The following is a 72,089-nucleotide window of genomic DNA, read 5'->3' as shown; positions in this document are numbered from 1 at the left end:
CTTTCTGCTGACATCATGACCACAGTGCTCTCTGCTGACATCTCTGTCCATTTTAGGTACTGTCCAGAACAGCCTATGTTTGCTATGGGGATTTCCTTTTACTCTGGACAGTTCCTAAAATGGACAGAGATGTCAGCAGAGAGCACTGTGCTCATGATGTCAGCAGAGAGCTCTGTGTTTCGAACGGAAAAGAATTTCCACTGTAGTATTCAGCAGCTAATAAGTACAGGAAGGATTAAGATTTTTTAATAGAAGTAATTTACAAATCTGTTCAACTTTCTGGCACCAGTTGATTAAAAAAAAAAGTTTTTCACAGGAGTACCCCTTTAACTTTTTTTTTTTCACTTTTTTTTTTTTGCAGTGTTATAGCTCCCATAGGGACCTATAACACTGCACACACTGATCATTGTTATCCCATAGGGGGCTATAACACTGCACACACTGATCTTTTACCCTGATCCCTGCAAAGCCATAGCTTAGCGACGGAGCAAGGTAAGGGGGTCTCCGCTCGTGTCCTAGCTGATCGGGACATCACGATTTTATCGCAACAGTCCTGATCAGCCCAACTGAGCTGCCGGGAAGCGTTTACTTTCATTATCAGCGCGACGATCAACTTTGGGGTTAATAGCGCACAGCACAATGATCGGTGCCGCGCGCTATTAGCCCAGGGTCCCGGCTATGAATAGCAGCCGGGACCGACCCGGTGTGATGCGGCGTCACCCCGTTTTAAACACCGGGCGCAGGGCGTACAGGTACGCCCTGCGTCCTTAAGAGGTTAATAAAAAGCGATCAAGAAGTCCCATCAAAACAAAAATGGTACCAATAAAAACTGCAGACCACAGCGCAAATAATGACCCTACTATAGCCGAGTATCCTTGTAACCATATCGACCTACAGAATAAATATAAGGTGTTATTTTTACCAAAAAGTGCGCTGCGTAGAAACGGCGCTGCGTAGAAATGGTGTTTTTTTTATTTTTATTTCACCCCAAAAATATTTTTTTTTTGGTCTCGTCGCATATTATGTTATAAAAAAATGATGTCATTACAAAGTACAATTGGTGACGGCCTTATGGGTCTGTAGATGCAAAATTTAACACGTTATCACTTTTAGAAGGGGGGGGGGAGGAGGTAAAAACTTAAGTGCAAAAACGAAAATTGTTCTTAAGGGGTTAAACAATAAAAATGTAAACGGTGTAAATCTGGACTAACTTTGTAAAAAGTAAAAAATGAAAAGTATATAGCGCGGTATAGTTTTTCTTACAGTGGCTGATCACATCCCTTGGTGGCTATATAGCGGTATATACCAAACATATACACTGCCTGAGGTGAGTTTAATATTAAGATTTAATTGGAATCTTAATATGTTTTATCATCCATTTTTTTTTCTTATACATTTTGAATATTTTATTATCATTCTTATAATTTTTTTAAAATTTATTTATAGATACTATTATTGCTATCATTTTATCATACTCTTTTAATATTATTATTATTACTACTAATAATATATACTATAACATAATTTATTATTATTATTCACTATAGCATATTATTATTTTAATAATTATTATTTTAATCCTAAGCTATCCTTAGCTTAGTAATAGTAATGATATAGTAACTTTTTTTAATTACATAGGTTTTAGGTTATTATTAGGTCGATTTGATAGAATTTCCATCTATTTTTGTATTATACGTGTGTGGGTGTTTGTATATATAATAATTCTTTGTATTTCATTCTAATATAATTCTATATATTTTGACTTAACCTTAATTTTATATTTTTATTACTAGTATTTAATATACATAGTTGTTAATAAAAAAAAAAAATAATAATAATATTATTATTTAGATTATAATTGTGTTCTACACTTTTATTATAATTCTATATATTTTGACTTAACCTTAATTTTATATTTTTATTACTAGTATTTAATATACATAGTTGTTGTTAATAAAAAATAATTATATTATTATTTAGATTATAATGTTCTACACTTCTATCATAATTCTATATATTTTTACTTAACCTTAATTTTATATTATTATTACTACTATTTAATATACATAGTTGTTAATAAAAAAAATTATAATAATATTATTGTTTAGATTATAATTGTGTTCTACACTTCTATTATAATTCTATATATTTTTACTTAACTTTAATTTCATATTTTTATTACTACTATTTAATATACATAGTTGTTGTTGCTAATAAAAATATTATTATTATTATTATTTAGATTATTATTGTGTTCTACACTTCTATTATAATTCTATATATTTTTACTTAACCTTCATTTTATATTTTTATTACTATTTAATATACATAGTTGTTGTTGCTAATAAAAATAATATTATTATTTAGATTATTATTGTGTTCTACACTTCTATTATAATTCTATATATTTTTACTTAACCTTAATTTTATATTTTTATTACTATTTAATATACATAGTTGTTGTTGCTAATAAAAATAATATTATTATTATTATTTAGATTATTATTGTGTTCTACACTTCTATTATAATTCTATATATTTTTACTTAACCTTAATTTTATATTTTTATTACTATTTAATATACATAGTTGTTGTTGCTAATAAAAATATTATTATTATTATTTAGATTATTATTGTGTGCTACACTCCTATTATAATTCTATATACTGTATTTTTACTTAACCTTAATTTTATATTTTTATTACTACTATTTAATATACATAGTTGTTGTTGTTGTTAATAAAAATAATATTATTATTATTATTTAGATTATTATTGTGTTCTACACTTCTATTATAATTCTATATATTTTTACTTAACCTTAATTTTATATTTTTATTACTATTTAATATACACAGTTGTTGTTGCTAATAAAAATATTATTATTATTATTTAGATTATTATTGTGTTCTACACTTCTATTATAATTCTATATATTTTTACTTAACCTTAATTTTATATTTTTATTACTACTATTTAGTATACATAGTTGTTGTTAATAATATTATTATTGTATTTTACACTTCTATATATTATATTTTTACTTAATTTTATATATTTATGACTGATTTAGTATACATAGCTTTCATTGTTACTATTGTTTTATACAGAGCAATTATAGTATTATCGTTTTCTTTTTTTAAATAGTATTATTTAGTAGACATAGTTTTATTGTTTTATTTTTTTGGTTCATATGTAGATATTATGATCTCCTATTTATTTTTTTTTTCTCTCTCTATTTTTGCTCTTCTATTATCATCACATGACTTTTTACATTTATAGCTTTTTTGTTATTTCAACAACTGGCGTACACATTTTACTATTACTCTCAGCTATTGTATATTGTGTATTTTGGACTGTGTTCGGGTTTTGTTGTCTTGTTAGTTTTGTTGTTTGTTTTCGTCATCATTTTTGATACATTAGTGCTGAAATTCTACACGGCTATTATTATATTATTTTTTCTCTATTTTACATAGTGATTATTATATATTTTATTGTACATAGAATGGTTTTTATTATTCCCAGCTATTGATATCTGTTGTATTCTTTATTGTTCCTATATGTGGTGTGTCTTTATACATGACTCATGGTTCTTCCCTCACATTATACACCCCTGATACCCCTCCCGTCCCCCCATGTCAGTCACTCTTGTCACTTTTTCTATGGACGGCAAGAAAAGCGCTGGAGGAGAACTGACGGCAGCTGATCCCATTGCCACCGGGGGGAACGTACGGGTCACAGGTCCCTTGTTTCATCATGAGCGGGGGGGGGGGGGGGGGGGGGGGGGGGGCAGGGGGAGAAGCTCCATTTCCCATTGATTTACATTTTAGATACATACTTAAATTGTAACGTGTGTGTGTATGTATATTAGCGTCGTTGACTTCATCTATGTATACAGCAGAATGAAACGTATGTAAATGAAACAGTTTAACGGAAATTAAAAGCGCAGCGCAAACCAACCCTAATTATTTTTATTGCTTTTTATTACATTTTTTTTATTACGGTATTATTACTTTTATTTATTTTATTACTACCTTTTTATTTTTATAATTTTTACTTATTACTTTGTATTTATTAATATTATTATTACTATTTTTCATTTATTATTACTTTTTATTATTTATTACTTATTTATGTATTATTATTATTGTTGTTATTATTACTTATAAAATGTATTATATTTATTGTTGTTTTTATTATCATTACTTTTTTTCTAATTACTTTTTACTGTTTTTATCGTGATTACATTTCTTAAAATAATAATTTCAGATTCAGTTATTTTTATATAGAATATTATTACTGTTATGGTCTACTTTATTTTTACATTTTTATTTGTTTAAATTTATAATATAAAATATTTGTCTGATTTGTGCCTTTTTTATATGTATTATTGTAGATAATTTTTTAAAATATAATTTTAGATTTATTAGAATAAAACGTTGTTGTTTTTTTTTTTTTTAGAATATATTTTTTTCAATATTATTACTGCAGCTATTTTATCCTGATTTTCTAATTTTTAGATAGCATTTTTTATCTTGCTTTTAATGATATCATTGCCGTTGTTGTTATTGTTATTACTAGTTTATCATGCTTTTTTATCTTGGATTTTTATTAGCATTTTCAATAAATAAAGTACAATATAATGAAAACAATAACTATGGGACAGATATTAACAGGCTTTTTATTAATATCATTTATGTTATATATCTGGGTTGTTTATTATGTTGTTGTTATTACTACTATTTTTCTGGCTTTTTATATTATTGTTATTACTATTTTTATATTTGTTTTTTATTAAGCCCTTCAGGACACAGGGCGTACAGGTACGTCACAATTAGTAGCGCAAAGGGAACCTTTTAAATTATTTTATTGTATTAACATAACACTCGTGGTGATGATTAAAATCCGTATTACGCCCTGGTATTTACGCCCTGGACATTTCCGTTGTCACGATGCCGGCTGGCAGGTAGTGGATCCTCTGTGCCAGAGAGGGATTGGCGTGGACCGTGCTAGTGGATCGGTTCTAAGTCACTACTGGTTTTCACCAGAGCCCGCCGCAAAGCGGGATGGTCTTGCTGCGGCGGTAGTGACCAGGTCGTATCCACTAGCAATGGCTCAACCTCTCTGACTGCTGAAGATAGGCGCGGTACAAGGGAGTAGACAGAAGCAAGGTCGGACGTAGCAGAAGGTCGGGGCAGGCAGCAAGGATCGTAGTCGGGGGCAACGGCAGGAGGTCTGGAACACAGGCTAGGAACACACAAGGAAACGCTTTCACTGGCACAATGGCAACAAGATCCGGCGAGGGAGTGAAGGGGAAGTGAGGTATAAATAGGGAGTGCACAGGTGAACACACTAATTGGAACCACTGCGCCAATCAGCGGCGCAGTGGCCCTTTAGATCGCAGAGACCCGGCACGCGCGCGCCCTAGGGAGCGGGGCCGCGCGCGCCGGGACAGGACAGACGGAGAGCGAGTCAGGTACGGGAGCCGGGATGCGCATCGCGAGCGGGCGCTACCCGCATCGCGAATCGCATCCCGGCTGGAGACGGTATCGCAGCGCACCGGGTCAGTGGAGCTGCCCGGAGCGCTGCGGTAGCGAGAGAGAAGCGAGCGCTCCGGGGAGGAGCGGGGACCCGGAGCGCTCGGCGTAACAGTACCCCCCCCCCTTGGGTCTCCCCCTCTTCTTAGAGCCTGAGAACCTGAGGAGCAGACTTTTGTCTAGGATGTTGTCCTCAGGTTCCCAGGATCTCTCTTCAGGTCCACAGCCCTCCCAATCCACCAAAAAGAACTTTTTTCCTCTGACCGTCTTGGAGGCCAGTATCTCTTTCACTGAGAAGACGTCAGAAGAACCGGAGACAGGAGTGGGAGAAACTAATTTGGGAGAGAAACGGTTGATGATGAGTGGTTTAAGAAGAGAGACATGAAAGGCATTAGGAATACGGAGAGAAGGAGGAAGAAGAAGTTTGTAAGAGACAGGATTAATTTGGCACAAGACTTTGAAGGGACCAAGATAGCGTGGACCCAGTTTGTAACTGGGGACACGAAAGCGGACATATTTAGCGGAGAGCCATACCTTGTCTCCGGGAGCAAAAATGGGGGGAGCTCTTCTTTTCTTATCGGCAAACTTTTTCATGCGAGATGAAGCCTGTAAAAGAGAAACTTGGGTCTCTTTCCATATGGTGGAAAGATCACGAGTCACTTCATCTACCGCGGGCAAACCAGAGGGCAAGGGAGTAGGGAGGGGGGGAAGAGGGTGACGGCCGTACACCACGAAAAATGGGGATTTGGAGGACGATTCAGAGACTCTAAAGTTATACGAGAATTCGGCCCATGGTAGAAGATCTGCCCAATCATCCTGGCGGGAGGAAACAAAATGTCGTAAATAATCACCCAAGACCTGGTTAATTCTTTCTACTTGTCCATTGGATTGAGGATGATATGCAGAAGAAAAGTTTAATTTAATCTTGAGTTGTTTACAGAGAGCCCTCCAGAATTTTGACACGAATTGGACGCCTCTATCCGAGACTATTTGTGTGGGCAACCCGTGAAGACAAAAAATGTGTACAAAAAATTGTTTAGCCAACTGAGGCGCTGAAGGAAGACCAGGAAGAGGGATGAAATGTGCCATCTTGGAGAATCGATCAACGACCACCCAAACAACAGTGTTGCCACGGGATGGGGGTAGGTCTGTAATAAAATCCATACCAATCAGAGACCAAGGCTGTTCGGGGACAGGCAGAGGATGAAGAAAACCAGCGGGCTTCTGGCGAGGAGTCTTATCCCGAGCACAGACAGTGCAGGCTCGCACAAAGTCCACGACATCCGTCTCCAGAGTCGGCCACCAATAGAAGCGAGAGATGAGTTGCACAGATTTCTTGATGCCTGTATGACCTGCGAGATGGGAGGAGTGACCCCATTTGAGGATTCCGAGGCGTTGGCGTGGAGAGACGAAGGTCTTTCCTGGAGGAGTTTGCCTGATGGAGGCTGGAGAAGTGGAGATCAGGCAGTCAGGAGGAATGATGTGTTGCGGAGAGAGTTCAACTTCCGAGGCATCCGAGGAACGAGAGAGAGCATCGGCCCTAATGTTCTTATCGGCAGGCCGAAAGTGAATTTCAAAATTAAATCGGGCAAAGAACAGAGACCACCTGGCCTGGCGAGGATTCAGCCGTTGGGCAGACTGGAGATAGGAGAGGTTCTTGTGATCGGTGTAAATAATAACAGGAAATCTTGATCCCTCCAGCAGATGCCTCCATTCCTCAAGTGCTAATTTAATGGCTAGAAGCTCTCGATCCCCGATGGAGTAGTTCCTCTCCGCCGGAGAGAAGGTCCTAGAAAAAAAACCACAAGTAACAGCATGCCCGGAAGAATTTTTTTGTAGAAGGACCGCTCCAGCTCCTACAGAGGAGGCATCAACCTCCAATAGGAAGGGTTTAGATGGGTCAGGTCTGGAGAGCACGGGAGCCGAAGAAAAGGCAGACTTGAGCCGTTTAAAGGCGTCTTCCGCTTGAGGAGGCCAAGACTTGGGATTGGCATTTTTTTTTGTTAAAGCCACGATAGGGGCCACAACGGTAGAAAAATGTGGAATAAATTGCCTGTAATAATTGGCGAACCCCAAAAAACGTTGGATAGCACGGAGTCCGGAGGGGCGTGGCCAATCTAAGACGGCAGAGAGTTTGTCTGGATCCATTTGTAGTCCCTGGCCAGAGACCAAGTATCCTAGGAAAGGAAGAGATTGGCATTCAAACAGACATTTCTCTATCTTGGCATAAAGTTGATTGTCACGAAGTCTCTGAAGAACCATACGGACATGCTGGCGGTGTTCTTCTAGATTGGCAGAAAAAATCAGGATATCGTCCAGATATACAACAACACAGGAGTATAAGAGATCACGAAAAATTTCATTAACAAAGTCTTGGAAGACGGCAGGGGCGTTGCACAGGCCAAAGGGCATGACCAGATACTCAAAGTGTCCATCTCTAGTGTTAAATGCCGTTTTCCATTCATCCCCCTCTCTGATGCGGATGAGATTATAAGCACCTCTTAAGTCCAGTTTGGTAAAGATGTGGGCACCTTGGAGGCGATCAAAGAGTTCAGAGATGAGGGGTAGAGGGTAGCGGTTCTTTATCGTGATTTTATTAAGACCGCGGTAATCAATGCAAGGACGTAGGGAGCCATCTTTTTTGGACACAAAGAAAAATCCGGCTCCGGCAGGAGAGGAGGATTTACGGATAAAGCCTTTTTTTAAATTTTCCTGGATGTACTCCGACATAGCAAGAGTCTCTGGGGCGGACAGAGGATAGATTCTGCCCCGGGGTGGAGTAGTGCCCGGGAGGAGGTCAATAGGACAATCATAAGGCCTGTGAGGAGGTAGAGTCTCAGCTTGTTTTTTGCAAAAAACATCCGCAAAGTCCATATAGGCCTTAGGGAGACCGGTTACAGGGGGAACCACAGAGTCACGGCAAGGGGTACTGGGAACCGGTTTTAGGCAGTCCTTGAAACAAGAGGGCCCCCAACTCTTGATCTCCCCAGTGGACCAATCCAGGGTTGGGGAATGGAGTTGAAGCCAGGGTAGTCCAAGGAGGATTTCGGAAGTGCAATTGGGGAGGACCAAAAATTCAATCTTCTCGTGATGAGGTCCGATGCACATTAGAAGGGGCTCCGTGCGGAAACGTATGGTACAATCCAATCTTTCATTGTTTACACAATTGATGTAGAGGGGTCTGGCGAGACTGGTCACTGGGATGTTGAACCTGTTGACGAGAGAGGCCAAAATAAAATTTCCTGCAGATCCGGAATCCAAGAAGGCCATAGTAGAGAAGGAGAAGGCAGAGGCAGATATCCGCACAGGCACAGTAAGACGTGGAGAAGCAGAGTAGACATCAAGGACTGTCTCACCTTTGTGCGGAGTCAGCGTACGTCTTTCCAGGCGGGGAGGAAGGATAGGACAATCCTTCAGGAAGTGTTCGGTACCGGCACAGTACAGACAGAGATTCTCCATGCGGCGTCGTGTCCTCTCTTGAGGTGTCAGGCGAGACCGGTCGACCTGCATAGCCTCCACGGCGGGAGGCACAGAAACGGATTGCAGGGGACCAGAGGAGAGAGGAGCCGGGGAGAAAAAACGTCTTGTGCGAACAAAGTCCATATCCTGGCGGAGCTCCTGACGCCTTTCGGAAAAACGCATGTCAATGCGAGTGGCAAGATGGATGAGTTCATGTAGGTTAGCAGGGATTTCTCGTGCGGCCAGAACATCTTTAATGTTGCTGGATAGGCCTTTTTTAAAGGTCGCGCAGAGGGCCTCATTATTCCAGGATAATTCTGAAGCAAGAGTACGGAATTGTACGGCGTACTCGCCAACGGAAGAATTACCCTGGACCAGGTTCAACAGGGCAGTCTCAGCAGAAGAGGCTCGGGCAGGTTCCTCAAAGACACTTCGAATTTCTGAGAAGAAGGAGTGTATAGAGGCAGTGACGGGGTCATTGCGGTCCCAGAGCGGTGTGGCCCATGACAGAGCTTTTCCAGACAGAAGGCTGACTACGAAAGCCACCTTAGACCTTTCAGTAGGGAACTGGTCCGACATCATCTCCAAGTGCAGGGAACATTGGGAAAGAAAGCCACGGCAGAATTTAGAGTCCCCATCAAATTTATCCGGCAAGGATAGTCGTAGACCAGAAGCGGCCACTCGCTGCGGAGGAGGTGCAGGAGCTGGCGGAGGAGATGATTGCTGAAGCTGTGGTAGTAGCTGCTGTAGCATCACGGTCAGTTGAGACAGCTGTTGGCCTTGTTGCGCTATCTGTTGTGACTGCTGGGCGACCACCGTGGTGAGGTCGGCGACAACTGGCAGAGGAACTTCAGCGGGATCCATGGCCGGATCTACTGTCACGATGCCGGCTGGCAGGTAGTGGATCCTCTGTGCCAGAGAGGGATTGGCGTGGACCGTGCTAGTGGATCGGTTCTAAGTCACTACTGGTTTTCACCAGAGCCCGCCGCAAAGCGGGATGGTCTTGCTGCGGCGGTAGTGACCAGGTCGTATCCACTAGCAACGGCTCAACCTCTCTGACTGCTGAAGATAGGCGCGGTACAAGGGAGTAGACAGAAGCAAGGTCGGACGTAGCAGAAGGTCGGGGCAGGCAGCAAGGATCGTAGTCGGGGGCAACGGCAGGAGGTCTGGAACACAGGCTAGGAACACACAAGGAAACGCTTTCACTGGCACAATGGCAACAAGATCCGGCGAGGGAGTGAAGGGGAAGTGAGGTATAAATAGGGAGTGCACAGGTGAACACACTAATTGGAACCACTGCGCCAATCAGCGGCGCAGTGGCCCTTTAAATCGCAGAGACCCGGCGCGCGCGCGCCCTAGGGAGCGGGGCCGCGCGCGCCGGGACAGGACAGACGGAGAGCGAGTCAGGTACGGGAGCCGGGATGCGCATCGCGAGCGGGCGCTACCCGCATCGCGAATCGCATCCCGGCTGGAGACGGTATCGCAGCGCACCGGGTCAGTGGAGCTGCCCGGAGCGCTGCGGTAGCGAGAGAGAAGCGAGCGCTCCGGGGAGGAGCGGGGACCCGGAGCGCTCGGCGTAACATCCGTTCATCGCCACACATGGGGCGGTGATCGGAATGGGATGGCTGCTGATATTTATCAGCAACCATTCCAGCATATCACCTAGGCGCTTCCCCCTTGTCGGCAATCGCCGTGATTCGCTGGTCAATTCTGCGAATCACGGATTTTCCGGGCTGATCGGGTCTCTGGTGACCTGATTGCCCAGAAAAAAGGGATGATCGGGGCTGTCAGAGACAGATCCGACCATCCTGAAGGATAGGAGTGAGGTGGCAGCGGTGCCACCTCCTCCTATCCCCTGCGATTGGCCGGTCAGGACTGACCGGCGAATCGCAGGGCAGGGGGATTAAAGTCTGGGCATGATTGGGGTTAAAGCTTAGCAACATCTGGAGGGCCACAGTTTGGAGACCAATACACAGTGGTCTCCAAACTGTTCTCCTCCAGTTGTTGCATAACTACAACTCCCAGCATGCCCTTCGGCTGTTCGGGCATGCTGGAAGTTGTGGTTTTGCAACAGCTGGAAGTACACTGGTTGGGAAACACTGCGGTAGTCTGTTACCTAATTCAGGGTTTCCCAACCAGTGTGCCTCCAGCTGTTAGTTATGTAACAGCTGGAGGCACACTGGTTGGGAAACCCTGAATTAGGTAACAGACTACCGCAGTGTTTCCCAACCACTGTACTTCCAGCTGTTGCAAAACCACAACTTCCAGCATGCCCGGACAGCCGAAGGGCATGCTGGGAGTTGTAGCTATGCAACAGCTGAAGGTTAAGTGCTCTGCGGGCGCACTACAGGGCTCAGAAGAGAAGGAGCAAAGTTTGGTTTTTGGAGAGTAAATTTGGCTGGAATTGAAGGCCACTTGTGTTTACAAAGCCCCCATAGTGCCAGAACAGTGGAACCCCCCCCCCACATGTGACCCCATTTTGGAAACTACACCCCTCACGGAATGTAACAAGGGGTACAGTGAGCCTTAACACCCCACAGGTGTCTGACAATAAATTTTTCATTTGCACAGCCCACTGGTTCCAAAGATCTGTCAAACACCAGTGGGGTGTAAATACTCACTGCACCCCTTACTAAATTCTGCGAGGGGTGTATTTTCTGAAATAGGGTCACATGTGGGGGGGGGGGGGGGGAGGTCCACTGCTCTGGCATCACGGGGGCTTTGTAAATGCACATGGCCCCGACTTCTATTGCAACCAAATTCTCTCTCCAAACGCCCAATGGCGCTCCTCCTCTTCTGAGCCCTGTAGTGGGCCTGCAGAGCACTTTACATCCACATATGGGGTATTTCCAAGTTTGGGGGGCTTTTTCTCCTATTACCCCTTGTGAAAATGAAACCTTTGGGGTAACATCAGCATTTTAGTGGAAACATTTTTTTCTTTTCATTTTCACGTCCAAATTTAACAAAAGTTTGTCAATCACCTGTGGGGTGTTAAGGCTCACTGTACCGCTTGTTACATTCCGTGAGGGGTGTAGTTTCCAAAATAGTATACCATGTGTTTTTTTTTTTTGCTGTTCTGGCACCATGGGGGCTTCCTAAATGTGACAAAAACCATTTATGCAAATTCGCTCTCCAAAATCCCATTGTCGCTCCTTCCCTTCTGAGCCCTCTACTGTGCCCGCCGAACACTTTACATCCACATATGAGGTATTTCCTTACTCAAAAGAAATTAGATTACACATTTTGGTGGCTTTTTCTCTTTTTACCCCTTATAAAAATGAATAAAAATGGGTCTATAAGAACATCTTAGTGTAGAAAATGAAGATCTTGAATTTTCTCCTCCACCTTGCTGCCATTCCTGTGAAAGACCTAAAGGGTTAAAAAAAAACTTTCTGAATATCATTTTGAATACTTTGAGGGCTGCAGTTTTTATTATGGGGTCCATTATTGGGTATTTCGAACATAAAGACCCTCAAATTCACTTCAAAACTGAACTGGTCCCTAAAAAATTTAGATTTTGAATTTTTTGTGAAAAAATGGAAAATTGTTGCTGAACTTTGAAGCCCTTTAATGTCTTCAAAAAGTAAAAACATCTCAACTTTATGCTGCCAACTTAATATGTTGTATTTGTGAATCAATATATAATTTATTTGGATGTCTATTTTCCTTACAAGCAGAGAGCTTGAAAGTAGGAACATTTTAAAATTTGTCATGAAATTTTTGACTTTTTTACCAAGAAATGATGCAAGTATCGACGAAAATTTACCACTAACATAAAATAGAATATGTCACGAAAAAAACAATCTCAGAATCAAATTAATAAGTAAAAAATATTAATCAGTTATTAATGCTTAAAGTGACAGTGGTCAGATGTGCAAAAAATGCTCTGGTCTTTAACCCCTTAAGGACCCATGACGTACCGGTACGTCATGAGTCCGCTCCCGATCTATAACACGACATAGCGGGTCGGGCCCGGCCTCTAACAACCAGCCGGGACTCGTGGCTAATAGCCCACGGTTGAACGCTGCGTCGAAAGTTAAAGCATGCCGGTTAGCTCAGGGAGCTGTACGGGATAGCCGCGGCGAAATCGCGGCATCCCAAACAGCTTACAAGACAGCAGGAGGGTCCCTACCTGCCTCCTCGCTGTCCGATCGCCGAATGACTGCTCAGTGCCTGAGATCCAGACATGAGCAGTCAAGCGGCAAAATCATCGATCATTGGTTTCCTATGAGAAACCATTGATCAATGTAAAAGATCAGTGTGTGCAGTGTTATAGGTCCCTATGGGATAACAATGATCAATGTAGAAGATAAGTGTGTGCAGTGTTATAGGTCCCTATGAGATAACAATGATCAGTATAAGAGATCAGTGTGTGCAGTGTTATAGGTCCCTATGGGATAATAATGATCAGTATAAGAGATCAGTGTGTGCAGTGTTATAGGTCCCTATGGGATAATAATGATCAGTATAAGAGATCAGTGTGTGCAGTGTTATAGTCCCCTATGGGATAACAATGATCAATGTAAAAGATCAGCGTGTGCAGTGTTATAGGTCCCTATGGGATAATAATGATCAGTATAAGAGATCAGTGTGTGCAGTGTTATAGGTCCCTATGGGATAATAATGATCAGTATAAGAGATCAGTGTGTGCAGTGTTATAGTCTCCTATGGGATAACAATGATCAGTATAAGAGATCAGTGTGTGCAGTGTTATAGGTCCCTATGGGATAATAATGATCAGTATAAGAGATCAGTGTGTGCAGTGTTATAGTCTCCTATGGAAGTGAAAAAAAAAGTGAATAAAGATCATTTAACCCCTTCCCTATTAAAAGTTTGAATCACCCCCTTTTCCCATAAAAAAAAAAAACCACAGTGAAAATAAAAATAAACATATATAGTATCGCCGCGTGCGGAAATGTCCGAATTATAAAATTGTATCGTTAATTAAACCGCACGGTCAATGGCGTACGTGCAATTAAATTCCAAAGTTCAAAATAAGTCCTATCAATGCAAAAATGGTACCGCTAAAAACTTCAGATCATGGCGCAAAAAATGAGCCCTCATACCGCCCCATACACGGAAAAATAAAAAAGTTATAGGGGTCAGAAGATGACAATTTTAAACGTATTCATTTTCCTGCATGTAGTTATGATTTTTTCCAGAAGTGCGACAAAATCACCTATATAAGTAGGGGATCATTTGAATCGTATGGACCTAGAGAATAAAGATAAGGTTTCATTTTTACCGAAAAATGTACTACGTAGAAACGGAAGCCCCCAAAAGTTACAAAACAGGTGTTTTTTTTTTTCAATTTTGTCTCACAATGATTTTTTTTTCCGTTTCGCCGTAGATTTTTGGGCAAAATGACTGACGTCATTACAGAGTAGAATTGGTGGCGCAAAAGCGCAAAAAATAAGCATCATATGGATTTTTAGGTGCAAAATTGAAAGAGTTATGATTTTTTAAAGGCAAGGCGGAAAAAACGAAAATGCAAAAACGGAAAAACCCTCGGTCCTTAAGGGGTTAAGGTGAAAATGGGCTTGGTCCTTAAGGGGTTAATATTATTTTTGTTGTTATTATTATTAGATCCGATTTTTTCCTGTTTTTTATATTATTGTTCCTATTTTTATTTAGCTTTTTATTATGTTATTTTCATTATTCCTTTTTAACTTTTCATGTTTTTTTTTATTATTACTATTTTTTATTTAGAATAATAATATGATTATGATGATGTTATTAATATTTAACTTTTTGCCATTCCTCTTTTCCATCTATTTCGGACCCCGTTTCCGTATTGTACCTGGATCCCGGTAGACATCACACGCCTGAGGCTCTTAGGAAAGCAGCGATAATTTATTGAATGATCACAGACCATATCTCTGACCTCTTCCCCTGGAGTTACCCACGTGGTCATATAATCCCACCCAGTCCATGGGGCCCCTATTCTTCTGTCCATAGGGGTCCATTGTGAAGAGGACTGGGTGACAGGGAAGTAGATTGAGGCTCCTAGGAGGAGGGGCTTAAATAAAATAAATACGTTTCTATACATGGTGAGAAGTCAAGTCAACTCTTATATGAGGAGGACAAATCCCAGGGTCAGATACTCCAGAAAAGTCTCCTTTAAAAGCCCTTCTTCGGAAAACCATGTGGAAAACATTCTGATCTGTATCAGGACACTGCACAGTACCACTTCTCCTGTCCTGTATATATGGACACTGCACAGTACCACTTCTCCTGTCCTGTATACTGGGTATAATTCTCAGTATCAGCTCTTATTTTGTATATATGGACACTGCACAGTACCACTTCTCCTGTCCTGTATATATGGACACTGCCCAGTACCACTTCTCCAGTCCTGTATACTGGGTATAATTCTCAGTATCAGCTCTTATTTTGTATATATGGACACTGCACAGTACCACTTCTCCTGTCCTGTATAATGGGTGTAATTCTCAGTATTTGCTCTTATTCTGTATAAATGGACACTGCACAGTACCACTTCTCTGGGTGTAATTCTCAGTATCTGCTCATATCCTGTATATATGGACACTGCACAGTACCACTTTTCCTGTCCTGTATGTTGGGTGTAATTTTTAGTATCTGCTCTTATTCTGTATATATGGACACTGCACAGTACCACTTCTCATGTCCTGTATGTTAGGTGTAATTTTTAGTATCTGCTCTTATTCTGTATATATGGACACTGCACAGTACCACTTTTCCTGTCCTGTATGTTAGGTGTAATTTTTAGTATCTGCCCTTATTCTGTATATATGGACACTGCACAGTACCACTTTTCCTGTCCTGTATGTTGGGTGTAATTTTTAGTATCTGCTCTTATTCTGTATATATGGACACTGCACAATACCACTTTTCCTGTCCTGTATGTTGGGTGTAATTTTTAGTATCTGCTCTTATTCTGTATATATGGACACTGCACAATACCACTTTTCCTGTCCTGTATGTTGGGTGTAATTCTCAGTATCTGCTCATATCCTGTATATATGGACACTGCACAGTACCACTTCTCCTGTCCTGTATTTTGGGTGTAATTTTAGTATCTGCTCTTATTCTGTATATATAGACACTGCACAGTACCACTTTTGTCCTGTATGTTGGGTGTAATTCTCAGTATCTGCTCTTATTCTGTATATATGGACACTGCACAGTACCACTTCTCCTGTCCTGTATGTTGGGTGTAATTTTTAGTATCTGCTCTTATTCTGTATATATGGACACTGCACAGTACCACTTCTCCTGTCCTGTATGTTGGGTGTAATTCTCAGTATCTGCTCTTATTCTGTATATATGGACACTGCACAGTACCACTTCTCCTGTCCTGTATGTTGGGTGTAATTCTCAGTATCTGCTCTTATTCTGTATATATGGACACTGCACAGTACCACCTGTCCTGTATACTGGGTGTAATTCTCAGTATCTGCTCTGTAGATGTCTGCACAGCAGAGATAACTTGTCTGGAGATGATGAGCTTTGGCTGAGATGGTGATTCCTCATTGGGTCTAATGGTTCTTTGCCATGTTCCTCCCTCTCCTTTCTTCCATCCCTCATTACTTCTTCTTTCCTTCCACCCTTCCCTTCCTTCCTTCCTCCTTCTCTTGGAGTCTGTAGCACATTAAGGGTTCTCTGCTTCTATGGCCTCCAGTCTTTTAGTTATCCACCTCGATCTCCTCATCTTCTGAGAATTCATCAACTGTGTGTTCCATGGAGAGACACTGTGGTGAATGGAGGAACAGTCCTTGTGAGGTCGGGGAGCACATCCTGGTGTCCTCGTCCTCCTCCCCCGGCTCACCCTCAGGCATGGACACCAGTTTTTCCAGTGTATGCGGTGGAAGCTTCTTCAATGACTCCACATCGGCCTTCATCTCCTCCAAGTCCCTCTTCATCTTGGCTCTTCGGTTCTGGAACCAGGTGATGACCTGGGCATTGCTGAGTCCTAGCTGTTGGGCAATGTGGTCACGGTCAGCAGGGGACAAGTATTTCTGGTAGAGGAAACGTTTCTCCAGCTCGTAGATCTGGTGGTTGGTGAAAGCTGTTCGAGATTTTCGTCTTTTCTTAGAGTTTGAACGATGACCGTAGGAACCCATCGGCTCGTGACCTTTCAGTGTGAGAAGAAGAGAAGATGAAGAGGGTCAGTCCCAAGAGAAGATACAAGAGTCTATGACCCCCAGTCAACTGCCCATCATCCATCTATACAACCATCCCCCTATATATCCGTATACCCACCCAGTCCTCCCACCAATCATTTGTTCATCATCTAACTCTATCTCCTTTACCATCCAGTCATCCAATTAGTCCTCTGTCCATCCATCTAGATACCCACTAGTCATCTGTCCATCCATCTAGATACCCATATAGTCTTCCACCTATTTACTCACATTCTCATCTGTCCGTATATTATATATATATATATATATATATATATATATACATACACACACACACATTCTTCCATCCATCCAAAGATCAGCTTGTTATCAAGAGACCCTACTCATTGTTCAAAGCAGAGAACCCCTTAAAGGATGGGCTTATATGTATAACACAACACAATATGTCCAGAGATGTTCTCCTTATGTTCTTCACCCTTATAATCCATAACTCTAGGTTGAATAACATTTAAACATATATGTGCCCTCCAGTGTAGAAATGGGGCACTTGGCCACCTGTCACCTATGAGATGATGATCCAGGGCTGCACACTCTCCAAGTCTCCGCTGAGGTGACACCATCCGTATATTCTCATGTAGGTGTCTTAGTTCCTGACCCCACTAGTGATATTTGTCACATTTCCTACAACTGTTACCTGATGGATGCAGAACCTTTGTGAGGTTCAAAACAATCTGTCATTTTACTGATGATTACTTGGTGTCTGAGAGAACGGTCAGTGACAGAGATATAAGATGATCGGACCTGGATAAAGTCCATCCATATGATGCACCAATGGTCCAACCCATAGTCCACACAACTGGTGGGCTCACAGGTCACATAACCTGACTGATCTACAACCATGCTGTAAACTGTGAGCATCACGACTGTATCACTGTCCCAGCAGAGGCACCCAAGAAGCCATTGTCCTTCCCTGCCCCATGTATACATCACAATACGTGTTCTAATCATCGACCTAATATTGTGTCGGTTCCCTTTGTGCTGCTATAGGAGCTCAGCAGTTTGTCTACAGCAGCTCTTCTGTGGGATCAGACCAGACAGGCATTCACCGCACACACACATCCATGAGCCTTGGGCCCCCATGACCCTGTCACTGGTCACCACAGTTCTTCCTTGGACACTTTTTGTAGGCACTAACCCCTGCATACCAGGAACACCTCACAAAACCATCAGCTCTGCGGATGCTCTGACCTAGTCATCTGCACATTACAATGAGACCCTATCACAGTTGCTCATATCCTTACTTTTAACCATTTTTTCAGCATCAACTTGAAGAACTATAGTTGACCACTGCTGTCTTCTACCTATAGTAGATAATTGTCTTCTTCTACCCATAGTCTTCATCTTATTCCTGTAGTAGATCACTGTCCTTTTCTTCCCATAGTAAGTAATTGTCCTCTTCTTTTGGTAGCTCATCATTGTCCTCTTCTTCTTGTAGTAGATCGTCCTTTTCTTCCTTTAGTAGATCATTGTCACCTCTTGTTAAATGATCATTATTAAATCTTTGTAGAAGATTATCATCTCATAATTTCTGTACTAGATCATTGTACTCCCAGTATCTGTAGTAGATTATTGTCCTTACAGTAGTAATTGTCCTCTTCTAAGTGTAGCTTGTCACTGTCTATATCTACCTGTAGTAGACCATTATCCTCGTCATCTTGTAGTAGACCATTATCCTCGTCTTCTTGTAGTAGAACATTATCCCCGTCTCCCTGTAGTTGACCAATATCCTCCTCTTCTTGTAGTAGACCATTATCCTGGTCTTCTTGTAGTAGAACATTATCCCCGTCTCCCTGTGGTTGACCAATATCCTCCTCTTCTTGTAGTAGACCATTATCCTGGTCTTCTTGTTGTAGACCATTGTCCTTTTCCTGTAGTAGACCATTATCCTCGTCATCTTGTAGTAGACCATTATCCTCGTCTTCTTGTAGTAGACCATTATCCCCGTCTCCCTGTAGTTGACCATTATCCTCCTCTTCTTGTAGTAGACCATTATCCTCGTCTTCTTGTTGTAGACCATTGTCCTTTTCCTGTAGTAGACCATTATCCTCATCTTCTTGTAGTAGACCATTATCCTCGTCTTCTTGTAGTAGACCATTGTCCTCTTCCTGTAGTAGACCATTACCTATGTCTTCTTGTAGTAGACTATTATCCTCATCTTCTTGTAGTAGACCATTGTCCTCTTCCTGTAGTAGACCATTACCCATGTATTCTTGTAGTAGACTATTATCCTCGTCTTCCTGTAGTAGACCATTGCCCTCTTCTTGTAGTAGACCATTATCCCTGTCTTCTTGTAGTAGACAATTATCCTCGTCTTCTTGTAGTAGACAATTATCCTCGTCTTCTTGTAGTAGACTATTATCCTCGTCTTCTTGTAGTAGACTATTATCCTCGTCTTCTTGTAGTAGACTATTGTCCTTTTCCTGTAGTAGACCATTATCCTCGTCTTCTTTTAGTAGACCATTATCCTCGTCTTCCTGTAGTAGACCATTACCCATGTCTTCTTGTAGTAGACCATTACCCATGTCTTCTTGTAGTAGACCATTATCCTCGTTTTCCTGTAGTAGACCATTGTCCTCTTCCTGTAATAGACCATTACCCATGTCTTCTTGTAGTAGACCATTGTCCTCTTCCTGTAGTAGACCATTACCCATGTCTTCTTGTAGTAGACCATTGTCCTCGTCCTGTAGTAGACCATTATCCTTGTCTTCTTGTAGTAGACCATTATCCTTGTGTTCCTGTAGTAGACCATTGTCCTCTTCCTGTAGTAGACCATTACCCATGTCTTCTTGTAGTAGACCATTGTCCTCGTCCTGTAGTAGACCATTACCCATGTCTTCTTGTAGTAGACCATTATCCTTGTGTTCCTGTAGTAGACCATTACCCATGTCTTCTTGTAGTAGACCATTATCCTCCTCTTCTTGTAGTAGACCATTGTCCTCGTCCTGTAGTAGACCATTATCCTTGTCTTCTTGTAGAAGACCATTACCCTCATCATCTTCTTGTAGTAGGTCATTATCCCGTCTTCCTGTAGTTAACCATATCCTCCTTTTCTTGTAGTAGACCATTATCCTCGTCTTCTTGTTGTAGACCATTGTCGATCACTGTCCTCTTCTATCTGTAGTAGATGATCATTGTCCTCTTCTATGTGTAGTCCATCACTGCCCTCTTCTATCTGTAGTCGATCACTGCCCTCTTCTATCTGTAGTCGATCACTGCCCTCTTCTATCTGTAGTCGATCACTGCCCTCTTCTATCTGTAGTCGATCACTGCCCTCTTCTATCTGTAGTCGATCACTGCCCTCTTCTATCTGTAGTCGATCACTGCCCTCTTCTATCTGTAGTCGATCACTGCCCTCTTCTATCTGTAGTCGATCACTGCCCTCTACTATCTGTAGTCGATCACTGCCCTCTACTATCTGTAGTCGATCACTGTCCTCTTCTATCTGTAGTAGATGATCATTGTCCTCTTCTATCTGTAGTAGATCATTGCCTTCTATCTTGAGTAGATCACTATCCTCTTCTATCTGTAGTAGATCATTGTCTTCTATCTGTAGTAGATCACTGTCATGTCCTTCCTGTAATACATCATTGTAATCCTATGAGGCAGCTCATTAAGGAGAGGACAGGATTCCATAAATCTGATCCTGGTGGCTCCTGCATGTCCTCCTGCTCTCATAAAGAAGGATGTGCTTATGTCTTATCTTGGAAGTGCGCCCACAGACTGGGTGTTGTCTGGGTGAGACGTTCCTCATGTTTGAGGCCTGGCGTGATCACTGACAGATGAGGGAATCTTCTCCAGACGGAGTATTTATATAGCTGGCAATGAGATGTGGGCAACAAGAGAAGGGCTTGAGCCATCATCAGGCATCGCAGCTGCTTTATGATGGACGAAAGACGCCGCTTATCACATTCCAAACCAGTAAATCCAGTATCAGGTGGTGCAGACGTTGAGGGATTACATAACCACGTGTCATGGACCTCCAGCCTCAACTACAGGACCCTGGGATTTCCTCAGGACTTCTCTCACTATAAATCTGCAGAACTGTATAATCCAAAGAAGATCCACTCCCTAATATTTCATATCAACCGGATCAAGAGCAGTAGTGTAGTACAAGGATCCTCTGAGAGTCACAGATGGGTCTTCGATATGATCCATAAGGTTGAGGACAACAACTCAAGTGTAGACAATAAGGAAAATCCAGCTTAGCAGACTAAATCCTAGCACCAGTACCGGCTGTCCCTACTCGAGGAGATCCTGTTATTATTGCTGACCCTTACTAGTACATAAAGCAGATCCCAAGATAAGAACCGACACACTCCACTCCAATAAATAGACAAGATCCCAGTATCAGAACCGAAACACTGCAATAAATAGACCAGATCCCAGTGTCAGAACCGACACACTCCAATAGACCAGATCTCAATATAAGAACCGACACACTTCAATAAATAGACCAGATCCCAGTATCAGAACTGACACACTCCAATAGACCAGATCCCAATATAAGAACCGACACACTCCAATAAATAGACCAGATCCCAGTGTCAGAACCCACAAACTTCAATAAATAGACCAGATCCCAGTATCAGAACCGACACACTCCAATAGACCAGATCCCAGTATCAGAACCGACACACTCCAATAAATAGACCAGATCCCAGTATCAGAACCGACACACTCCAATAAATAGACCAGATCCTAGTATCAGAACCGACACACTACAATAAATAGACCAGATCCCAGTATCAGAAGCGACACACTCCAATAAATAGACCAGATCTCAGTATCAGAACCGACACACTCCAATAAATAGACCAGATCCCAGTATCAGAAGCGACACACTCCAATAAATAGACCAGATCTCAGTATCAGAACCGACACACTCCAATAAATAGACCAGATCTCAGTATCAGAACTGACACACTCCAATAATTACACATATATAGACGGCAATATGAACTGGCCGTGTACTGGACAGTACTACCAATATATAACCAAAAAGGAAGGTACCAGAATAACACTAGATAATCAAACATAGGGGGAGATTCTCAAAAACTTCAGTAATTTCTGTTCCAGTGATATTATTCACAGTTTATTTTTCTCCTCACATTTTCAAAGGTCTTTTGTGCTGCTTTGAAAATATGAAAATTCATTTTCGTGCATCTTTTGTTTGTTTTTTCCGCCCAAAAAATCTTTTTGTTGCAGCCATATTGGATTTTTTTGTGCCAAAACTACCAAGTTTGTTGCCAGAATCAGTAATTTTGGCACCAAAATTGCTGATTTTTGCCCCAAATTTTACATCCCAGAAAATTCTGGCGGAAACATCTCACAAAATATTCCATGGTTACTAGTGCCCAGACAAGCGATAATTGTATAAATAAAACATTTCTGAGCTGAGTGCAGGTGCAGTGACCAAGAAAAAAAATAAAAATATATATATATATATTTTTTATAACATTTTTCAATAATAATTATTTCTTTTTTTTAAATAATTTTTTAACAACTTTTCCCCAAAAAACTAAGTAAAAAAAGTAAAAACAAAAACAATAAAACTACAAACTCAAAAAGCTGGTGTGAAGTTTTTGATGCAAATTGGACTCTCGCCCCTTTGAAAATATCATGTGACGCGAACAATATATACGTGGACACGCCCACTTTTACAAAACTGACGCGAACAGTGTAAACCGCGGCACAAAACTCTTTGAAAAAGTCTTCGATACTTTTCTATTTTTAATATTTTGATATTTTTAATGTATGTGCATTTACCTCAATAAAGATTATGGGGGAGATTCTCAAAGAATTTTGCGCCCCAAAAAAGTCAATTTCGTGCCAAAATTTTGGCGCAAAATTGATTTTTTGGGGGCGCAAAATTCTTTGAGAATCTCCCCCATAATCTTTATTGAGGTAAATGCACATACATTAAAAATATCAAAATATTAAAAAAAAAGTGCAGCTCTCCCTAGTATATGGCCAGATCTCCGGATCAGAACCGACCCTCTCTAGTGCATGGAGGAGATCCCAGGATCAGTAGTGTCCATTCCTAGTACCAGAGACTAGGGGTGTGTAAAAATAACAGTGTGCATCATGAAACGGTGACTTTTGTTCTTTAGGCCATTCTACCTCACGCTTCCTTTAAATATGTAAACCCCACATAAAAACAAAAAGAGGAAATGATGTCAAGTGAAGCAGAGAAACACCCAGACTAACACCCATAGAAACACATACGGTGACTGGTGCACACCGTTCTGCCAAGACATTGCTCATCCCTTACTTCAGCCCAGGCAAGAATCATACATTATTTCAGACCCCAGAACAGACTTCAACATAACTTCAGACCTCAGACAAGACTCCTGAATTACTTCAAACTCCAGACAAGACTCCTACATTACTTTAGACCCCAGACCAGACTCCATTCTTACTTTAGACCCCAGAGCAGACTCCATCCTTAGTTTAGACCCCAGACAAGACTCCTACATTACTTCAGACCCCAGGCCAGACTCCATTATTACTTCAGACCCCAGGCCAGACTCCATTATTACTTCAGACCCCAGACCAGACTCCATCCTTAATTTAGACCCCAGACCAGACTCCATTCTTACTTTAGACCCCAGACCAGACTCCATTCTTACTTTAGACCCCAGACCAGACTCCATTCTTACTTTAGACCCCAGACCAGACTCCATTCTTAGTTTAGACCCCAGACCAGACTCCAGCCTTAGTTTAGACCCCAGACCAGACTCTATCATAACTTCAGACCCTAGACCAGAGTCCAACATTATTAAGACCCCAGACTAGATTCCAAAATTACTTCAGACTCCTGAATTACTTCACACCGCAAACCAGACTTCAACTTTACTTCAGACCCCAGACAAGACTCCTACATAGCCTCAGACCCTAGACCAGATTCCAACATTACTTTAGACCCCAGAACTGACTCCAGCATTACTGAAGACCTCAGACCAGACTCCAACTTTACCTTAGACCCCAGACCAGATTCCAAAAATACTTCAGAATTACTCTTGAATTACTTCAGACCTCAAACCATACTCCTGAATTACTTCAGACCTCAGACCAAACTCCAACATTACATCAGACCCCAGACAAGACTCCTGAAGTACCTCAGACCCCACACAAGTCCTACCTAACTTCAGACCCCAGACAAGACTCCTACCTTACTTCTGACGCCAGAGAAGACTGTTTTCTTACTTCATACCTCAGACAAGACTCCTGATTGCTTCAGACCACACACCAGACTCCAACATTACTTCAGATTACAGACCAGATTCCACCAGTACTTCAGACCCCAGACAAGGCTCCAATATTACTTCAGACCTCAGACCAGACTCCAACATTATCTTAGACCCCAGACCAGGGTCCAACATTACTTCAGACTTTATTCAATTCTGAATTAATTCAGACCTCAAACCAGACTACTGAATTACTTCAGACCTCAGACCAGACTCCTGAATTACTTCAGACCTCAGACCAGACTACTGAATTACTTCAGACCTCAGACCAGACTACTGAATTACTTCAGACCTCAGACTAGACTCCAATAATGTAGATAGTTGTCAGCACTTCGTCAACGGTGGTGCGCGTGGATGAGGTAACTAGGTGTGGAAAAAAGAAGGTCCCAGCACTCACCAAATGATGCAATAAATCAAGTTTATTTGTTGTAGTTCATCTTAACAGGACAGCAGAGGAAGGCATACATCGGCGAAACGCGTCCTGTTATAATGAACTACAACAAATTTGATTTATTGCATCATTTGGTGAGTGCTGGGACCTTCTTTTTTCCACACCTCAGACTAGACTCCAACATTACTTTAGACCCCAGACAAGACTCCTGAATTACTTTAGACCTTAGACCAGATTCCAAAATTACTTCAGACTCTTGAATTACTTCAGACCACAAACCAGACGCCAAAATTACTTCAGACACCAGACAAGACTCCTACATAACCTCAGACCCAGGCCAGACTCCGACATTACTTCAGACCCCAGACAAGACTCCTGAATTACTTCAAACCTCAGACCAGACTCCAACATTACTTCAGACCCCAGACCAGACTCCAGCATTTCCTTAGACCCCAAACCAGAGTCAAACATTACAAAGACTCCAGACCAGATTCCAAAATGACTCCCGAATTACTTCAGACCAGACTCCATTACTTCAAACCCTAGACAAGACTCCTGAATTAACCCAGACAAGACTCCTACCTAACATCAGTCACCAGACAAGATTCCTACCTAACATCAGTCACCAGACAAGATTCCTACCTAACATCAGTCACCAGACAAGATTCCTACCTAACATCAGTCACCAGACAAGATTCCTACCTAACATCAGTCACCAGACAAGACTCCTACCTAACATCAGTCACCAGACAAGATTCCTACCAAACCCCAGACAAGACTCCTTCCGCACTTCAGATCCCAGAAATAACTTCATTACTACACTCCAGACCAGACTCCTGCGTTACTTCAGACTTAAGACAATATTTAAGTTCTGAGACCAGACTCCATCCTTACTTCAGACCGCAGACCAAAACGGTGAATCAGTTTTAGACCCCCGTACAGAACCTCTGTTCCAACAGTGCTGCTCATTTCTTCCCAATACTAGACACCATCAGGACCCAGCAGGGGGCTTCCAAAGCTACAGGGAGGCCTAAATCAAGGAATGTTGAGTCTTACCCCCTGTTATCTAATGGATTAATCTAACAGATTAGTCCACCCCTGTCTAGTACATGGAACAGATTCCCGGGTCCAAAGTGATGAAGGAGGGAGCTCAGTCCTCAAGCTGATTCTTCTTTGTACTTTATTCAATTACTTATAAAATCTTATAAATAAATACCACCATATGCTGTTACGGAGTCTATAATAAAATTAATGTTATCATTTTTGTGGGGGCACTTACTACATGGGGACACTTAGGGGACACTCTGGGTTTTTGTAGAAGTAACAGCAGATCTTAGAATCAGACACTACTCAGTACAAGGAGTGGATCCCATCGTTAGGACCAACACTCAACTACATGGAGCAGATCCCTGAGCAAAACCAACCTATAGAACAGTTCTGGTCTGACATCATCACTATACAACCGACACTGCTACATCACCACTATACCCCCAACACTACTACATCACCAACACTGCTACATCACCACTATACCCCCAACACTGCTACATCATCACTATACAACCGACACTGCTACATGACCACTTTACCCCCAACACTTCTACATCACCAACACTGCTACATTATCACTATTCCACCAACACTGCTACATCACCACTATACCCCCAACACTTCTACATCACCAACACTGCTACATCACCACTATACCCCCAACACTTCTACATCACCGACACTGCTACATCATCACTATTCCACCAACACTGCTACATCATCACTATACCACCAACACTACTACATCACCACTATACCCCCAACACTTCTACATCACCAACACTGCTACATCACCACTATACCCCCAACACTTCTACATCACCAACACTGCTACATCATCACTATTCCACCAACACTGCTAAATCACCACTATACCCCAAACGCTTCTACATCACCAACACTGCTACATCATCACTATACCACAAATGCTATTACATCATCACTATATCACCAACACTGCTACATCATCACTATACCACAAATGCTATTACATCATCACTATATCACCAACACTACTACATCACCACTATACAACCAACACCACTATACCCCCAACACTTCTACATCACCAACACTGCTACATCACCACTATACCCCCAACACTTCTACATCACCAACACTGCTACATCAGCACTATTCCACCAACACTGCTAATTCACCACTATATCACCAACACTTCTACATCACCAACACTGCTACATCATCACTATTCCACCAACACTGCTACATCACCACTATACCCCCAACGCTTCTACATCACCAACACTGCTACATCATTATAATTCCACCAACACTGCTACATCATCACTATACCACAAATGCTACTACATCATCACTATATCACCAACACTACTACATCACCACTATACCACCAACACTACTACATCACCACTATACCACCAACACTACTACATCATCACTATACCACCAACACTTCTACATCACCACTATACAACTAACACCACTATACCCCCAACACTTCTACATCACCAACACTGCTACATCACCACTATACCCCCAACACTACTACATCACCAACACTGCTACATCACCACTATACCACCAACACTACTACATCACCACTATACCACCAACACTACTACATCACCACTATACCACCAACACTACTACATCACCACTATACCACCAACACTACTACATCACCACTATACCACCAACACTACTACATCACCACCATACCACCAACACTACTACATCACCACTATACCACCAACACTACTACATCACCACTATACCACCAACACTACTACATCACCACTATACCACCAACACTACTACATCACCACTATACCACCAACACTACTACATCACCAACACTGCTACATCATCACTATTCCACCAACACTACTACATCACCACTATATCACCAACACTACTACATCACCACTATACCACCAACACTACTACATCACCACTATACCACCAACACTACTACATCACCACTATACCACCAACACTACTACATCACCACTATACCACCAACACTACTACATCACCACTATACCACCAACACTACTACATCACCACTATACCACCAACACTACTACATCATCACCATATCACCAACACTACTACATCACCACTATACCACCAACACTACTACATCACCACTATATCACCAACACTACTACATCACCACTATACCACCAACACTACTACATCACCACTATACCACTAACACTGCTACATCATCACTATACCACCAACACTACTACATCACCACTATACCACCAACACTACTACATCACCACTATACCACCAACACTACTACATCACCACTATACCACCAACACTACTACATCACCAACACTGCTACATCATCACTATTCCACCAACACTACTACATCATCACTATATCACCAACACTACTAGATCATCACTATATCACCAACACTGCTACATCATCACTATTCCACCAACACTACTACATCATCACTATATCACCAACACTACTAGATCATCACTATATCACCAACACTACTACATCATCACTATTCCACCAACACTGCTACATCACCACTATACCACCAACACTACTACATCACCACTATACCACCAACACTACTACATCACCACTATACCACCAACACTACTACATTATCACTATACCACCAACACTACTACATCACCACTATATCACCAACACTACTACATCACCACTATACCACCAACACTGCTACATCATCACTATTCCACCAACACTGCTACATCACCACTATATCACCAACACTACTACATCACCACTATACCACCAACACTACTACATCATCACTATACCACCAACACTACTACATCACCACTATATCACCAACACTACTACATCACCACTATACCACCAACACTACTACATCACCACTATACCACCAACACTACTACATCACCACTATACCACCAACACTACTACATCACCACTATACCACCAACACTACTACATCACCACTATACCACCAACACTACTACATCACCACTATACCACCAACACTACTACATCACCACTATACCACCAACACTACTACATCACCAACACTGCTACATCATCACTATTCCACCAACACTACTACATCATCACTATACCACCAACACTACTACATCATCACTATACCACCAACACTACTACATCACCACTATACCACCAACACTACTACATCACCACTATACCACCAACACTACTACATCACCACTATACCACCAACACTACTACATCACCACTATACCACCAACACTACTACATCACCACTATATCACCAACACCACTACATTACCACTATACCACCAACACCACTACATCACCACTATACCACCAACACTACTACATCACCACTATACCACCAACACTACTACATCACCACTATACCACCAACACTACTACATCACCACTATACCACCAACACTACTACATCACCACTATACCACCAACACTACTACATCACCACTATACCACCAACACTACTACATCACCACTATACCACCAACACTACTACATCACCACTATACCACCAACACTACTACATCACCACTATACCACCAACACTACTACATCACCACTTTACCACCAACACTACTACATCACCACTATACCACCAACACTACTACATCATCACTATACCACCAACACTACTACATCATCACTATACCACCAACACTACTACATCATCACTATACCACCAACACTACTACATCATCACTATACCACCAACACTACTACATCATCACTATACCACCAACACTACTACATCACCACTATACCACCAACACTACTACATCACCACTATACCACCAACACTACTACATTATCACTATACCACCAACACTACTACATCACCACTATACCACCAACACTGCTACATCACCACTATACCACCAACACTACTACATCCCCACTATACCACCAACACTACTACATCCCCACTATACCACCAACACTACTACATCCCCACTATACCACCAACACTACTACATCACCACTATACCACCAACACTACTACATCACTACTATACCACCAACACTACTACATCACCACTATACCACCAACACTACTACATCACCACTATACCACCAACACTAATACATCACCACTATACCACCAACACTACTACATCATCACTATATCACCAACACTACTACATCACCACTATACCACCAACACTACTACATCACCACTATACCACCAACACTACTACATCATCACCATATCACCAACACTACTACATCACCACTATACCACCAACACTACTACATCACCACTATACCACCAACACTACTACATCACCACTATACCACCAACACTACTACATCACCACTATACCACCAACACTACTACATCATCATTATACCACAAACACTACTACATCACCACTATACCACCAACACTACTACATCACCACTATACCACCAACACTACTACATCATCATTATACCACAAACACTACTACATCACCACTATACCACCAACACTACTACATCATCACTATACCACCAACACTACTACATCACCACTATAACACCAACACTACTACATCACCACTATACCACCAACACTACTACATCACCACTATACCACCAACACTACTACATCACCACTATACCACCAACACTACTACATCACCACTATACCACCAACACTACTACATCATCATTATACCACAAACACTACTACATCATCACTATACCACCAACACTACTACATCACCACTATAACACCAACACTACTACATCACCACTATACCACCAACACTACTACATCACCACTATACCACCAACACTACTACATCACCACTATACCACCAACACTGCTACATCACCACTATACCACCAACACTGCTACATAACCACTATACCACCAACACTACTACATCATCACTATATCACCAACACTACTACATCACCACTATAACACCAACACTACTACATCACCACTATACCACCAACACTACTACATTATCACTATACCACCAACACTACTACATCACCACTATATCACCAACACTACTACATTATCACTATACCACCAACACTACTACATCACCACTATAACACCAACACTACTACATCACCACTATAACACCAACACTACTACATAACCACTATACCACCAACACTACTACATCACCACTATACCTCCAACACTACTACATCACCACTATATCACCAACACTACTACATCACCACTATACCACCAACACTACTACATCACCACTATACCACCAACACTACTACATCACCACTATACCACCAACACTGCTACATCATCACTATACCACCAACACTACTACATCACCACTATACCACCAACACTACTACATCACCACTATAACACCAACACTACTACATCATCACTATACCACCAACACTACTACATCACCACTATACCACCAACACTACTACATCATCACTATACCACCAACACTACTACATCATCATTATACCACAAACACTACTACATCACCACTATACCACCAACACTACTACATCACCACTATACCACCAACACTACTACATCATCACTATACCACCAACACTACTACATCACCAACACTGCTACATCACCACTATACCACCAACACTGCTACATCATCACTATACCACCAACACTACTACATCATCACTATACCACCAACACTACTACATCATCACTATACCACCAACACTACTACATCATCACTATACCACCAACACTACTACATCATTACTATATCACCAACACTACTACATCATCACTATACCACCAACACTACTACATCACCACTATATCACCAACACTACTACATCACCACTATAACACCAACACTACTACATCACCACTATATCACCAACACTACTACATCACCACTATACCACCAACACTACTACATCACCACTATACCACCAACACTACTACATCACCACTATATCACCAACACTACTACATCACCAACACTGCTACATCACCACTATATCACCAACACTACTGCATCACCACTATATCACCAACACTACTACATCACCACTATATCACCAACACTACTACATCACCACTATACCACCAACACTACTACATCATCACTATACCACCAACACTACTACATCACCACTATACCACCAACACTACTACATCATTACTATACCACCAACACTACTACATCACCAACACTGCTACATCACCACTATACCACCAACACTGCTACATCACCACTATACCACCAACACTACTACATCACCACTATACCACCAACACTACTACATCATCACTATACCACCAACACTACTACATCACCACTATACCACCAACACTACTACATCATCACTATACCACCAACACTACTACATCACCACTATACCACCAACACTTCTACATCACCACTATACCACCAACACTTCTACATCACCACTATACCACCAACACTACTACATCACCAACACTGCTACATCACCACTATACCACCAACACTACTACATCACCACTATACCACCAACACTACTACATCACCACTATACCCCCAACACTTCTACATCACCAACACTACTACATCACCACTATACCACCAACACTACTACATCATCACTATACCACCAACACTACTACATCACCAACACTACTACATCATCACTATACCACCAACACTGCTACATCACCACTATACCACCAACACTGCTACATCACCAACACTGCTACATCACCAACATTGCTACATCACCAACATTGCTACATCACCAACATTGCTACATCACCAACATTGCTACATCACCAACATTGCTACATCACCAACACTACTACATCACCACTATACCACCACCACAATGGATTTGAAACGAACAAGATGTCCATGACCTGCCGACTTTCAGCTTTAATTTGAGGGAATTCACATCCAAATCAGGTGAACGGTGCAGGAAATACAGCAGTTTGTATATGTGCCTCCCACTTGTTAAGGGACCAAAAGTAATTGTCTTCCCAGCTGTTCCATGTCCAGGTGTGTGTGATTCCCTCATTATCCCAATTATAATGAGCAGATAAAAGGTCCAGAGGTCAGTTCAAGTGTTCTATTTGCATTTGGAATCTGTTGCTGTCAACTCTCAAGATGAGATCCGAAGAGCTGTCACTATATTTACTCGAGTAATTCCTCCTGAATTCTACAGAATAAAGATCAGGTGTCATTTTTACCGAAAAATGTAAAGCGTAGAAACGGAAGAAGCGCAAAACCTGAAAAGCCCCGGGTCCTTAAGGGGTTAAAGGGGTACTCCGCTACTCAGCGTTTGGAACAAAGTGTTACGAACGATGGCGTTGGGAGCTCGTGACATAATAGCCCCGCCCCCTCATGATGTCACGTGTGACGTCATGAGGGGGTGGGGCTATGATGTCACGAGCTTCTGGCGCCGCCTCCAGTGTTCGGAACACTTTGTTCCAAACGCTGAGCAGCGGAGTACCCCTTTAAGGGAAAATGCCCCAAGAACAAGCAGGATCTGAAGACAGGTGTAGTAGAGGATTTGCAAACAAGTATTAAAAGTGAAAGTTTGATTTATGATTATTATTCTGTCCCATGACTTTTGGTCCCTTAACAAGTGGGAGGCACAGAAGAAAACTGCTGTAATTCCTGCACCGTTCACCTGATTTGGATGTAAAAACCCTCAAATTAAACCCTTCGAAATTTGTGAACGGAAAATCCGCTTGAATATTTCCAGCTGAAGAAAGACGTCACTAATTCTTCAGGCGGAAATCCTTGCGGAACACATTGTAGTCTATTGGAGACTGCAGTGTCCGAGCGGTCCTAGTGCCGACTGATTCAGTGAGCTCTGGCCGCACTCGGAATCTCGGCCCGGAGACTCTGCCAGAACATCTTGTTCACGTCCATTGTGGGGAATAGAACTAAAAATGGTAGAAGTGTCCATGTCCCAATATTTATGGACTTGACTGTAATACAGAGGTAATGATATAATACAGAGGTAATGATATAATAGGGAGGTAATGATATAATACAGAGGTGATGATATAATACAGAGGTAATGATATAATAGGGAGGTAATGATATAATACAGAGGTGATGATATAATACAGAGGTAATGATATAATACAGGGGCCGTGATATAATACAGAGGTGATGATATAATACAGAGGTGATGATATAATACAGAGGTAATGATATAATACAGAGGTGATGATATAATACAGAGGTGATGATATAATACAGAGGTCATGATATAATAGAGAGGTAATGATATAATAGAGAGGCCATGATATAATACAGAGGTAATGATATAATACAGAGGCCATGATATAATACAGAGGTGATGATCTAATACAGAGGTTATGATATAATAGAGAGGCCATGATATAATACAGAGGTAATGATATATTACAGAGGTAATGATATAATACAGAGGCCACGATATAATACAGAGGTGATGATATAATATAGAGGTAATGATATAATACAGAGGTAATGATATAATACAGAGGTCATGATATAATATAGAGGTAATGATATAATACAGAGGTGATGATATAATACAGAGGTCATGATATAATACAGAGGTCATGATATAATACAGAGGTAGTGATATAATACAGAGGTAATGATATAATACAGAGGCCATGATATAATACAGAGGTGATGATATAATACAGAGGTCATGATATAATACAGAGGTGATGATATAATACAGAGGTCATGATATAATACAGAGGTCATGATATAATACAGAGGTAATGATATAATACAGAGGTCATGATATAATATAGAGGTGATGATATAATAGAGAGGTAATGTTATAATACAGAGGCCATGATATAATACAGAGGTAATGATATAGTACAGAGGTGATGATATAATACAGAGGTCATGATATAATACAGAGGTCATGATATAATACAGAGGTAATGATATAATACAGAGGCCATGATATAATACAGAGGTAATGATATAATACAGAGGTGATGATATAATACAGAGGTGATGATATAATAGAGAGGCCATGATATAATACAGAGGTGATGATATAATAGAGAGGTAATGATATAATACAGAGGTGATGATATAATACAGAGGTGATGATATAATACAGAGGTAATGATATAATACAGAGGTGATGATATAATACAGAGGTGATGATATAATAGAGAGGTAATGTTATAATACAGAGGCCATGATATAATACAGAGGCCATGATATAATACAGAGGTAATGATATAATACAGAGGTGATGATATAATAGAGAGGTAATGATATAATACAGAGGTGATGATATAATAGAGAGGTAATGTTATAATACAGAGGCCATGATATAATACAGAGGTGATGATATAATAGAGAGGTAATGATATAATACAGAGGTGATGATATAATAGAGAGGTAATGTTATAATACAGAGGCCATGATATAATACAGAGGTAATGCTATAATACAGAGGTAATGATATAATAGAGAGGTAATGATATAATACAGAGGTAATGATATAATAGAGAGGCCATGATATAATACAGAGGTAATGGTATAATACAGAGGTCATGATATAATACAGAGGCCATGATATAATACAGAGGTAATGATATAATACAGAGGCCATGATATAATACAGAGGTAATGCTATAATACAGAGGTAATGATATAATAGAGAGGTAATGATATAATACAGAGGTAATGATATAATACAGAGGTGATGATATAATACAGAGGTAATGATATAATACAGAGGTAATGATATAATACAGAGGTGATGATATAATACAGAGGTAATGATATAATACAGAGGTAATGATATAATACAGAGGTGATGATATAATACAGAGGTCATGGTATAATACAGAGGTCATGGTATAATACAGAGGTGATGATATAATACAGAGGTGATGATATAATACAGAGGTAATGATATAATACAGAGGTGATGATATAATACAGAGGTAATGATATAATACAGAGGTAATGATATAATACAGAGGTGATGATATAATACAGAGGTGATGATATAATACAGAGGTAATGATATAATACAGAGGTAATGATATAATAGAGAGGTGATGATATAATACAGAGGTAATGATATAATACAGAGGTGATGATATAATAGAGAGGTAATGATATAATACAGAGGTGATGATATAATACAGAGGTCATGATATAATAGAGAGGTAATGATATAATACAGAGGCCATGATATAATACAGAGGTGATGATATAATACAGAGGCCATGATATAATACAGAGGTGATGATATAATACAGAGGTCATGATATAATACAGAGGTGATGATATAATACAGAGGTAATGCTATAATACAGAGGTAATGATATAATAGAGAGGTAATGATATAATACAGAGGTAATGATATAATACAGAGGTGATGATATAATACAGAGGTCATGATATAATAGAGAGGTGATGATATAATACAGAGGTAATGATATAATACAGAGGTAATGATATAATAGAGAGGTGATGATATAATACAGAGGTAATGATATAATACAGAGGTGATGATATAATACAGAGGTCATGATATAATAGAGAGGTAATGATATAATACAGAGGTAATGATATAATAGAGAGGTGATGATATAATACAGAGGTAATGATATAATACAGAGGCCATGATATAATACAGAGGTAATGATATAATACAGAGGTAATGATATAATAGAGAGGTGATGATATAATACAGAGGTAATGATATAATACAGAGGTAATGATATAATACAGAGGTGATGATATAATACAGAGGTAGTGATATAATACAGAGGTGATGATATAATACAGAGGTCATGATATAATAGAGAGGTAATGATATAATACAGAGGCCATGATATAATACAGAGGTGATGATATAATACAGAGGCCATGATATAATACAGAGGTGATGATATAATACAGAGGTAATGATATAATACAGAGGTCATGATATAATACAGAGGTGATGATATAATACAGAGGTAATGATATAATACAGAGGTCATGATATAATAGAGAGGTCATGATATAATACAGAGGTGATGATATAATAGAGAGGCCATGATATAATACAGAGGTGATGATATAATACAGAGGTAATGATATAATACAGAGGTAATAATATAATAGAGAGGTCATGATATAATACAGAGGTGATGATATAATACAGAGGTAATGATATAATACAGAGGTCATGATATAATACAGAGGTAATGATATAATAGAGAGGCCATGATATAATACAGAGGTAATGATAAAATAGAGAGGTAATGATATAATACAGAGGTAATGATATAATACAGAGGTAATGATATAATACAGAGGCCATGATATAATACAGAGGTGATGATATAATACAGAGGTAATGATATAATACAGAGGTAATGATATAATACAGAGGCCATGATATAATACAGAGGTAATGATATAATACAGAGGTAATGATATAATACAGAGGCCATGATATAATACAGAGGTGATGATATAATACAGAGGGCATGATATAATACAGAGGTAATGATATTATACCGAGGTAATGATATAATACAGAGGCCATGATATAATACAGAGGTGATGATATAATACAGAGGTAATGATATAATACAGAGGTGATGATATAATACAGAGGTAATGATATAATACAGAGGCCATGATATAATACAGAGGCCATGATATAATACAGAGGTAATGATATAATAGAGAGGTGATGATATAATACAGCGGTAATGATATAATACAGAGGTGATGATATAATACCGAGGTAATGATATAATAGAGAGGCCATGATATAATACAGAGGTAATGATATAATACAGAGGTAATGATATAATACAGAGGCCATGATATAATACAGAGGTAATGATATAATACAGAGGTAATGATATAATATAGAGGTAATGATATAATACAGAGGTGATGATATAATACAGAGGTGATGATATAATACAGAGGTGATGATATAATACAGAGGTAATGATATAATACAGAGGTGATGATATAATACAGAGGTAATGATATAATACAGAGGTAATGATATAATACAGAGGCCATGATATATTACAGAGGTAATGATATAATACAGAGGTAATGATATAATACAAATGTGATGATATAATATAGAGGTAATGATATAATACAGAGGTAATGATATAATACAGAGGTGATGATATAATACAGAGGTAATGATATAATACAGAGGTGATGATATAATACAGAGGTAATGATATAATACAGAGGTAATGATATAATATAGAGGTAATGATATAATACAGAGGTAATGATATAATACAGAGGTAATGATATAATACAAATGTGATGATATAATATAGAGGTAATGATATAATACAGAGGTAATGATATAATACAGAGGTGATGATATAATACAGAGGTAATGATATAATAGAGAGGTGATGATATAATACAGAGGCCATGATATAATACAGAGGTAATGATATAATACAGAGGCCATGATATAATACAGAGGTGATGATATAATACAGAGGCCATGATATAATACAGAGGTGATGATATAATACAGAGGTAATGATATAATACAGAGGTGATGATATAATACAGAGGTGATGATATAATAGAGAGGCCATGATATAATACAGAGGTAATGATATAATACAGAGGTAATGATATAATAGAGAGGCCATGATATAATAGAGAGGCCATGATATAATACAGAGGTCATGATATAATAGAGAGGTGATGATATAATAGAGAGGCCATGATATAATACAGAGGCCATGATATAATACACAGTTCATGTTTCGGGGACCTCTGTCCTAGCGGCTGCAGTCTATAGATATTGATATAGATTCCTGCTCAGTATTTATGTTATTTCTTCTCTCACATTTGTCTTTTATGTTATATCCTTTGGGTTATTGTTATGATTTGAATCATATATCACCATTATTATTGTTATTTATTGCACTAGTTTTATGATTATTTTGTTTTTTCTTATACTGCGATTATCATTACAGTTGTTTATATTCTGATTATTATTTTATGTTATTTTTCGATTATTATTATTACATTTCTTGATGTTTCTGATGATTTTCTCTATTATTTTGCATTGTGATTATTATGATGTTTTTGTGTATTGTTTCCTTCTCTTTCTTGTTGCTATTATTATTAGTTTTATAGTGCTCTATGCAGGGACTCCTCTCTTTATATATTTATTATTGTTGTTATTATTATAATTATTATTGGTTTTATAGTGCTCTATGCAGGGACTCCTCTCTTTATATATTTATTATTGTTGTTATTATTATTATAATTATTATTATTGGTTTTATAGTGCTCTATGCAGGGACTCCTCTCTTTATATATTTATTATTGTTGTTATTATTATTATTATTATTATTGGTTTTATACTGCTCTATGCAGGGACTCCTCTCTTTATATATTTATTATTGTTGTTATTATTATTAGAATTATTATTATTGGTTTTATAGTGCTCTATGCAGGGACTCCTCTCTTTATATATTTATTATTGTTGTTATTATTATTAGAATTATTATTATTGGTTTTATAGTGCTCTATGCAGGGACTCCTCTCTTTATATATTTATTATTGTTGTTATTATTATAATTATTATTGGTTTTATAGTGCTCTATGCAGGGACTCCTCTCTTTATATATTTATTATTGTTGTTATTATTATTATAATTATTATTATTGGTTTTATAGTGCTCTATGCAGGGACTCCTCTCTTTATATATTTATTATTGTTGTTATTATTATTAGAATTATTATTATTGGTTTTATAGTGCTCTATGCAGGGACTCCTCTCTTTATATATTTATTATTGTTGTTATTATTATAATTATTATTGGTTTTATAGTGCTCTATGCAGGGACTCCTCTCTTTATATATTTATTATTGTTGTTATTATTATAATTATTATTGGTTTTATAGTGCTCTATGCAGGGACTCCCCTCTTTATATATTTATTATTGTTGTTATTATTATAATTATTATTGGTTTTATAGTGCTCTATGCAGGGACTCCTCTCTTTATATATTTATTATTGTTGTTATTATTATAATTATTATTGGTTTTATAGTGCTCTATGCAGGGACTCCTCTCTTTATATATTTATTATTGTTGTTATTATTATAATTATTATTGGTTTTATAGTGCTCTATGCAGGGACTCCTCTCTTTATATATTTATTATTGTTGTTATTATTATAATTATTATTGGTTTTATAGTGCTCTATGCAGGGACTCCTCTCTTTATATATTTATTATTGTTGTTATTATTATAATTATTATTGGTTTTATAGTGCTCTATGCAGGGACTCCTCTCTTTATATATTTATTATTGTTGTTATTATTATAATTATTATTGGTTTTATACTGCTCTATGCAGGGACTCCTCTCTTTATATATTTATTATTGTTGTTATTATTATAATTATTATTGGTTTTATACTGCTCTATGCAGGGACTCCTCTCTTTATATATTTATTATTGTTGTTATTATTATAATTATTATTGGTTTTATACTGCTCTATGCAGGGACTCCTCTCTTTATATATTTCTTGTTGTTATTATTATTAGTTTTATAGTGCTCTATGCAGGGACTCTTCTCTTTATATATTTCTTGTTGTTGTTATTATTATTGTTATTATTATTATTGGTTTTATACTGCTCTATGCAGGGACTCTTCTCTTTATATATTTATTGTTATTATTAATAGTATTAGTTTTATACTGCTCTATGCAGGGACTCTTATCTTTATATATTTCTTGTTATATATATTATTATTATTGGTTTTATACTGCTCTATGCAGGGACTCCTATCTTTATATATTTCTTGTTATAAATATCATTATTATTATTATTGGTTTTATAGTGCTCTATGCAGGGACTCTTATCTTTATATTTTTCTTGTTATAAATATTATTATTATTATTATTGGTTTTATACTGCTCTATGCAGGGACTCTTATCTTTATATATTTATTGTTATAAATATTATTATTATTATTGGTTTTATACTGCTCTATGCAGGGACTCTTATCTTTATATATTTCTTGTTATAAATATTATTATTGGTTTTATACTGCTCTATGCAGGGACTCTTATCTTTATATATTTCTTGTTATATATATTATTATTATTGGTTTTATACTGCTCTATGCAGGGACTCCTATCTTTATATATTTCTTGTTATAAATATCATTATTATTATTATTGGTTTTATAGTGCTCTATGCAGGGACTCTTATCTTTATATTTTTCTTGTTATAAATATTATTATTATTATTATTGGTTTTATACTGCTCTATGCAGGGACTCTTATCTTTATATATTTATTGTTATAAATATTATTATTATTATTGGTTTTATACTGCTCTATGCAGGGACTCTTATCTTTATATATTTATTGTTATAAATATTATTATTGTTACGCCGAGCGCTCCGGGTTCCCGCTCCTCCCCGGAGCGCTCGCTTCACCTCCTCCGCTGCAGCGCCCCGGTCACGTCCTCTGACCCGGGGCGCTGCGATCCTGCTGCTAGCCGGGATGCGATTCGCGATGCGGGTAGCGCCCGCTCGCGATGCGCACCCCGGCTCTCCTACCTGACTCGCTCCCCGTCTGTTCTGTCCCGGCGCGCGCGGCCCCGCTCCCTAGGGCGCGCGCGCGCCGGGTCTCTGCGATTTAAAGGGCCACTGCGCCGCTGATTGGCGCAGTGGTTCCAATTAGAGTTATCACCTGTGCACTCCCTATATTACCTCACTTCCCTTGCACTCCCTTGCCGGATCTTGTTGCCTTAGTGCCAGTGAAAGCGTTCCTTGTGTGTCCCTTGCCAGTGTTTCCAGACCTTCTGCCGTTGCCCTGACTACGATCCTTGCTGCCTGCCCCGACCTTCTGCTACGTCCGACCTTGCTTCTGCCTACTCCCTTGTACCGCGCCTATCTTCAGCAGCCAGAGAGGTGAGCCGTTGCTAGTGGATACGACCTGGTCACTACCGCCGCAGCAAGACCATCCCGCTTTGCGGCGGGCTCTGGTGAAAACCAGTAGTGGCTTAGAACCGGTCCACTAGCACGGTCCACGCCAATCCCTCTCTGGCACAGAGGGTCCACTACCTGCCAGCCGGCATCGTGACAGTAGATCCGGCCATGGATCCCGCTGAAGTTCCTCTGCCAGTTGTCGCTGACCTCACCACGGTGGTCGCCCAGCAGTCACAACAGATTGCGCAACAAGGCCAACAGCTGTCTCAACTGACCGTTATGCTACAACAGTTGCTACCACAGCTTCAGCAGTCATCTCCTCCGCCAGCTCCTGCACCTCCTCCGCAGCGAGTGGCCGCTCCTGGGATACGCTTATCCTTGCCGGATAAGTTTGATGGGGACTCTAAGTTTTGCCGTGGCTTCCTTTCCCAATGTTCCCTGCATCTGGAGATGATGTCGGACCTGTTTCCCACTGAAAGGTCTAAGGTGGCGTTCGTAGTCAGTCTTCTGTCCGGAAAAGCCCTGTCATGGGCCACACCGCTCTGGGACCGCAATGACCCCGTCACTGCCTCAGTACACTCCTTCTTCTCGGAAATCCGAAGTGTCTTTGAGGAACCTGCCCGAGCCTCTTCTGCTGAGACTGCCCTGTTGAACCTGGTCCAGGGTAATTCTTCCGTTGGCGAGTATGCCGTACAATTCCGTACACTTGCTTCAGAATTGTCCTGGAATAATGAGGCCCTCTGCGCGACCTTCAAAAAAGGCCTATCCAGCAACATTAAAGATGTTCTGGCCGCACGAGAAATTCCTGCTAATCTACATGAACTTATTCACCTAGCCACTCGCATTGACATGCGTTTTTCTGAAAGGCGTCAGGAACTCCGCCAAGATATGGACTCTGTTCGCACGAGGCGTTTCGTCTCCTCGGCTCCTCTCTCCTCTGGTCCCCTGCAATCTGTTCCTGTGCCTCCCGCCGTGGAGGCTATGCAGGTCGACCGGTCTCGCCTGACACCTCAAGAGAGGACACGACGCCGTATGGAGAACCTCTGCCTGTACTGTGCTAGTACCGAACACTTCCTGAGGGATTGTCCTATCCGTCCTCCCCGCCTGGAAAGACGTACGCTGACTCCGCACAAAGGTGAGACAGTCCTTGATGTCTACTCTGCTTCTCCACGTCTTACTGTGCCTGTGCGGATGTCTGCTTCTGCCTTCTCCTTCTCTACAGTGGCCTTCTTGGACTCTGGTTCTGCAGGAAATTTTATTTTGGCCTCTCTCGTCAACAGGTTCAACATCCCAGTGACCAGTCTCGCCAGACCCCTCTACATCAATTGTGTAAATAATGAAAGATTGGACTGTACCATACGTTTCCGCACGGAGCCCCTTCTTATGAGCATCGGATCTCATCATGAGAGGATTGAACTTTTGGTCCTCCCCAATTGCACCTCGGAGATTCTCCTTGGACTTCCCTGGCTTCAACTTCATTCCCCAACCCTGGATTGGTCCACTGGGGAGATCAAGAGTTGGGGGTCCTCTTGTTCCAAGAACTGTCTAAAACCGGTTCCCAGTAACCCTTGCCGTAACTCTGTGGTTCCTCCAGTAACCGGTCTCCCCAAGGCCTATATGGACTTCGCGGATGTTTTCTGCAAAAAACAAGCTGAGACTCTACCTCCTCACAGGCCTTATGATTGCCCTATCGACCTCCTCCCGGGTACTACTCCACCCCGGGGCAGAATTTATCCTCTCTCTGCCCCAGAGACTCTTGCCATGTCCGAATACGTCCAGGAGAATCTAAAAAGGGGCTTTATCCGTAAATCCTCCTCTCCTGCCGGAGCCGGATTTTTCTTTGTCTCCAAAAAAGATGGCTCCCTACGTCCTTGCATTGACTACCGCGGTCTTAATAAAATCACGGTTAAGAACCGCTACCCCTTACCCCTCATCTCTGAACTCTTTGATCGCCTCCAAGGTGCCCACATCTTCACTAAATTGGACTTAAGAGGCGCCTATAACCTCATCCGCATCAGAGAGGGGGACGAGTGGAAAACGGCATTTAACACCAGAGATGGACACTTTGAGTATCTGGTCATGCCCTTTGGACTGTGCAATGCCCCTGCCGTCTTCCAAGACTTTGTCAATGAAATTTTTCGTGATCTATTATACTCCTGTGTTGTGGTATATCTGGACGATATCCTAATTTTTTCTGCCAATCTAGAGGAACACCGCCGGCATGTCCGTATGGTTCTTCAGAGACTTCGTGACAACCAACTCTATGCCAAAATTGAGAAATGTCTGTTTGAATGCCAATCTCTTCCTTTTCTAGGATATTTGGTCTCTGGCCAGGGACTACAGATGGATCCAGACAAACTCTCTGCCGTCTTAAATTGGCCACGCCCCTCCGGACTCCGTGCTATCCAACGCTTTTTGGGGTTCGCCAATTATTACAGGCAATTTATTCCACATTTTTCTACCATTGTGGCTCCTATCGTGGCTTTAACCAAGAAAAATGCTGATCCCAAGTCCTGGCCTCCTCAAGCAGAAGACTCCTTTAAACAACTCAAGTCTGCCTTTTCTTCGGCTCCCGTGCTCTCCAGACCTGACCCTTCCAAACCCTTCCTATTGGAGGTTGATGCCTCCTCAGTAGGAGCTGGAGCTGTTCTTCTACAAAAAAATCCTTCCGGGCATGCTGTCACTTGTGGTTTTTTCTCTAGGACCTTCTCTCCAGCGGAGAGGAACTACTCCATCGGGGATCGAGAACTTCTAGCCATTAAATTAGCACTTGAGGAATGGAGGCATCTGCTGGAGGGATCAAGATTTCCTGTTATTATCTACACCGACCACAAGAACCTCTCCTACCTCCAGTCGGCCCAACGGCTGAATCCTCGCCAGGCCCGGTGGTCTCTGTTCTTTGCCCGATTTAATTTTGAGATCCACTTTCGTCCTGCCGATAAGAACATTAGAGCCGATGCTCTCTCTCGTTCCTCGGATGCCTCAGAAGTTGATCTCCCTCCGCAACACATCATTCCACCTGACTGCCTGATCTCCACTTCTCCTGCCTCCATCAGACAGACTCCTCCAGGAAAGACCTTTGTTTCTCCACGCCAACGCCTCGGAATCCTCAAATGGGGTCACTCCTCCCATCTCGCAGGTCATGCGGGCATCAAGAAATCTGTGCAACTCATCTCCCGCTTCTATTGGTGGCCAACTCTGGAGACGGATGTTGGGGACTTTGTGCGAGCCTGCACTATCTGTGCCCGGGATAAGACTCCTCGCCAGAAGCCCGCTGGTTTTCTTCATCCTCTGCCTGTCCCCGAACAGCCTTGGTCTCTGATTGGTATGGATTTTATTACTGATTTACCCCCTTCCCGTGGCAACACCGTTATTTGGGTGGTCGTTGATCGATTCTCCAAAATGGCACATTTCATTCCTCTTCCTGGTCTTCCTTCTGCGCCTCAGTTGGCTAAACAATTTTTTGTACACATTTTTCGTCTTCACGGGTTGCCTACGCAGATTGTCTCGGATAGAGGGGTCCAATTCGTGTCTAAATTCTGGAGAGCTCTCTGTAAACAACTCAAGATTAAATTAAATTTTTCCTCTGCATATCATCCCCAGTCCAATGGACAAGTAGAAAGAATTAACCAGATCCTGGGTGATTATTTGCGACATTTTGTTTCCTCCCGCCAGGATGACTGGGCAGATCTCCTTCCATGGGCCGAATTCTCGTATAACTTCAGGGTCTCTGAATCTTCCTCCAAATCCCCATTTTTCGTGGTGTACGGCCGTCACCCTCTTCCCCCCCTCCCTACCCCCTTGCCCTCTGGTCTGCCCGCTGTGGATGAAATTTCTCGTGACCTTTCCATTATATGGAGAGAGACCCAAAATTCTCTCTTACAGGCTTCTTCACGCATGAAGAGGTTCGCGGATAAGAAAAGAAGAGCTCCCCCCGTTTTTTCCCCTGGAGACAAGGTATGGCTCTCCGCTAAATATGTCCGCTTCCGTGTCCCTAGCTACAAGTTGGGACCACGCTATCTTGGTCCTTTCAAAATTCTGTGTCAAATTAATCCTGTCTCTTATAAACTTCTTCTTCCTCCTTCTCTTCGTATCCCTAATGCCTTTCACGTCTCTCTTCTCAAACCACTCATCCTCAACCGTTTTTCTCCCAAATCTGTTCCTCCCACTCCTGTTTCCGGCTCCTCGGACGTCTTCTCGGTCAAGGAGATTTTGGCTGCCAAAAAGGTCAGAGGAAAAAATTTTTTTTTAGTAGACTGGGAGGGTTGTGGTCCTGAAGAGAGATCCTGGGAACCTGAGGACAACATCCTTGACAAAAGTCTGCTCCTCAGGTTCTCAGGCTCCAAGAAGAGGGGGAGACCCAAGGGGGGGGGTACTGTTACGCCGAGCGCTCCGGGTTCCCGCTCCTCCCCGGAGCGCTCGCTTCACCTCCTCCGCTGCAGCGCCCCGGTCACGTCCTCTGACCCGGGGCGCTGCGATCCTGCTGCTAGCCGGGATGCGATTCGCGATGCGGGTAGCGCCCGCTCGCGATGCGCACCCCGGCTCTCCTACCTGACTCGCTCCCCGTCTGTTCTGTCCCGGCGCGCGCGGCCCCGCTCCCTAGGGCGCGCGCGCGCCGGGTCTCTGCGATTTAAAGGGCCACTGCGCCGCTGATTGGCGCAGTGGTTCCAATTAGAGTTATCACCTGTGCACTCCCTATATTACCTCACTTCCCTTGCACTCCCTTGCCGGATCTTGTTGCCTTAGTGCCAGTGAAAGCGTTCCTTGTGTGTCCCTTGCCAGTGTTTCCAGACCTTCTGCCGTTGCCCTGACTACGATCCTTGCTGCCTGCCCCGACCTTCTGCTACGTCCGACCTTGCTTCTGCCTACTCCCTTGTACCGCGCCTATCTTCAGCAGCCAGAGAGGTGAGCCGTTGCTAGTGGATACGACCTGGTCACTACCGCCGCAGCAAGACCATCCCGCTTTGCGGCGGGCTCTGGTGAAAACCAGTAGTGGCTTAGAACCGGTCCACTAGCACGGTCCACGCCAATCCCTCTCTGGCACAGAGGGTCCACTACCTGCCAGCCGGCATCGTGACAATTATTATTATTGGTTTTATACTGCTCTATGCAGGGACTCCTCTCTTTATATATTTATTATTGTTGTTATTATTATAATTATTATTGGTTTTATAGTGCTCTATGCAGGGACTCCTCTCTTTATATATTTATTATTGTTGTTATTATTATAATTATTATTGGTTTTATAGTGCTCTATGCAGGGACTCCTCTCTTTATATATTTATTATTGTTGTTATTATTATAATTATTATTGGTTTTATAGTGCTCTATGCAGGGACTCCTCTCTTTATATATTTATTATTGTTGTTATTATTATAATTATTATTGGTTTTATACTGCTCTATGCAGGGACTCCTCTCTTTATATATTTATTATTGTTGTTATTATTATAATTATTATTGGTTTTATACTGCTCTATGCAGGGACTCCTCTCTTTATATATTTATTATTGTTGTTATTATTATAATTATTATTGGTTTTATACTGCTCTATGCAGGGACTCCTCTCTTTATATATTTCTTGTTGTTATTATTATTAGTTTTATAGTGCTCTATGCAGGGACTCTTCTCTTTATATATTTCTTGTTGTTGTTATTATTATTGTTATTATTATTATTGGTTTTATACTGCTCTATGCAGGGACTCTTCTCTTTATATATTTATTGTTATTATTAATAGTATTAGTTTTATACTGCTCTATGCAGGGACTCTTATCTTTATATATTTCTTGTTATATATATTATTATTATTGGTTTTATACTGCTCTATGCAGGGACTCCTATCTTTATATATTTCTTGTTATAAATATGATTATTATTATTATTGGTTTTATAGTGCTCTATGCAGGGACTCTTATCTTTATATTTTTCTTGTTATAAATATTATTATTATTATTATTGGTTTTATACTGCTCTATGCAGGGACTCTTATCTTTATATATTTATTGTTATAAATATTATTATTATTATTGGTTTTATACTGCTCTATGCAGGGACTCTTATCTTTATATATTTCTTGTTATAAATATTATTATTGGTTTTATACTGCTCTATGCAGGGACTCTTATCTTTATATATTTCTTGTTATATATATTATTATTATTGGTTTTATACTGCTCTATGCAGGGACTCCTATCTTTATATATTTCTTGTTATAAATATCATTATTATTATTATTGGTTTTATAGTGCTCTATGCAGGGACTCTTATCTTTATATTTTTCTTGTTATAAATATTATTATTATTATTATTGGTTTTATACTGCTCTATGCAGGGACTCTTATCTTTATATATTTATTGTTATAAATATTATTATTATTATTGGTTTTATACTGCTCTATGCAGGGACTCTTATCTTTATATATTTATTGTTATAAATATTATTATTATTATTGGTTTTATACTGCTCTATGCAGGGACTCTTATCTTTATATATTTCTTGTTATAAATATTATTATTATTATTGGTTTTATACTGCTCTATGCAGGGACACTTATCTTTATATATTTCTTGTTATAAATATTATTATTATTGGTTTTATACTGCTCTATGCAGGGACTCTTATCTTTATATATTTCTTGTTATATATATATATTATTATTATTATTATTATTATTGGTTTTATACTGCTCTATGCAGGGACTCTTATCTTTATATATTTCTTGTTATAAATATTATTATTGGTTTTATACTGCTCTATGCAGGGACTCCTATCTTTATATATTTCTTGTTATAAATATCATTATTATTATTATTATTGGTTTTATAGTGCTCTATGCAGGGACTCTTCTCTTTATATATTTCTTGTTATAAATATCATTATTATTATTATTATTATTATTATTATTATTGGTTTTATAGTGCTCTATGCAGGGACTCTTCTCTTTATATATTTCTTGTTATAAATATTGTTATTATTATTATTGGTTTTATAGTGCTCTATGCAGGGACTCTTATCTTTATATATTTCTTGTTATAAATATTATTATTATTGGTTTTATACTGCTCTATGCAGGGACTCTTATCTTTATATATTTCTTGTTATAAATATTATTATTATTGGTTTTATACTGCTCTATGCAGGGACTCTTATCTTTATATATTTCTTGTTATATATATATATATATTATTATTATTATTATTATTGGTTTTATACTGCTCTATGCAGGGACTCTTATCTTTATATATTTCTTGTTATAAATATTATTATTGGTTTTATACTGCTCTATGCAGGGACTCCTATCTTTATATATTTCTTGTTATAAATATCATTATTATTATTATTATTGGTTTTATAGTGCTCTATGCAGGGACTCTTCTCTTTATATATTTCTTGTTATAAATATCATTATTATTATTATTATTATTATTATTGGTTTTATAGTGCTCTATGCAGGGACTCTTCTCTTTATATATTTCTTGTTATAAATATTGTTATTATTATTATTGGTTTTATAGTGCTCTATGCAGGGACTCTTATCTTTATATATTTCTTGTTATAAATATTATTATTATTGGTTTTATACTGCTCTATGCAGGGACTCTTATCTTTATATATTTCTTGTTATAAATATTATTATTATTGGTTTTATACTGCTCTATGCAGGGACTCTTATCTTTATATATTTCTTGTTATAAATATTATTATTGGTTTTATACTGCTCTATGCAGGGACTCCTATCTTTATATATTTCTTGTTATAAATATTATTATTATTATTGGTTTTATACTGCTCTATGCAGGGACTCTTATCTTTATATATTTATATATATAATTGGATTATTATTATGTCTGTATTAGTGGATTATTATTATTATTATGTCTGTATTAGTGGATTATTATTATTATGTCTATATTATTGGATTATTATTATGTCTGTATTAGTGGATTATTATTATTATGTCTGTATTAGTGGATTATTATTATTATTATTATTATTATGTCTGTATTAGTGGATTAGGCTGTTGTTATAATAACAGTAATACACATAATACTAATAATCATGCGATAATAACAATAATTCTAGTACTAATGCTATATCATGACTATTATTACTATTACATATAATTATTATTAGTATTACTATGTGATATTATTCTTATTATTATTATTACTATTACTATGTGATATTATTAGTATTACTATTACTATGTGATATTATTAGTATTACTATTACTATGTGATATTATTATTATTATTATTACTATGTGATATTATTATTATTACTATTACTATGTGATATTATTAGTATTACTATTACTATGTGATATTATTATTATTATTATTACTATGTGATATTATTATTATTACTATTACTATGTGATATTATTAGTATTACTATTACTATGTGATATTATTCTTATTATTATTATTACTATTACTATGTGATATTATTAGTATTACTATTACTATGTGATATTATTATTATTACTATTACTATGTGATATTATTATTATTATTATTATTACTATGTGATATTATTATTATTACTATTACTATGTGATATTATTAGTATTACTATTACTATGTGATATTATTATTATTACTATGTGATATTATTATTATTGCTATTACTATGTGATATTATTAGTATTACTATTACTATGTGATATTATTATTATTATTATTATTACTATGTGATATTATTATTATTACTATTACTATGTGATATTATTATTATTACTATTACTATGTGATATTATTATTATTATTATTATTACTATTACTATGTGATATTATTATTATTACTATTACTATGTGATATTATTATTACTATTACTGTTACTGTTACTATGTGATATTATTATTATTACTATTATTATTACTATTACTATGTGATATTATTGTTATTATTATTACTGTTATTATGTGATATGATGATTATTGTTATTATTATTACTGTTATTATGTGATATGATTATTATTATTATTGTTATTGTTGTTATTATTATTACTGTTATTATGTGATATGATTATTATTATTACTGTTATTATGTGATATGATTATTATTATTACTGTTATTATGTGATATGATTATTATTATTATTGTTATTGTTGTTATTATTATTACTGTTATTATGTGATATGATTATTATTATTATTGTTATTGTTGTTATTATTATTACTGTTATTATGTGATATGATTATTATTATTACTGTTATTATGTGATATGATTATTATTATTACTGTTATTATGTGATATGATTATTATTAATATTATTATTACTGTTATTATGTGATATGATTATTATTATTATTATTACTGTTATTATGTGATATGATTATTATTATTACTGTTATTATGTGATATGATGATGATTATTATTATTATTACTGTTATTATGTGATATTATTATTATTATTACTGTTATTATGTGATATGATTATTATTACTGTTATTATGTGATATGATTATTATTATTATTACTGTTATTATGTGATATGATTATTATTATTACTGTTATTATGTGATATGATGATGATTATTATTATTATTACTGTTATTATGTGATATTATTATTATTATTACTGTTATTATGTGATATGATTATTATTACTGTTATTATGTGATATGATTATTATTATTATTACTGTTATTATGTGATATGATTATTATTGTTGTTGTTGTTATTATTATCATACAGTTTAGCTCTTGTATATGATCGATGAGAGGAGATAAGGGGAGGATTCTCTTCCTATAGGGATCAGTCCTCACCGGGGCCCCGGACTCTGTATATCATATGTACATGTCAGTAATGCAGATCTTTATATATACCATGTTTAATATTTCTTTACATATACAGTGTATATAGTACATAGATAACACAACATCCCTGTATACAGTGTATATAGATAACACAACATCCCTGTATACAGTGTATATAGATAACACAACATCCCTGTATACAGTGTATATGGATAACACAACATCCCTGTATACAGTGTATATAGATAACACAACATCCCTGTATACAGTGTATATAGATAACACAACATCCCTGTATACAGTGTATATAGATAACACAACATCCCTGTATACAGTGTATATAGATAACACAACATCCCTGTATTCAGTGTATATAGATAACACAACATCCCTGTATACAGTGTATATGGATAACACAACATCCCTGTATACAGTGTATATAGATAACACAACATCCCTGTATTCAGTGTATATAGATAACACAACATCCCTGTATACAGTGTATATAGATAACACAACATCCCTGTATACAGTGTATATGGATAACACAACATCCCTGTATACAGTGCATATAGATAACACAACATCCCTGTATACAGTGCATATAGATAACACAACATCCCTGTATACAGTGTACATGGATAACACAACATCCCTGTATACAGTGTATATAGATAACACAACATCCCTGTATACAGTGTATATGGATAACACAACATCCCTGTATACAGTGTATATAGATAACACAACATCCCTGTATACAGTGTATATAGATAACACAACATCCCTGTATACAGTGTATATAGATAACACAACATCCCTGTATACAGTGTATATAGATAACACAACATCCCTGTATACAGTGTATATAGATAACACAACATCCCTGTATACAGTGTATATGGATAACACAACATCCCTGTATACAGTGTATATAGATAACACAACATCCCTGTATACAGTGTATATAGATAACACAACATCCCTGTATACAGTGTATATAGATAACACAACATCCCTGTATACAGTGTATATAGATAACACAACATCCCTGTATACAGTGTATATAGATAACACAACATCCCTGTATACAGTGTATATAGATAACACAACATCCCTGTATGTCTAATCCGAGTATATAGTATATTCAGTCCTCATATATACAAGATATCATCAGTTAATAGTGTATACAGTCCTTTATATAAACTATACTATATATAGTATATACACAGTAGTTCCCAATGTATCCATCAGTATACAGTATATATACACATATATAGTCCTTACCTATCCAGAAGTATATCGTGTTCTATATAATAATATAGTATACAGTATATACACAGAAGTCCTCATGTATCCAGCAGTATACAGCATATATACACAGTAGTATTCATGTATATGATAGTATAGAGTATATACACAGCAGTATTTAGTATATATACACAGCAGTATTTAGTATATATACACAGCAGTATACAGTATATACACAGTAGTCCTGATGAATAGAGTAGTATATAGTGTACACACAGCAGTATACAGTATATACCCAGTAGTCCTGATGTATACAGTAGTATATAGTGTACACACAGCAGTATACAGTATATACACAGTAGTCCTGATGAATAGAGTAGTATATAGTGTACACACAGCAGTATACAGTATATACCCAGTAGTCCTGTTGAATACAGTAGTATACAGTATACACACAGCAGTATACAGTATATACACAGTAGTCCTGTTGAATACAGTAGTATATAGTGTACACACAGCAGTATACAGTATATACCCAGTAGTCCTGTTGAATACAGTAGTATATAGTATACACACAGCAGTATGCAGTATATACCCAGTAGTCCTGTTGAATACAGTAGTATATAGTATACACACAGCAGTATACAGTATATACCCAGTAGTCCTGTTGAATACAGTAGTATATAGTGTACACACAGCAGTATACAGTATATACCCAGTAGTCCTGTTGAATACAGTAGTATATAGTGTACACACAGCAGTATACAGTATATACCCCTCTTACCTTCAGCCGCCTGCAGGACTCCGACCTCCAGGCCGCGGAAGGTTTTGCTCGCCAGCTCCTCTAGGGCGCAGAGCGGGTCCGCGGGCTGCGGGGCGCCCCCTCTGGTGCGGAGCGGTTGCGGGGGGCTCCTGCGGGCGGCGGGCGGTCGGCTGAGGATATCCTCTATACTGAAGGGGGTGAAGGGCTTGGTGTTGGGCTCCATGGGCCCCCGGGCTCCCCTCTCCTTCAGCTCCCCTCCGGAGCTCATCTCTGCTGCTGCTCCCCTCAGTGTGGAGACCCCGACAGTACAGAGCCTGAGCCGCCCACCCAGTGCCGCCCCCCGCACCACCCCGCCGGGTCACCCCTCCTCACAGACCACCCGGGGACATCACTGTCCCCCTCTTCTCTATTAGGGTCACCCTCCTCCTCTCTCATTATCACAGTCCGGGTCACCCTCACTCAACACCCGGCCAGGGCGACCCCTCAGTGCGGCCTCCGGGGGGATTAATGAGACAATAAAAGATGATCCGGCCCCAGTAATGATAGGAGAGTGCTGACAGGAGGGAGACATCTGGGGCCACAGGAGAGCACCCTGCAGGACTACTACCCCCATCATACAGCTCATCACCCTGCAGGACTACTACCCCCATCATACAGCACATCACCCTGCAGGACTACTACCCCCATCATACAGCACATCACCCTGCAGGACTACTACCCCCATCATACAGCACATCACCCTGCAGGACTACTACCCCCATCATACAGCACATCACCCTGCAGGACTACTACCCCCATCATACAGCACATCACCCTGCAGGACTACTACCCCCATCATACAGCACATCACCCTGCAGGACTACTACCCCCATCATACAGCACATCACCCTGCAGGACTACTACCCCCATCATACAGCACATCACCCTGCAGGACTACTACCCCCATCATACAGCACATCACCCTGCAGGACTACTACCCCCATCATACAGCTCATCACCCTGCAGGACTACTACCCCCATCATACAGCTCATCACCCTGCAGGACTACTACCCCCATCATACAGCTCATCACCCTGCAGGACTACTACCCCCATCATACAGCTCATCACCCTGCAGGACTACTACCCCCATCATACAGCTCATCACTCTGCAGGACTACTAACCCCATCATACAGGTCATCACCCTGCAGGACTACTACCCCCATCTTACAGCTTATCACCCTGCAGTACTACTACCCCCATCATACAGCACCTCACCTGTATGACCACTACTCCCATCATACAGCTCATCACCCTGCAGTACTACTACCCCCATCATACAGCTCATCACCCTGTATGACCACTACTCCCATCATACTGCACATCACCCTGCAAGACTACTACCCCCATCATACAGCTCATCACCCTGTCTGACCACTACTCCCATCATACAGCTCATCACCCTGCAGGACTACTACCCCAATCATACAGCTCATCACCCTGCAGGACTACTATCCCCATCATAAAGCTCATCACCCTGCAGTACTACTACCCCCATCATACAGCTCATCACCCTGCAGGACTACTACCCCATCATACAGCTCATCACCCTGCAGTACTACTACCCCAATCATACTGCACCTCACCTGTATGACCACTACTCCCATCATACTGCACATCACCCTGCAGGACTACTACCCCCATCATACAGCTCATCACCCTGCAGGACTACTACTCCCATCATACTGCTCCTCACCCTGCGTGACTACTACTCCCATCATACAGCTCATCACCCTGCAGGACTACTACTCCCATCATACAGCTCATCACCCTGTATGACCACTACTCCCATAATACTGCACCTCACCCTGCAGGACTACTACTCCCATCATACAGCTCATCACCCTGTATGACCACTACTCCCATAATACTGCACCTCACCCTGCAGGACTACTACTCCCATCATACAGCTCATCACCCTGTCTGACCATCACTCCCATAATACTGTACCTCACCCTGCAGGACTACTACTCCCATCATACAGCACCTTTCCCTGCACAACTACTACACCCATCATCCAGTATCTTACCCTGCAGGACGACTACTCCCATGATACTGCACCTCACCCTACACCACTACTACTCCCCTCATGCAGCACCTCTTTGAACCATACCCTGCTGGACTACTGCCCTAAGTAATACTACACCCATTCTCCACCACTCCCTTCCCCTAACACTGCGGGATTACTGCTCCTAAAAATACAACTAACATTTTAGCCCCTCACTATACAGGCTGCCTCTATAACTACTACTCCCATTCTCCACCATTTCCTGTACCTCACTTAGCAGGACTACTGCCCCCAGAACTACATCATTATACAACCCACCACTGTATCCTAGTTATACTGTCCATAGGACTACTACTCCCATTCTACAACCCCCGGTACCTCACACCACAGGACTAATACTCCTATAACCCAAACCCTGTACCTCACCCTGCAAGACTGTTGCCCCTAGAACTACTACTCCCATCCTACACCTGCTCACTATGGGGGAGGTTTACCTGAGGAAGAGTTGACCAGTTGCCCATAGCAACCAATCAGATCGCATTACTTTTTTTCACAAGCCTAAAAATGAAAGTAGCGATCTGATTGGTTAACTCTTCCTCTGCACAGGTTTTCATCCCCTAAGACTACTACTCCTATACTTCACCCACACTGCATATTATACACATTTATCTTCTGCTGCTGCACTACTTCCCCTAGAACTACTACTCCCATTCTACAACACCTCACTGTACCACACACTGGAGACCTACTAGAATGTGTAACTACTATTCTCCCTATTAAGGAGCCAATACCTCACATTGTAGAACTACTGCACCTAGAAGCACTACTACTCCCATCATGGACATCACTCTGTAGGAATACTACACCTAGCCTTACCTGAATTGTAGACCATAGAACTACTGCCCCCATTATAAACACCTGCTCTTCATAAAATGTGCACGTCCCCTATACCATGACTACTACCTCCACCATCATAACTACCACCATTACTGTTCTGTACGGATCCTCTTATACCAGGACTACTACCACCACCATCACTACCACCATTACTGTTCTGTACTACTACCACCATCATCACTACCATTACTGTTCCGTACAGATCCTCTTATATGAGGACTACTACCACCATCATCACTACCACCATTACTGTTCTGTAGAGGTCCTCTTATACCAGGACTACTACCACCATCATCACTACCACCATTACTGTTCTGTACAGGTCCTCTTATACCAGGACTACTACCACCATCATCATCACTACCACCATTACTGTTCTGTAGAGGTCCTCTTATACCAGGACTACTACCACCATCATCACTACCACCATTACTGTTCTGTACAGATCCTCTCATTCGAGGACTACTACCACCATCATCACTACCATTACTGTTCTGTACAGATCCTCTTATACCAGGACTACAACCACCATCATCACTACCACCATTACTGTTCTGTACAGGTCCTCTTATACCAGGACTACTACCACCATCATCACTACCATTACTGTTCTGTACAGATCCTCTTATACCAGGACTACAACCACCATCATCACTACCACCATTACTGTTCTGTACTACTACCACCATCATCACTAATATTACTGTTCTGTACAGATCCTCTTATATGAGGACTACTACCACCATCATCACTACCACCATTACTGTTCTGTAGAGGTCCTCTTATACCAGGACTACTACCACCATCATCACTACCACCATTACTGTTCTGTAGAGGTCCTCTTATACCAGGACTACTACCACCATCATCACTACCACCATTACTGTTCTGTACAGATCCTCTCATACGAGGACTACTACCACCATCATCACTACCATTACTGTTCTGTACAGATCCTCTTATACCAGGACTACTACCACCATCATCACTACCACCATTACGGTTCTGTACAGGTCCTCTTATACCAGGACTACTACCACCATCATCATTATCACTACAACTATAACTGTTCTGTACATGTCCTCTTATACTATGACTACTACCACCATCATCACTACCACCATTACTGTTCTGTACAGATCCTCTAATACCATGACTACTACCACCATCATTACTACCACCATTACTGTTCTGTACAGGTCCTCTTATACCAGGACTACTACCACCATCATCACTACCACCATTACTGTTCTGTACATGTTCTCTTATACCAGGACTACTACCACCATCATCACTACCACCATTACTGTTCTGTACAGGTCCTCTTATACCAGGACTACTACCACCATCATCACTACCACCATTACTGTTCTGTACAGGTCCTCTTATACCAGGACTACTACCACCATCATCACTACCACCATTACTGTTCTGTAGAGGTACTCTTATACCAGGACTACTACCACCATCATTACTACCACCATTACTGTTCTGTACAGGTCCTCTTATACCAGGACTACTACCACCATCATCACTACTGTTCTGTACAGGTCCTCTTATACCAGGACTACTACCACCATCATCACTACCACCATTACTGTTCTGTACAGATCCTCTCATACAAGGACTACTACCACCATCATCACTACCACCATTACTGTTCTGTAGAGGTCCTCTCATACGAGGACTACTACCACCATCATCACTACCACCATTACTGTTCTGTACAGATCCTCTCATACGAGGACTACTACCACCATCATCACTACCACCATTACTGTTCTGTACAGGTCCTCTTATACCAGGACTACTACCACCATCATCATCATCACTACAACTATAACTGTTCTGTACATGTCCTCTTATACTATGACTACTACCACCATCATCACTACCACCATTACTGTTCTGTACAGATCCTCTTATACCATGACTACTACCACCATCATCACTACCACCATTACTGTTCTGTACAGGTCCTCTTATACCAGGACTACTACCACCATCATTACTACCACCATTACTGTTCTGTACAGGTCCTCTTATACCAGGACTACTACCACCATCATCACTACCACCATTACTGTTCTGTACATGTTCTCTTATACCAGGACTACTACCACCACCATCACTACCACCATTACTGTTCTGTACAGGTCCTCTTATACCAGGACTACTACCACCATCATCACTACCACCATTACTGTTCTGTAGAGGTCCTCTTATACCAGGACTACTACCACCATCATCACTACCATTACTGTTCTGTACAGGTCCTCTTATACCAGGACTACTACCACCATCATCACTACCACCATTACTGTTCTGTACAGAACCTCTTATACCAGGACTACTACCACCATCATCACTACAGCCATTTCTGTTCTGTAGAGGTCCTCTTATACCAGGACTACTACCACCATCATCACTACCACCATAACTGTTCTGTACATGTTCTCTTATACCAGGACTACTACCACCATCATCACTACCACCATTACTGTTCTGTACAGGTCCTCTAATACCATGACTACTACCACCATCATCACTACCATTACTGTTCTGTACATGTTCTCTTATACCAGGACTACTACCACCATCATCACTACCACCATAACTGTTCTGTACATGTTCTCTTATACCAGGACTACTACCACCATCATCACTACCACCATTACTGTTCTGTACAGGTCCTCTAATACCATGACTACTACCACCATCATCACTACCACCATTACTGTTCTGTACAGGTCCTCTAATACCATGACTACTACCACCATCATCACTACCACCATTACTGTTCTGTACAGGTCCTCTTCCAGGACTACTACCACCATCATCACTACCACCATTACTGTTCTGTACAGGTCCTCTAATACCATGACTACTACCACCATCATCACTACCACCATTACTGTTCTGTACATATCCTCTTATACCAGGACTACTACCACCACCATCACTACCACCATTACTCCAGTGGGGCATATCCTGAGATGTGGGTGACTTGTGTTATTCTTCATCTCCCCTGTAGAGGGCACTGAAGAGGTGTAGGAACATTAGACTCTCTAAGACCTCTATCATAAGTCACACGGCTCCTGATGAATTCTGCGCACGGACTTTGGGATCTACGGTTTAGACTGTATATAAACCTGCTCCAGTATGGTCTGACACTTCAGCGTACGTTCAGCAGATGCGACTTGTCGCCGAAAAGTCGTTATTGATAAATTTGGCACCAATGCATTTTTCCGTCTAAAATAGACCAGAATGCATCATGTTCTAGAAATCCTCTAAAGCAAAAGTCGCAGAAAAGTCGCACGTATTTAGACTGCGACATTCTGTGCGACAAATTTAGACGGGAAAAACCAGTCTAAATCCTTTGATAGATCTTCCCCCACGAGTCTTATTTCTGCTCTTAGAGGGGGACATTATTGTGCAGGGATGTCCACACATAGACAGAAAAGGGGCTTAAGCCAATGCCCTATATCTGCACCTGCCCTTTTAACGGGCAGATTCTAGAATATCACAGTACAGAATTAATATGGACAGTGATGTCATAGTATAGATATAATACACACAGTGATGTCACAGTATAGATACAATACACACAGTGATGTCACAGTATAGATACAATACACACAGTGATGTCACAGTACAGGGATAATACACACAGTGATGTCATAGTACAGGGATAATACACACAGTGATGTCATAGTATAGATATAATACACACAGTGATGTCACAGTATAGATATAATACACACAGTGATGTCATAGTATAGATATAATACACACAGTGATGTCACAGTATAGATATAATACACACAGTGATGTCACAGTATAGATACAATACACACAGTGATGTCACAGTACAGGGATAATACACACAGTGATGTCATAGTACAGGGATAATACACACAGTGATGTCATAGTATAGATATAATACACACAGTGATGTCACAGTATAGATATAATACACACAGTGATGTCATAGTATAGATATAATACACACAGTGATGTCACAGTATAGATATAATACACACAGTGATGTCACAGTACAGGGATAATACACACAGTGATGTCACAGTATAGATATAATACACACAGTGATGTCATAGTATAGATATAATACACACAGTGATGTCACAGTATAGATATAATACACACAGTGATGTCATAGTATAGATATAATACACACAGTGATGTCACAATATAGATACAATACACACAGTGATGTCACAGTATAGATATAATACACACAGTGATGTCATAGTATAGATACAATACACACAGTGATGTCATAGTACAGGGATAATACACACAGTGATGTCATAGTACAGGGATAATACACACAGTGATGTCATAGTATAGATATAATACACACAGTGATGTCATAGTACAGGGATAATACACACAGTGATGTCATAGTATAGATATAATACACACAGTGATGTCACAGTATAGATATAATACACACAGTGATGTCATAGTATAGATATAATACACACAGTGATGTCATAGTATAGATATAATACACACAGTGATGTCATAGTATAGATATAACATACACAGTGATGTCATAGTGTAGATATAATACACACAGTGATGTCACAGTATAGATACAATACACACAGTGATGTCATAGTATAGATATAATACACACAGTGATGTCACAGTATAGATATAATACACACAGTGATGTCACAGTATAGATACAATACACACAGTGATGTCATAGTATAGATATAATACACATAGTGATGTCACAGTATAGATATAATACACAGTGATGTCACAGTATAGATATAATACACACAGTGATGTCATAGTATAGATATAATATACACAGTGATGTCATAGTATAGATATAATACACACAGTGATGTCACAGTATAGATATAATACACACAGTGATGTCACAGTATAGATACAATACACACAGTGATGTCATAGTATAGATATAATACACATAGTGATGTCACAGTATAGATATAATACACAGTGATGTCACAGTATAGATATAATACACACAGTGATGTCATAGTATAGATATAATACACACAGTGATGTCATAGTATAGATATAATATACACAGTGATGTCATAGTATAGATATAACATACACAGTGATGTCATAGTGTAGATATAATACACACAGTGATGTCACAGTATAGATACAATACACACAGTGATGTCACAGTACAGAATTAATATGGGCAGTGATGTCATAGTATAGATACAATACACACAGTGATGTCATAGTATAGATATAATACACACAGTGATGTCATAGTATAGATATAATACACACAGTGATGTCATAGTACAGGGATAATACACACAGTGATGTCATAGTATAGATATAATACACACAGTGATGTCACAGTATAGATATAATACACACAGTGATGTCATAGTATAGATATAATACACACAGTGATGTCATAGTATAGATATATCTATACTATGACATCACTGTGTGTATTATATCTATACTATGACATCACTGTGTGTATTATATCTATACTATGACATCACTGTGTATATTATATCTATACTATGACATCACTGTGTGTATTATAATATACACAGTGATGTCATAGTATAGATATAATACACACAGTGATGTCACAGTATAGATACAATACACACAGTGATGTCACAGTATAGATATAATACACACAGTGATGTCATAGTATAGATATAATACACACAGTGATGTCACAGTATAGATACAATACACACAGTGATGTCACAGTATAGATATAATACACACAATGATGTCATAGTACAGGCATTATATACACAGTGATGTCACAGTACAGGGATAATATACACAGTGATGTCATAGTATAGATATAATACACACAGTGATGTCACAGTACAGGCAGTATATACACAGTGATGTCATAGTACAGGGATAATATACACAGTGATGTCACAATATAGATATATTACATGCAGTGATGTCATAGTATAGATATAATACACACAGTTATGTCACAGTACAGGGATAATATACACAGTGATGTCACAGTATAGATATAATACACACAGTGATGTCACAGTATAGATATAATACACACAGTGATGTCATAATACAGGCATAATATACACAGTGATGTCACAGTATAGATATAATACACACAGGGATGTCACAGTATAGATATAATACACACAGTGATGTCATAGTATAGATATAATACACACAGTGATGTCATAGTATAGATATAATACACACAGTGACGTCATGGTACAGGCATAATATACACAGTGATGTCACAGTATAGATATAATACACACAGTGATGTCATAGTATAGATATAATGCACACAGTGTTGTCATAGTACAGGCATAATATACACAGTGATGTCATAGTATAGATATAATACACACAGTGATGTCATAGTATAGATATAATACACACAGTGATGTCACAGTATAGATATAATACACACAGTGATGTCATAGTACAGATATAATACACACAGTGATGTCACAGTATAGATATAATACACACAGTGATGTCATAGTACAGATATAATACACACAGTGATGTCACAGTATAGATATAATATACACAGTGATGTCATAGTATAGATATAATACACACAGTGATGTCATAGTATAGATATAATACACACAGTGATGTCACAGTATAGATATAATACACACAGTGATGTCATAGTACAGATATAATACACACAGTGATGTCATAGTATAGATATAATACACACAGTGATGTCATAGTATAGATATAATACACACAGTGATGTCACAGTATAGATATAATACACACAGTGATGTCATAGTACAGATATAATACACACAGTGATGTCACAGTATAGATATAATACACACAGTGATGTCATAGTATAGATATAATATACACAGTGAAGTCACAGTATAGATATAATGCACACAGTGATGTCACAGTATAGGCATAATATACACAGTGATGTCACAGTATAGATATAATACCCAGTGATGTCATAGTACATGCATAATATACACAGTGATGTCACAGTATAGATATAATGCACACAGTGATGTCACAGTATAGATACAATACACACAGTGATGTCATAGTATAGATATAATACACACAGTGATGTCATAGTATAGATGTAATACACACAGTGATGTCACAGTATAGATATAATACACACAGTGATGTCACAGTATAGATATAATACACACAGTGATGTCACAGTATAGATATAATACACACAGTGATGTCATAGTATAGATATAATACACACTGTGATGTCACAGTATAGATACAATACACACAGTGATGTCACAGTATAGATATAATACACACAGTGATGTCACAGTATAGATATAATACACACAGTGATGTCACAGTATAGATACAATACACACAGTGATGTCACAGTATAGATATAATACACACAGTGATGTCATAGTACAGGCATTATATACACAGTGATGTCACAGTACAGGCAGTATATACACAGTGATGTCATAGTACAGGGATAATATACACAGTGATGTCACAATATAGATATATTACATGCAGTGATGTCATAGTATAGATATAATACACACAGTTATGTCACAGTACAGGCATTATATACACAGTGATGTCACAGTATAGATATAATACACACAGGGATGTCACAGTATAGATATAATACACACAGTGATGTCATAGTATAGATATAATACACACAGTGATGTCATAGTATAGACATAATACACACAGTGATGTCATAGAATAGATATAATACACACAGTGATGTCATAGTATAGATATAATGCACACAGTGTTGTCATAGTACAGGCATAATATACACAGTGATGTCACAGTATAGATATAATACACACAGTGATGTCATAGTATAGATATAATGCACACAGTGTTGTCATAGTACAGGCATAATATACACAGTGATGTCATAGTATAGATATAATACACACAGTGATGTCATAGTATAGATATAATACACACAGTGATGTCACAGTATAGATATAATACACACAGTGATGTCACAGTATAGATATAATACACACAGTGATGTCATAGTATAGATATAATGCACACAGTGTTGTCATAGTACAGGCATAATATACACAGTGATGTCATAGTATAGATATAATACACACAGTGATGTCATAGTATAGATATAATACACACAGTGATGTCACAGTATAGATATAATACACACAGTGATGTCATAGTACAGATATAATACACACAGTAATGTCACAGTATAGATATAATACACACAGTGATGTCATAGTACAGATATAATACACACAGTGATGTCATAGTACAGATATAATACACACAGTGATGTCACAGTATAGATATAATATACACAGTGATGTCAAAGTATAGATATAATACACACAGTGATGTCATAGTATAGATATAATACACACAGTGATGTCACAGTATAGATATAATACACAGTGATGTCATAGTACAGATATAATACACACAGTGATGTCATAGTATAGATACAATACACACAGTGATGTCATTGTATAGATATAATACACACAGTGATGTCACAGTATAGATATAATACACACAGTGATGTCATAGTACAGGGATAATACACACAGTGATGTCACAGTATAGATATAATACACACAGTGATGTCATAGTATAGATATAACATACACAGTGAATTCACAATATAGATATAATACACACAGTGATGTCACAGTATAGATATAATACACACAGTGATGTCATAGTACAGGGATAATACACACAGTGATGTCACAGTATAGATATAATACACACAGTGATGTCATAGTATAGATATAACATACACAGTGAAGTCACAGTATAGATATAATACACACAGTGATGTCACAGTATAGGCATAATATACACAGTGATGTCACAGTATAGATATAATACCCAGTGATGTCATAGTACATGCATAATATACACAGTGATGTCACAGTATAGATATAATGCACACAGTGATGTCACAGTATAGATACAATACACACAGTGATGTCGTAGTATAGACATAATACACACAGTGATGTCATAGTATAGATATAATACACACAGTGATGTCATAGTATAGATATAATACACACAGTGATGTCACTGTATAGATATAATACACACAGTGATGTCACAGTATAGATATAATACACACAGTGATGTCATAGTACAGGGATAATACACACAGTGATGTCACAGTATAGATATAATACACACAGTGATGTCATAGTATAGATATAACATACACAGTGAAGTCACAGTATAGATATAATACACACAGTGATGTCACAGTATAGGCATAATATACACAGTGATGTCACAGTATAGATATAATACCCAGTGATGTCATAGTACATGCATAATATACACAGTGATGTCACAGTATAGATACAATACACACAGTGATGTAGTAGTATAGACATAATACACACAGTGATGTCATAGTATAGATATAATACACACAGTGATGTCACTGTATAGATATAATACACACAGTGATGTCACAGTATAGATATAATACACACAGTGATGTCACAGTATAGATATAATACACACAGTGATGTCACAGTATAGATATAATACACACAGTGATGTCATAGTATAGATATAATACACACAGTGATGTCATAGTATAGATATAATACACACAGTGATGTCACAGTATAGATATAATACACACAGTGATGTCACAGTATAGATACAATACACACAGTGATGTCATAGTATAGGTGGTAATTAGCAGGCACAGTTAATTGAATTTGTGGGAGGGGTTTGGTACCTGCATATCTGGAGCAGCTCACGGCGCAGAGTATCTGCTCCCGATCAGGCTACGTGTCCGATTCCACTTCCGGCTCCTGTCATCCAGGGAAGTCTCAGGGCAGGTAAGTGCATAGCTCTGCCATGTCACTAAGCTAGGTTAGCGCCGAAAAAGGGGGCTCCACAGCCGTGCTGGGCTCCCTTTAGACGTCCGCATACAGGATCACTTGCTGTTAGCGGCGGGCGGCTCCACGGGCAGAGCGGCATCTGCACGCGTCCTTTGTTTACTTTACAGGCCACGTGGCATCCCGGAGCTGTACGTCAGAAACCAGTGTGTGCGCTCCGGGACGTGTTACTCATGCGGGTGTCGGTGCCGGGCTAATTTAGCATGCTCACTGCATGTAAGTTTCACAATCCTCCGGGGCTGAAGATTGTCCGCATAGAGGGGGGGGTCAGCAGGGTTCTTTTGGGGCATGTGCTTCTGTTACGGCCAGCTCTGGCGGTTGGCGCGCCGGCCCACTTTGCTAGTGGTCTCCATGGCAACAGTGGAGCAGCGCAGAGTGCACTTTCTGCCAGAGCTGGTCGAGGGCTCCATAGTTCTGAGGGGTACAGCATGATAGGGTAAGAGAGGGGTGCTCACTCTCCCTCTCCTTTTATGGGGGGTCAGTCTATGCGTCTTAGGGAGTATAGCTTCTTGAAAAAAAAAAAAAAGGAAAGGGGGGGAGTCAAGCGTCATTAAGTCCCCGTACCCGGTCTTGCAGGGTGCAGGGGTTTTTCTGAGTTAATAGGTAGTACAATTTCAATAATCTAGTACGAGGGGGTAGATAGCTAGGTGCAGGAACGATTCTGGAGCCTAGCAACGCATCTGTCCGGCTGTACTTCGCAATGTCTTAAGTAGGTGTAGGAGTCACCATGAATGTTAGCTTGATGTGTGTTTATGTCATGTTTCTTTAGATCCAGTTAACGAATCTTGTGCTCCGTTCCTTATCCTTCGGTTATACACTACCGTGGTAGGGGTCTTTGGGTTTTCATAATTTTTTTTTTGTAATGTTGGCTCGGGCTTTAGTGTCTCATGTATGTGTCATGTCATTGTCATCTTAGGTTAGTGTTACCCTAGCGATTTCCTACAGCAAGCCGTAAGCCTTGAGGTAGCGTGTCGTTATTTTATTTTATACTTAGATTGGTTGGAGCATCCGCACACGGTAGTTAATGGTAGCTTCTTATGATTCTTTCAGTTGGTATTTCGGCTCAGTCACCGTGAGTAAAAAAAATTAAAAAAATAAAAATAAAACACGTATATACACATATATATATATATATATATATATATATATATATATATTGGTATTTAGACACTATAATGCACAATTGGTTGATGGGAGCGGTAATTCGTTTCTATATTTCTTAGACTTTCTCACAGGATACGAGGCGGATTACCGGGTTAATCCTCGAGTCCTCAGTCCACAGTTCAGGCCTTTATGTAGCAAAAGGGTTGCCAGTAGAGGTGGTTTGCCCATCAACCCCTCGCCTCGTAGTCCGGCTCGCTATTGATAAGTTATGGGTTAGTCACTTGTCTTGTTCATGAGCACTTTTCAGGCAGATTGCTAGTCAATCCACGCGCCTCTTGTTGGTCTCTCTCGTGGTGTCATTGAGGTAGGGGTATACAGGTCAGGGCCTGATGGCTGTTATTCTTTGTTTTAGGTGATGTCGCATATTTCGGAGAACATTGAAGAGGCAGCTGGTCCCCTGTCACCAGCTAGGTCCTCCGAGCAGGGGAGTGTCCAGTCTCTTAGGACCTGGACCATACCCAGAATTACGGCGGAATTACGTTGTCGAGGCATCCCCTTCCCGGCCACAGCCAGGAAGGCAGAGCTATATAGGATTCTGTGTTCCCAGGGAACCCCCGGCCCGCAGGATCAGGCAGACCGGGACCCTCCCTCCCTGGTGAAGATCCATGCGTTGCCGTTGCTTAAAACGCTTTCCACCTCCATGCATAAGTTGGAAGATAGACTAGTCAACCTCGAGGCTCGCCCTAGTCCAGGGGTCCCCGCAGCTACCCCCGAGTCTGCATCATCTCCCACGGCTGGTGAGCCTTCTGAGGTTGCAGGGCCGTCCGGGGCTGCGTCCAGTCTAGCTCTGGTTGTCACTTCAGCACCAGGAGCCCCGTCTGCGTTGCCGGGCACCTCAGAAGCTGCCTCAGTACCTTTAGTTTCTACCCCATCAGCTGGGATCGCATGCCCAGATACGTCCTCATCTCCCATCACGCTCATTCCCGCTCACTTTATCCCTGAGGCCATCAGGAAGGATATTTTAGAAGGCAAGGATGTTAACCTGGCCTCCCTTCTGGTGACCTCACAGGACGTCCTGGACAATAAAACTTTAGCATTCGGCGAAGTGTCCGTTGTGGTAAAGGCCAGGGATCCCCGCATTAGCAGGAAACTCAATATCCCAGAGTTTGTGCTGGCCTTCGGCCTATACAGAGATGTAATTTGCATTAGTAGTCCCAACAGGAGGATGGAATTGGATCAATACCTGCATAAATTGGTGGATTTAGGATACAAATACGGCGGGTATGCGTTTTACGATTACCACCGGTCATTTTCCGCGAAGGCAGCAGCCACCCTTTTCCAATTCCATCAAACTACCAATTGGGCTGTACTGGACACAGAGTTTTCTGTAGGCATTTTGCCGGCCTCAGAGCACCACTATGTACTGTCAGTCATCCACACATGCGACCAACTGGTGCTCCAGTGCCATAGCAAGCCCTTCAGGTTCTGAGTCTGTGCTACCACTTAAACTTCAGTCAGGTCCTACTGTGGATAAGTTGGGCAGACCCGTGCATTATTTAGGTAGTGCACAGATCTGCAATAACTACAATTTGCCATCATGCCGTTTTAGTCAATGCAGACTCTTACACATATGCTGCATTTGTCATAGGGCCCACCCGAAAAGTCAATGCCCGAAAAAATCGGGACATGAAGCATGACTAGGCGGGGTGAATTTAGAAGTTCTCCGTGTCTATTTATGCGACCACCCGCGTCCGGATCTTGTTGATTTCTTGTGCGATGGTTTCATTGAGGGGTTCAGTACCGGGCTTGTATGTCTACCTCAAGAAACTTTTGAATGTCACAATTTACAGTCAGCTGCAAGTAACCCAGAGGTGGTGTCCGAGTTACTAAGGGACGAAGTTAGAAAGGGTTTTGTCATCGGACCTTTTCCTAAAGCACCGTTCAATCAATGGAGGGTCAGCCCCATAGGAGTCGCCTGTGGGAAGTTTTCTAATAAATTCAGATTAATTTACGACTTGTCTGCCCCCCATTCTTCCACAGTTCCCAGCATAAATTCTTTAATTCCCTCGGAGGAATTCACACTGAAATATACTTCGGTAGACATGGCTATTCAACGTATCCTACTCCTTGGGCCGGGCACTTGGCTGTTGAAAGCGGACATATCTGACGCTTTCAAGTTATTGCCAATTCGGCCAGAGCTATGGCAATGGCATGGCATAAAGTGGTATGGACACTACTATTTTGCTACCAAGCTCACATTCGGGTCAAAGAGCAGTCCGTGGTTGTTTGACACGTTCGCTGCAGCACTCGAATGGATCCTGCAAAATGATTGGTCTTGCTCGAACGTGTTACACTACCTGGATGATTTCTTACTCCTTGAGAGCCCGAGCAGCCTGCCCAAGGTTTGGATACGCTTCTTGTAGTTTTTCGCAATCTAAACATTCCCGTGGCAGACAAGAAGGTGGAAGGTCCCGCCACGACCATTACATTCCTAGGCATTATTCTGGATTCAGTTAGTCTGGAAGCTAGGTTACCAGGTGACAAACTGGCTCGTATCCGGGCGACCATTCACGGAGTGATTCGTTCCTCAGTCTCAAGTAGACATCAGTTACAGAGTTTATTAGGCATGCTTAATTTTGCTATGCGAATCATACCTCAGGGCAGGGCGTTCGTTTCTAGGCTCCTGGCTCTTTTACCAACAGCCCCTGAGGCAGAGTCTCCGGTGGTCTTTGATCAAACAGCCAAAGCAGACCTTATCATGTGGGATCACTTCCTAGCCGAGTGGAATGGGGTGTCAATGTTCATTCCCAAAGCTTGTGAGTACTCACCTGTCGTTATTACCGATGCAGCAGCTTCCATAGGTTTCGCTGCTATTTCAGCGTCACACTGGTTCGCTGCGCCATGGCCAGCGGAGTGCCTAGCGCTGCCGGAGTTTTCAACTACATCCGCCCTGTTCGAGATCATCCCCATTGTGGCCGCAGCCATTACCTGGGGTCACCTGTGGCATGGGCAGACTGTAGTTTTCTACACGTACAACACAGCCACTCGGGATATTATTAACAAAGGAAGATCGAGGTCTCTCACTATTATGTCATTTCTTCGGAGATTAACGTTCACAGCCTTGATCAAAAAGTTTCATATTGAGTGTGTGCATATTGAGGGGGCTAGGAATGTGGCTGCTGATGCGCTTTCACGTTTTAACTTCCATGTATTTCGAGAAGCAATGCCGGAAGCGGACGAAACTCCAACTCCGGTTCCTGCCATCAGTTCTCTGACACTGGACTGAATAGTTTCTATTTGGAGGCAGTAGGTCTCATCGGTCAGTCATTATCTCACAATATGGCCAGGTCGTATAAATTAGCTTGTAGAGCATTTCAGAAATTTCAGGCCATCTACCCTAGTCATTCCCCCTTTGATAATCCATACATCCTGGCATTCGTGTCATTTTGCCACACATCATTAAAATTATCACACAGTTCCATACGCCTGTATCTAGCAGGAGTACAGCATTACCGTTCATTAAGTTTCCCTAGCCTTCCCTCCATTTTTTGTGCTCATCCGGTCAAGGCTGCGTTGAAAGGTATTCAGAAGATAGAAAAGCCTAGACCCCCTTCTAGGGTACCTTTGTCCGCAGAGAATTTCCAACGCTTCAGTGGCATACTAGACAGCGCCCCTTTCGGGGTGCCCTCTAGTTTGGTTATTAAAGCCGCCATATACTTAGCGTATTATGGCTTCCTCAGACCAGGTGAGTTCACGAAAAAAACAGTATAGTTCACATGTCCTGCTAGTCAAACATTTGTTGCCAATAGGCACTGGTTTTGAGCTAACCTTAGAGCATTCTAAAACTCATCAGCTGAGTCATGTGTCAATCAGGTTTTCCCCCACTGGTAATGCATGGTGCCCGGTAAGAGTTTTCAAAGAGTTATTGAGCCTGTTACAGGATCACCCCAGCAACTCACCTTTGCTACCGTTCCCGGTTCTACCATTATCATCGAAAGACTTCATCAGACATGTTCGCATTTTGGCCCGTACCATCGGCATTGACCCAGCAATCATTTCAGGACATCCCTTTAGGATGGGAGCAGCATCATCTGCCTCAAGACATGCCGTTCCGTCACATGTCATTAAAAAATTGGGACGTTGGAACTCCCCCTGCTTCCAAAGATATATACCCGACCCACAATCCGAGATGGCTAATGCTTTTAGTCATCTGGCTGATGTTTAATATATGCATATCTTTAATAAAATCTATTCCTACCAGTTGGTGTTTTGCCCCCTTCATCATAAGCTACCTCAATCATCCAGCCAGGCACACCTCAGGCATAGTTAGTAAGGAAGGGGTTCGCATTACTAATCCTGAACACGTTATGTTAACCCGACCACAAGTGGTAATTAGCTGGCAAAGTTAATTGAATTTGTGGGAGGGGTTTGGTACCTGCATATCTGGTGCAGCTCACGGCGCAGAGTATCTGCTCCCGATCAGTCTACGTGTCCCCACCCTCCCTCCCTTAATTTTAGATTTACCCTCTTATTATTATTCCCTAGGGTAGCC

The 72,089-nt window shown here is 39.9% G+C and overlaps 2 protein-coding genes across 3 annotated transcripts; both read right to left on the bottom strand.

The window, feature by feature from the left end:
• Positions 1 to 14,850: 14,850 nt before the first annotated feature.
• On the bottom strand, positions 14,851 to 53,870 carry LBX2 (ladybird homeobox 2). Of its 2 annotated transcripts, XR_008850968.1 has the most exons (3): positions 53,576 to 53,870; positions 16,403 to 17,112; positions 14,851 to 16,330 (listed from the first exon to the last, which is right to left on the bottom strand). XR_008850968.1 is itself a non-coding variant. In XM_056551506.1 (2 exons), exons 1-2 carry the CDS (start codon positions 53,820 to 53,822, stop codon positions 16,664 to 16,666), a joined length of 696 nt encoding a protein of 231 aa, XP_056407481.1. In that variant the 5' UTR covers positions 53,823 to 53,870; the 3' UTR covers positions 14,851 to 16,663. The 2 variants fall into 2 exon arrangements, 1 of the variants encoding a protein (XP_056407481.1); XM_056551506.1 differs by having other exon boundaries at positions 14,851 to 17,112.
• Positions 53,871 to 56,151: 2,281 nt separating this feature from the next.
• On the bottom strand, positions 56,152 to 59,486 carry LOC130311519 (keratin, type I cytoskeletal 9-like). Its single transcript, XM_056552487.1, has 2 exons — positions 58,427 to 59,486; positions 56,152 to 56,159 (listed from the first exon to the last, which is right to left on the bottom strand). Exons 1-2 carry the CDS (start codon positions 59,484 to 59,486, stop codon positions 56,152 to 56,154), a joined length of 1,068 nt encoding a protein of 355 aa, XP_056408462.1.
• Between the last annotated feature and the right edge of the window lie 12,603 nt (positions 59,487 to 72,089).

This window comes from Hyla sarda, chromosome 1, assembly GCF_029499605.1.
Source record: "Hyla sarda isolate aHylSar1 chromosome 1, aHylSar1.hap1, whole genome shotgun sequence".
Classification (NCBI taxonomy): domain Eukaryota; kingdom Metazoa; phylum Chordata; class Amphibia; order Anura; family Hylidae; genus Hyla; species Hyla sarda.
This window is presented reverse-complemented; position numbering and strand designations above follow the sequence as displayed.

What these genes read in the sequence shown, in the direction of transcription:
- LBX2 (XM_056551506.1), bottom strand. Translation starts at nt 53,822, where the DNA reads ATGAGCTCCGGAGGGGAGCTGAAGGAGAGGGGAGCCCGGGGGCCCATG. An exon ending in AGTCCTGCAGGCGGCTGAAG is followed by an intron (nt 17,113 to 53,575) that starts GTAAGAGGGGTA and finishes TCACACTGAAAG; the next exon opens with GTCACGAGCCGATGGGTTCC.
- LOC130311519 (XM_056552487.1), bottom strand. Translation starts at nt 59,486, where the DNA reads ATGCCCCACTGGAGTAATGGTGGTAGTGATGGTGGTGGTAGTAGTCCT.